At 47.5% G+C, this 72,089-nt stretch overlaps 1 protein-coding gene across 1 annotated transcript; it reads left to right on the top strand.

The window, feature by feature from the left end:
* The first annotated feature begins 29,238 nt into the window (after window positions 1-29,238).
* On the top strand, window positions 29,239-56,556 carry LOC144153057 (peptidyl-tRNA hydrolase 2, mitochondrial-like). Its single transcript, XM_077684695.1, has 3 exons — window positions 29,239-29,513; window positions 33,173-33,340; window positions 56,221-56,556. The coding sequence occupies exons 1-3, from the start codon at window positions 29,346-29,348 to the stop codon at window positions 56,413-56,415; spliced, it is 531 nt and encodes a 176-aa protein (XP_077540821.1). The 5' UTR covers window positions 29,239-29,345; the 3' UTR covers window positions 56,416-56,556.
* Window positions 56,557-72,089: the final 15,533 nt, after the last annotated feature.

The following is a 72,089-nucleotide window of genomic DNA, read 5'->3' as shown; positions in this document are numbered from 1 at the left end:
GGGGGCTTTGGAGGAGAATTTTGAGGGCTACGCGGGATATAAAACAAATGTCGACGCGAGACCATAGTCGAATGGCGCCTCTGCACGTAAATGCATCCCTTCTTTTTCCCGCTCACCTCTCATGCTGTCCCTCTCCCGTCTCGTTCCTCCAATGATAACACGCTAGAGCTTTTCTCAAGTCAATTTAAATTTACCGCGTTCCACTGCGCCAAGTCCGGTGCCTTAATGCCAGCGCTGCCGTACGTCGGAGACGCAGGTGAATCGAAAGGCACCCGACTCTATACAACGTTTATAGAACCACGTTGCCCTACTTCACGAGCGTTCCAAGCGGAACGCGAGACGTATCTAGTGGAACGTTTCGTTTCTGTTGCCATTTGATTTTTATGAATTCCGCCAGGTAGAGTGGACGACAGCAGGCGAGGGTATTTGCAGTTGACAAAACTTGTTGCTGAGCTAGTTGGTACATACTTAAAGAAAGAAGAAAACGTGGCGCAAACTAGACGTGGACGAACAAAACAGGGCAAGACATTGCACTTTTGCAGTTGATGTAGTATGTTATTTGCTATCGCAAAAAGGAGGCATTCATGAATTTTTTAATAAAAGGAACACTGCAAATATCACTCATGTATTGATTTTCTGCCGTATTTTTACGTCGCCTTGTCCTTGTTAAACAATATGGACAAGTATTAACATTAACACTGGACTTGGACGTTTACATGTGGCTGTGAGTTTATAAGACTGAAATTCGAAACAGCGCAAAAAGACGGGACAAGGAAATGACGACACCAGGCGCTGTGTCAACATCAGCGCCTTGTGTCGTCGTTTCCTTGTCCCGTCTTTTTGGGCTGTTTCGAATTTCAGTATGCACCAACTAGCCCAAACCACCGTTCTATAAAGACTATTGCAGAGGGTCTGTGTTGCTTTGGCCGGCTGCCCGAATCGAGTGCCATACATACATACATACATACATACATACATACATACATACATACATACATACATACATACATACATACATACATACATACATACATACATACATACATACATACATACATACATACATACATACATACATACATACATACATACATACATACATACCGACAGACAGACAGACAGACAAAGTAGCCCAAGGAAGACTATCGTCTTTAAAAGAGCGCTGCACAGTCAAACCGCGATCCCCGTCGTCCCTTGCAAAGTGGGGGTCTTTTATCAACTTACATTTTCTTGTAGCCACAATTGCAACGGCCAAACCGGTCGTCTGTAAATGCTAGATTATATGAACACAAGAGCCCACTAAAAATTGGTTGTGCATCTGCTCACTTCGTTGCAAATGGCGTTTCCAGACGGTAGTGTTCTGGCGGCCCTGCCCCGTGAATCGATTCAAGTTTACCGCGTTCCACTGCTCCACTATGAGGCTTTTCTCCTCGTTATCGAAACACGAGCAAGTACTTTTTAGGCAAGCACAGATGGGTACCCTCTTAACCTCAGCCCGAGTGGCCCTCTACAACGGAACGCCAACCATGACCTGCCCAAAGTGCCCGAAGGCCCTAAACCAGGACCACATCTTCAATGCATGCAGCCCGTTCCCCGGAGGGGCAGCACTCCAACCACCAGCCCTAAACGATCAACGCCGCCTCGCAGATTTCGTAAAAAATTTTGTTAGAGGTGCCCTGAACTCAGGGGACCTGACCCGGCTGGTAGTTTTACAATAAAGCTCCTCGTTAGGCTGCCTGGATACGCTTTTGATGGTGGTGATGATGCTTAGCGGCTTCCCCTTTGTGACGTGGTGGCGTTGCACAGCGAACTTAGTCGTAACGCCACTGTACAATCACCCTGCCCTAAAAAGAACAACGCCCTTTATAAAATTTTTGTGCTAGTCTGACTCCTTTGTTCTTATGTCTTCCCAGATTGTGATCTGTTTCTTTCCAACCAACATTCTAACCTTATTTTTCTAACCTACCTCTAATGCTGTCCAATTCACTTTTTCGTCAACCTTAAAACCAAGGGCTTCAGAAAACGAGTGTCTACGGATACCTTCGGACTCCGTCACAATAAGTCGCATGGTTTCTGGCTGCCTGCCGCAACCTGCGCACACTTCTTCCTGTACCGGCTCGCGGATAAGCGTTTTTGTCCGTAAGCAACCCTCTCTGACTTTTGCTTCATTTTTTATTGCCTTGGTCGTTTCCCTATGCTTCACGTTTCATATACCTTGTCCTGAACTTTCTGTCTTTTTTTCCTACATTGTGTGTCCACGCTTTTCCTGTAAAGATACCCTAGCACTCTGTCCGCACATCTCTGGTGATACACATTTCTAAGTCGTTCTTCAAAACATATTTTGCTCTGCGCTTCTCTGACTTCAAGGAGGCCCATCTCATGTCTCCCAGCACTGCCTCATTTGTTTTTTTTACTGTGGCATCCTAATGCCAATCGACCTACCACCCTCTGATTCACTTCTAGCCCTGATTGAGTCTCTGATATGACGCACATGACTACTGCGTTTTAAAAGGTGAGTACTGGTACCAATACACCTTTCTAGATTCTTCTCACTACTTCATATTTGTTATATTCTCATAGTGTTCTGTGCTGTTCTGTACTTCATGATAGAGGCGTTTCTCTGTTCTTTCATTCTTAAATGCCAATTATGAGTTTTTTAGGTAAGCCTGACCTTCGTTTATCCATATGCCCACATATGCCCGCATATGCCCACTGCCACGTGACCGGAGGATAGCTAGAGTCATCCCTCTCTTTAAAAAAGGGTATCGATTAATTCTGGATAACTACCGTCCTATATCTTTAACTTCAACATGCTGCAAATTAATTGAACATATTATAGCCAACCGTATTCTTGAATTCCTTCAATGACACTCGATTCTAACAAGCTTCCAACATGGTTTTAGGAAAGGCTATTCGACTGTGACTCAACTGGTCACCGTCACACACGAGTTTGCAAAGGCCCTTGATAATATGTTCAGGTAGACACAATTTTTCTTGATCTTAGCAAAGCATTTGACAAGTTACTCATGACAAATTAATTCAAAAATTAAAAAATATAAATCTTCCGAAAAGTTTGGTAGCGTGGGTGTCTAGGTATTTGATGAATAGAGAGCAGTATGTTTTGATTGATGGTCATGCCTCGAGATGTCTTCCCGTCCCATCCGGCGTGCCTCAAGGTAGTGTTCTGGGGCCGTTGCTTTTTTCTTCTATACATCAATGATACCGTCACTGTATTTACACCCACCACTCATATCCGGCTGTTTGCAGATGACTGTATTTTATTCCGTGAAATCTACAGCATACAAGATCAAATAAAACTTAACACAAACCTGGACAATATATACAGTTGATGCAAAGAATGGGGCATGGTTGTCAACGTAGAGAACACTGTTTCCCTCCGCATAACGCGTAAAAAATCTCCATTCGAATTTCAGTACACACTGGGATCGTGCGCGGTGAACCAAGCCAACAGCTTCAAATACTTGGGCATAATGTTTACTAATAATCTTTCCTGGAACTTGCAAGCGGCGGCACTGACCGTGCACGAGTACGCGAAGACCTGCGGACTCAGCTGCGCGCCACAGAAATCGGAGCTCCTCGTGGTCCAACCCGGCAAACCCCGCCAACAGCTCCCGCCTGACATCGCTATCCAAATCGAAGGCATCAAAATCACGCCGACGGACAAATGCCGAATCCTCGGGCTTACCCTACAAGATAACGGAAGGGCACACGCCGCCGTCGATAAAATTAAGAACAGTGCTGAGAAGATCCTTGCGATGCTGCGAAGAGTCACCACCCGGAACAGAGGCCTGAAGGAGGACGACGCCCTCAGGCTAGTACAAGCGTTCATAATATCAAGACTTACATATTCGGCACCGTATCTCAATCTCAACAAGACCCAGAAGACTACACTCGACACCATCATCCGAAAGGCCACTAAGCAGGCCCTCGGCTTACCGATATACTCGTCAACCCAGCGCTTACAAGCCATGGGCGTACATAACACGGTTGACGAGCTCATCGAGGCCCACCTATCCAGCCAGCGTCTCCGCCTGAGCCAGACAATTCCCGGCCGCGCGGTGCTGGACAAGATAGGATGGCGCAAAGAACAGGCAACAATCAAGACCACCATACCAACAGAATGGACGAGGACCTTAAAGACCAAGCCCCTACCCCGGAACATGGCCCCTGGCAAGGACGACGGTAGGAGGCAGGCTCGAGCCAAAGCAGTGTCCCAGCAACTACAACAAGAAAATGGAGTACTCTACGTAGACGCCTCTCTTGTGAAAGGAAGCAATCGCGCAGCGGTGGTGGTCACCGATGCAGAACGACTCGTCAACAGCGCGGCGGTAAAGACTAAGGAGCCCACGACAGCGGAGGAAGTGGCCATAGCCCTGGCGCTTGTTCAACCGGGCGTCGGGGTGGTGGTCACTGACTCAAAGAGAGCCTACAGCGGTTACAGAAAGGGGGTGATCTCTTCAGAGGCAGCCACAATACTATCGAAAAAGAGGGCACCGGGCCGAGCCATAGAGCTCACATGGGTGCCTGCCCATACAAAGGTAGCCGGCAACGTCATCGCTGACTACCACGCCCGAGCAATGACCCTCCGGGCAGGGCAGGACACGGACACCCCAACTCCGGCACTCACATATAAAGAAATTACGAACGAATACAAAGACGAGCGGCGTACCCTCCCCGAGCCACACCGCACCCTGACCAGGGAGCAACAGACAATACTCAGGCGCATCCAGGCGGGGTCACTAGCCCACCCCGTCCTGTTGCATACATTTTACCCTGAACGCGAGGGGGACCGCTGCCCATTCTGTAAAACAAACAGCGGCACGCTCGCACACATACTGGCGGAGTGCACTAAACTCAAGGCCCCTATACCCCCCCACCCTCCCTCCACCTCCCCCTACCCCACTCCACGAGCGATGGGAGACCTTGCGGTCCAGCCCCGCCCTGCCGACCCAGCTCGCGCTGACGGCCAGGGGCCAGGAGCTGCTGGCCCAATACGGTTCCCGCGCCCTGGGAACCGCTCCGTCTGGCGTCTGAAAACGCCTCGAGCTCAAATAAAGTTACTACTACTACTACTACTACTACTAGACAACATCTGCTCCTCCGCTTTTCGAAAACTGTGTTTCTTAAGACACAAACTTCGTAATTCACCTCGAAGTGTTAAACTTCTTTGCTACCATTCATACGTCAGACCAAAATTTGAGTATGGTGCTGTAGTATGGGACCCGCATACCAAAAATAACATCGGTAAAATGTAAAACATTCTGAGGAAAGCTGTTAGGTTCATTTTTTCAAAATTTTGTCGCACGGATTCTCCCTCTGAATTAATGATTGCCAATAACATTCCCAAGCTTGAGTTAAGAAGACAGAAATTTCGTCTCGATTTCCTCTGCTCACTTACTAACCATGAATTGGCTATCGGCCCCTCCCTGTATACACCCGCCCTCACCACAAGACACACGCGGCACCATCACCCTAGATCGCTAACACCATACCAAGCGCATACTGATACTTACAAATTTTCATTTTTTCCGCGTCCCGTGGCTGAATAGTATTCGATTACTGAGCCGTACTCATTAGATACTGTATAGCCCCGTTTTTTTTGTTATTGTTGTTGTTGTTTGTGTCTTGGATTGACAATGCAATGTCCGCCGTTTCATTTTTTTGTCCCTTTAGCCCTTTTTGTGTTATTGTGCTATTCAAGTGCTCGTCCTGCCAGGACTACAGCTGTGTTCTGCAGTATGTATTAAATAAATAAATAAATAAATATCTGTATTTTGTATTTCGTTACCCATGGTAATGTTGATTGTTGAACAAATACCGAATCGTTACGGGCGTCTTCATTAGAAACCAGAACTCCCGACTTTGCTGTGCTAAACCCTAACCCCAGTTGAGGGGCTTCTTCCCCTCATACATCTGTGAGCTGTTGCAGACACTGTTCGCTATCTTCTAGTAGTTCTATGTCATCTGCATATATCAGTCCCGGGATATGTGGTTCCACTTCATGTCCTTTGCGGCTATAACACGGATTGAAACGTATTTTACTCTCTTCAAGCTTCCTTTCTAGTCTTTCCATGTACACCATCAACAGCAATGGAGACAGAGGACATCCCTACTTTAAACCTCTAATTGTGACTATTGGTCCGGTTCACAGCTTCTTGAGGGGGTTAAAAATTCCCTTTTACAGTTATTTCCTCTGCTTGCATTCCCACTCGCTCGGCCTCCCTGTGCTCTCCCAATGCTTGCTGTCTTCGTGTTATAGCTTCCTTGAGTTCTTCGTTACACCAGCTTCTTGGCTCTCTTTATTCTTCCCACTAGTTGCGTTCTTGTACGTTCCTTTCCTTTCCTTGAATGAAAACAGTCAGTTCACTGTCGTCCCAATCTTTCGTAGGCTGTCTCTTGATTTCCGCCTCCAGGCTCCCTGCCGCTCCCAGAGCTTCCCAGCGGGAGCTAGCGCGTGCATCCAGGCACCCTACTCCACGCTAAGGTCCTTAATATTACTACACGCTTGGTGTAATCGCCATTTATTAGAATTTTTCAATGTGGTGGAATAACTTTATACGCCGCCAGCAGCTTTAGTGGCGCGGGCGACACCAGGCCAGGGCGTAATATGGCGGTGTAGTATGTCATTTGCTATCGCAAAAATGAAGCATCCATGCTTTATTTTAATATAGGAACGCTGCCAATACCGCTTATTTATTGATTCTATGCCGCAGATCTGCGTATTGTTTTTGTTTCTGTCCAACAATGTTGACAAGTGTGAACAGTGCAACCAAATCTTGATGCTTACGAATGGATAAAACGACTTCTTTAACGTAAGTTTCAGATTGTCCGGGTGACTGAATAGAGGAACAGACAGACAGACAGGCCAAACTTTCGGCGTTCAAGTAGCCCAACAACGACTATAGCCTTTAAAGGGGCACTGACACAAAATTTTGAAGGCGAGATAACTTCGGAGATAGATTGGTGGGAACACATATACATCATCTGCAAAATATCAGCGGTGAATACAGCCTAGAACATATTTAAAATCAATTTTGAAGTGTGCGAAACGCAACCGAGCGGCCAGCAGCGGACCACGCGCAAGTGTAAATAAAAAACATCCAAACACGTCACGAGTTTGTGTTGGCCGCTTCCGCACTGCCGGCTCGCCGCTCCAATCGGAGGGCCGGAGGGCCGGAGGGCGGAGCTTCTGCTCTCGAGAACGAACGACCCGATCGTTGGCGGCGGAGGCGCCGTGATTTCGTCAGCTCATCGGGCAGCTGGCCGCGACCAAAGTTCTACAGCGATTCCAGGCACTCTGTTTTTATTACTGTTTATTACCATTGGATGCGGAAACGCGCCGGAGGCACGAAAAGCCCACTGAGCGAGCCGCATGGTCGCTGTGCAGGCGGCGGCCACGGCCGCGAAGTGGCCCACGCCGGCGCAGGTAGCTCGAGTGATAGCTTGTTACCGCTGCACGAAATTGTCCCCAAGTCCCGACCATAGTGGCTTACATGAGAAAGGAGTTAATGATGCCATGGCGGGTTGCATTAAAAATTGTCATCTGCACCGCTTACGAGAGCGGCACTCGAATATCCGCCGCAGTGCTAAGCCGAACACATCTGTAGGCGGACCTGCAGGCAGACCGGCCGGCTGCTCCCAGCGCGCGTCTTGCCACCCACCGTCTCGAGCGTCGCGCGTCGCTCGTTAGCCGCGGTAGCATTTGCACTCACAGCGCCTGCGTCACATCCACGGTCGCTTTTTAATTAGGCGCCTCACGAGATCAGTACGGGGGGACATTCGCAGAAACTGCCGTCGATGCGGATTCGACAGTGCTACGGCGGCTCTGCTCTGTAACTGTGATATCCCTCCGACGGTCACGTGGTCAGCTTTGTTCACACAAAATCCACAAAATCCATCGTTTCGCGCCACTCGCTGAAACCGAAACTGCGACTGGCCGCATTGAAAATGCCTCTAATTAAACAACCGTCGCACGCTGAAGCAAATGAGGTTTCTACAGGTTATAAGTAGGTCACTAGCTACTTATCGCAACAAAAAAAACAAGATGCAAAATTTTTGTGTCAGTGCCCCTTTAAAAACTATGTTTATTCGCATGTCCAACGTGATTGTTCCACCCCCGTGCGTGCTCCTATACTTCTACATCCGCACCCTTCCTGTTCCCCGTTTTTAATGAATCTCACTCCAAACATCGACCACGCCGGCACGGCCAGCTAAGCCTAACTGGCGCTTTGGCGAACCCGAGTGCCGTGGCAACAGTAGCGTGCCCCTGCGTTGCTCACCCAGCCCTCCCCCAACAACACGCCATGTCCTCCGAGACTGATTCACGCTGGCAAACCGTATGCCACTCCCGCCGACGCAGCCAAGACCTCGAAACAATTGTAATCCGCCCTTCGGACATCCCACTTGCGAAGATCAAACCCACTGAACTCATGCAAGCCCTTGCGGCCGCCGCCCACCTTACCCCGAGCGAAATTACCGACTCAATTCTTCAGCCAAGACCACAGCAGAATTTGATCGCCGTCAAAACATTCGCGAATCAGCTCAACAGAAGCTCCTAGCCATTCGCTCCTTTCTCCTTGCCTCAACGGAAGTCCCTGTCACAACGTACGAAGCGGCTCCCACAGATTCCTGCCGGGGTGTCATTCACGGCGTCCCAGCTGGAACCTCTCCACAAAAACTACTATCCCATCTCATCTCCACTGGGGCTCCCATCATCAAGGCTCGCATGATGGGCAGCACGGAAACAGCCCTCATCACTTTCGAAGGATCCTTCGTCCCCCGCTACGTTCTGTACTACCAGGCCGAATACCGATGCCACCCAGAACGCCCAAAAGCTCAATTCTGCCAACGGTGCCATAAGATAGGCCACCGCAAGGACGTGTGCACTTTTCCCCCTTCTACAGAGCTCTGCCAAACGTGCTCCGAAGACCTTACCAAGCTTCCGCCCGGCCAAGAGCACGACTGCTACGCCACCTGCCGCAACTGCAAAGGCTCTCATTCCAGCACCTGGGCAGAGTGCCCCGAGAAACTTAAAGCCGGCGCCAAGGTCACCCAACAAGCCTACCGCCGCAGACTCGCTACCCGCAAAACAGATAACCAATCATCTCCTGCTTCGCAAGCACCGGACAACCACCGTTCGAGATCCCAGTCTCGCCATCGCCATCCAAACACCACGGTCAGAATCCACCATCAACGACAAAATTCGAAGCACAACGAGACCAGGCCTACCGAACGCCAAGACGCATCGCACTCACCAGCAGCACAGGCCCCGCAACATCAAACCGTGAGCCAGCCACTCTCTCCCTCCCCTCCTCCCCAAGGCCTGAAGCCTGCCTCTACACCTATCACTGCCTCAGCTTCATACCGCGATGCACTTGCCCCAACTGTAGTTACAAATGCAACTAACCAACCCCCTGTACCTATTCCCACCACCATCCAAGATCTCTTCCTCTACATAAGCGCCAAATTTGATGCTCTCGAACGGCGAGTTGGCGCCTTAGAAGAAGCACTAGGTCACTCCTTCCGCAACCCTAACAAACACGCCCGTTCCCTATCAGCTAGGCCCCGCCCTCAAAATGCAAGCTCCGCCCGTACTGCTCACAAACCATGAACTCCCGGAATCCTTTATTAATCTGGCAATGGAACTGTCGCGGCCTCTGCAAGAAACTTAACTCCCTCAAAGCGTATATCAAAGTTCACGATAACCCCCCCCCCGAAATTATCCTCCTTCAGGAAGCCTATCACGTCCCAGCTGTATCGGGTTACAACACGTATCACACAGGTGACCCTGAAGACCCCCATTCCATTAATCTTGTCACTTTAATAGCGAAACACCTCACGTACACGGCACTTGACACCACACATTTTAACACACCCTATTTTTACACTCATGGCATTCTTGTGAAACCGAACCTTCAATCATCTGCTACCCTCAGAGTTGTCAACGTATACCACCACCCGCGGAAACCAACACCTCCTCTTAAATCACTCTTCACCCGTTCTCGCGATCCCCACCAGGACTCCCTCACCCTTGGCGACTTCAACTGTCATCATACCATTCGGGGCTACTCATCCATACTTCCCCAGGGTCGAAAGCTCGTAGATGCATTTTTCCAAGGCCGTTACTCTCTCCTCAACGACGCTTCCTATCCTACGCGTATAGGCAACTCTGTCGAGCGAGATACGAACCCTGACCTTGCATTTTACCAGGGCACTCTCACACCCCTATGGGGGCACCTACATGAAAACCTCGGGAGCGACCACGCAATCATTTCAATCACTCTCCCCTCTTCTACGTCAGCCCCGAGGTCACAAGCCCGCATTTCGCACACTAATTGGACAAGGTTTCGCGACGAAAACACTCCCACTCTGGACCCCAGAAATCCTGACGCTTGGCTATCCTCCCTTCGTGAAAACTATAAAAAACACACCAAACTCATTGCCCCCACACTCGCAGCCCCGTACGTAGACCCACATTTGCTTCACATATGGGACGCTCGGCGATCTCTTATGCGGCGCTGGCGCAGAAATAAATCTAACCGCCGTCTTCGGCGCTGCATAAACCTACTCACTCAGGAGGCAGTAGAATATGCCAATCGATTGGCCAGAACGAACCGGTGGACACTCTGCGATTCACTAAACTCCCATATGAGCAGAAAGCCCGCTTGGTCCCTCCTTAAAACTCTCATTCAGCCAACACAACGCATGGATCCGATTCCGAAGCTCTTACTAACCACACAAGAGTCCCCTACCGACCTCGCCAACTCTATCCGCAGCTTACTGTTCCCTAATAGTGCAGACGACCCTACAAGCAAACTTCGCGAGCAGTCGTTTCCAGCGTCGCCCATGGACACCGCCTTCACTTTTCAGGAACTACAACGAGCACTGGACTCCCTACACTGCAACACCACCCCCGGCCCGGATAAAATCACGTATAAAATCCTGAGACACCTTAGCTCAGACTCTCAACAATCTCTCCTCACTCTTTTTAACCATGTCTGGGAGACTGGCACGATCCCCTCATCCTGGAAACATTCTGACATCGTTCTTATCCCCAAACCCGGAAAACCTGCATCTAAAGACAATCTTAGACCCATTTCGCTTACCTCGTGCGTAGGCAAACTTCTTGAACGCATGGTGCTTACCCGCCTCGAATGGCACATAGAACACAACTGCCCCCTCCCCATACCCAAACCGGCTTCAGTCACGACATTTCGACTGTACAGGACACACTGCTCCGCATCTCTCAAGATCTTTACGAATTCCCAAGCTCCTCCCAACTTCGCGGCCTCCTAGCCCTCGACATTCACAAAGCATTTGACACAGTTTTACACCAGGCCTGCCTCGCTAACCTTGCCCGAACAAACTGCGGAAGCCGAATGTATAACTATATCAAATCCTTTCTCTCACACCGCACAGCCTCTTTAAGGATCCCGGGATCGTCGGCTCCATCTTTTTAATTAACCTCTGGCACCCCACAGGGCTCAATCCTGTCTCCAACCCTTTTCAAACTGGCACTAGCCCAACTGCCTCCCCTCCTAGACTCTATCCCTCACCTCTCCTACTCCATCTATGCCGATGATATTACCCTCTGGTCCTCCCATGGTAGCCCAGCCCAACTCGAAGAAACCCTCCAAGAAGCATGTGTCGTAATAAACAGCCATGTTCGCACCTTAGGTCTCGCTATCTCCCCTTCCAAATCGGCTCTCATGATCATAACAAACAAGAAAGGCAGAGCCTGTGATCGTGACCTCATCAACATCTCCATTGATAACACCCCAATTCCCGAAACAGACTCACTAAAAATTCTAGGTCTTACCAGAGTCCTTCAATGCTTTACATTGAAGGACTCTGGTCTTACTTATCACTGCTCCGGTAGTTCCTACCCTACACTTCGAACTATACACTCTCAGATCGAGCAAATGATTCATCTGCTGCACCGCGTCACAAATCGCCACTCTGGCTTACACGAACAACACCTCCTACGTATTATAGATGCTTTTACCATGTCCCGCATACTGTACACAGTGCCATACCTGCATCCCACACCCACCCAACTAACCAAACTAGAGGCAGCTCTCCGTAAGCTCTACCGCATAGCCCTCGGCGTGCCCCGCTACGCTCCTACTAACAATCTTATCGCGACCGGCACATATAACACTATAGAAGAACGTATTCAGATACACAAACAAGCCCAACTTCAGCGCCTTCAGAAATCTCACCAGGGTCGGGCACTGTTGCAGACGATGGCCTACCCTACTTCTTCGCTTCCTCCAATCCCCACAACTTCCCCTCCTTGGGCCACGTTCCCTCGTATCCGCATAGAACCCCTGCCTAAGAATAACAACCCCTCCAGGCATGCCACCCGCCGCTTTCTACGCTGTAAAGCCCTCACCAAACGTGTCTCCTTTCTAGAAAAGCAAGAATCAGCGGTATATTTTACAGACGCCAATCATTTTCCCTCTACGCAAATAGGAACCGCAGCCTTTTTACGCCACTCGTCGTTGATTTCCGCACAAACGCCTTTTTTTATGCCCGCCAGATGCCACCTCCCTAGAAGAGCACTCCATCGCTCTTGCCATAGAGCATGCTGCTCTCACAACCTCCACCGAACACCCCACTTATATCTTCACAGATTCGCAATCCGCCATCCGAAATTATTTACGTTATACCGTTGTGATGACTGGCATCCCCCGGCCGCGACAACGCGCAAGCAGACGACGGAAACAAGCCGGCGGTGGAGAAGACGACGGCGAGTGGGTCCACGCCGAGCGCGGAGCACGAGAGGGGGGTGTGCCGGCAGCGAGGAGCGACGACACAGCGCTAAAGGAACGGGGGCAAGGATTCCTCTCGGGAGGTGGTTGGAGGGCAAGCCAGGAGCGTGCTTGCGCCGTGCTCCGAGAATCGTCCCGGGAGCTGCTCCGGGGTCCCTCTGCTGCAACACGGGGTGCCTGTTCCCGCTGGCGAGATCCGGAGGCATGTTCCGGGCCAATACTCGGGGCGAGGCCTAGAGTGGCCAAGAACTAGCGCGGGCATCGACATTGTACCTGCGACCACCACGTCTCAACAGGCGACGTTCGACCGACGTTCCACGTGTTCCATCGACGTCATCCCGCCCAGCGTCGAATAGACTGGAACGTGAGCGTGTCCCCTGGTTTTTCCCTTCCGCGCGAACTTTGGTTCGGACTTCAGGGTTATAGCCATTTCTCCGCGTGGCGCGTGTGCTGCTTTTTGTTGCCAATCAGGTCGCCAGTTCTTTTCCCCAGTGTTTGTGTGTGCTCATAAGAATATATGTTTTTTTTAGTTGTCCTCGACCCATGGCGTCACTTGTCGTTGATCATCCTCCGTGGGCCACACGCCCGCCTGCTTAACACGCGGCCTCACAATTTCTGGCGTCCGCGACAGGACCGCGTGCTCGAATTCCATCTTGAGACTAAGCAGGCAAGTGGGTGTGGCAAGCGAGGATGGAACTAGAAAAGTTGATGTCCATTGGGAAGGAGCTAGGACTGTCCGGACCAGCTCTAAAAGAATGGATTGACGAGGAACGCATAAAAGAAAGGGACCGGCGCGCAACTGAACGCGAGGCGGCTAAAGAAGCGGCAATACTAGCCCAGAAGACAGAATCCCAGACCAGAGCGCGCATTGAGGCTGAACGTGCCGTGCTAGAACTGAGGCTACAACTTCAGGAGCGGTCGCAGGGTTCCAACGCGAGTTCGGACGCCGTGGGAAGTGTCACTGCGACTAATGCAGCACAAGGCGTCCACAGCCCTCACAAGTTCATTCCTGCCTTCAACGAGGATCGAGATGAGCTTGACGCCTACATCCAGCGTTTTGAGAGGGTGGCAACCAGTCAAGGGTGGCCCTCAGACAAGTGGGCGCTGTCCCTACACTTGTGCTTGACTGGTGAAGCTCTTAGTGCCGTTGGTCGCATGTCTTCTGAGGATGCCATGAATTACCCTAAACTAAAGCAGACCCTACTACAGAGGTTCAGATACACCGAGGAGGGCTACAGGTGCAAGTTTAGGGAATCCCAGCCAGAGGACTCGGAGACAGGCCGTCAATTTGCGGGCCGCCTACTCGGCTACTTTGACAATTGGCAGGAGCTGGCCAAAACGAAGCAGACATATGCCGCGCTCCGAGACAAAATGGTGGCCGAGCAATTTCTCGACAGGTGTCACGAGAAGCTAGCCATTTTCCTCAAAGAGAGGGGCTACAAAAACCTGGACCAGCTAGTCGAAGCAGCTGACCAGTACCTCGAAGCTCAAGGTCTCAACAACTTGGCAAGAAGTCGAGAAGACGAGAGGGGCAGGCCACCTGAAGTTGACAGGCCTCCTGACCAGCAGGACCGTAAGGCGAGGCCTTACTGCTTGCTATGTAATAAGCAGGGCCATTGGCCAGCTGACTGTTGGACGAAGTCGACGTCTCCGGGTTCCAGCCATGTCATCAAGAAGAATGCCTTCTGCTTGAGGGGCCGTAATCTCGGACACCAGGCTGAAGCTGGCGCAAACCTACCCGAGAACGAGGGTCAAGCAGCAATCTTATTGCCTGGACCCAATTCCTTTGCGATGGAAGCACCGACCAAGTTTCAAAGACGCCAGGCTCCGCCGGAGTATGACTGCAGAAACAGACGCAAGGTGTCTCACGAAAGGAAGCCGGTAATAGCAAGCACGGTTCTTGGAGAAGGCAGCGTCCGCGTCCCAGAAGACCTGCGCGGTCGGAACCTGCCGTCGTCTTCGCCAGCTGTAGCAGGATTGAAGTCCCACAGTTGCGCCTACGCATCAAAAAGCGAGGCTCCAAGAACAATGCCGCAGGTACCTGCCGTTGCTGACAGCCCCTGCACTATCACCTCTGCTGACTTATGTGCGCTACAGCAGCAAGACCCTTCTCTCCGAAAGTTTTTCGGCGAGGTCGGCAGAAAGGGGACATTCAACGCAGCGGTGATCGAGTTCGTGAAGACTGCTGGGGTTCTTTATCGACGGCATCAGTTGCCCTCCGGAAAAGGAAGAAAGCAACTCGTTGTCCCCCAGGAACTACGAGGCATCGTCTTGGACAAGGCCCATCAAGGAAACCTGGGCAGTCACAGGGGTATCAGGCGAACCATGGAGTGCGTCTGCAAGGACTTCTACTGGCCTGGGATGCAAGCTGACACCGCACGCTTCGTAAAGTTGTGTCGCATGTGTCAGAGGGCTGCGCCTAAACACCGAGTAGCCACGGGAGATCGTGGCGGAGATCGAGGCATTTCGGCGTGTTGCCATCGATCTGGTCGTCCACCTCTTGCCCAGCGCCTAGAAGAGAAACCCCTCCACAGGGTTCAAGATGCCACACGCACCCAACAACGAAGTTGCGGGTGTGTCATTTCCTCTAACTCCTGTACTACCACCGACTGCTCGTGCCGATTAACCTGTACATTTCCCACCCACTGACAGAGTAGGCACGGAAGAGGGCACCTTTGTCCAACTTTTTAAGTAGGCAGTTTAGTCTACAGAGTGGTTTTAAAAGAGTGGCAAACGCTGTTTCTTTTGTTGGTTTGCCTTTTATTGGGCTAGAGACTGTTTTGGACTGTTTCGGACAGTACTCTTGTCGTGGTGCTAGAAAGTCTGGCACAACAGAACGTACTTCAGTGCCATATGTCTCGTCGCGGCCGTGCTAACATTATGTGCCGAGTTTTGTTTGCCCCAAACAAACCTCTCGGGCAGGGGGGTGAATGTGATGACTGGCATCCCCCGGCCGCGACAACGCGCAAGCAGACGACGGAAACAAGCCGGCGGTGGAGGAGAAGACGACGGCGAGTGGGTCCACGCTGAGCGCGGAGCACGAGAGGGGGGTGTGCCGGCAGCGAGGAGCGACGACACAGCGCTAAAGGAACGGGGGCAAGGATTCCTCTCGGGAGGTGGTTGGAGGGCAAGCCAGGAGCGTGCTTGCGCCGTGCTCCGAGAATCGTCCCGGGAGCTGCTCCGGGGTCCCTCTGCTGCAACACGGGGTGCCTGTTCCCGCTCGCGAGATCCGGAGGCATGTTCCGGGCCAATACTCGGGGCGAGGCCTAGAGTGGCCAAGAACTAGCGCGGGCATCGACATTGTACCTGCGACCACCACGTCTCAACAGGCGACGTTCGACCGACGTTCCACGTGTTCCATCGACGTCATCCCGCCCAGCGTCGAATAGACTGGAACGTGAGCGTGTCCCCTGGTTTTTCCCTTCCGCGCGAACTTTGGTTCGGACTTCAGGGTTATAGCCATTTCTCCGCGTGGCGCGTGTGCTGCTTTTTGTTGCCAATCAGGTCGCCAGTTCTTTTCCCCAGTGTTTGTGTGTCCTCAGAAGAATATATGTTTTTTTTAGTTGTCCTCGACCCATGGCGTCACTTGTCGTTGATCATCCTCCGTGGGCCACACGCCCGCCTGCTTAACACGCGGCCTCACAACCGTCAACCCCTTTTCTTCTAACTTAGTGACTTACACTCTCAACAGACATCCTTCTCACCTCTTTGTCCTGGTATGGGTACCTGGTCACGCTAAAATGGACGGCAACGCAAGAGTAAACGCGATTTCCCGATATCTATCCCCGGGTCCGTCTATGCTCTGGCCAACCTCATACCATCCTCCTTCCACTCGTCTTCATGTTGCGAGACCCGTAAATTCACTTTACTTACCTATCGCCTCGCCCGCCAAGTCTACCCTTCGCCAGACCCGCGCCTCACTCGCGCCCAAACCGTTCTGCTCCGCCAGGCTCATACCCGCTCCCTCCCATCTCACCACATTCTACATCGCATTCGCAAGTGCTCCGGTCCCCCAACCTGCCCTTCTTGCGGCGCATACCCCTCTATTCCACACTACTACTGGGACTGCCACCCCCCGAAGCTTCCCCGATGAACTACTTGCACAAACCCGCATCGCCGATCTGGCCATCCGAGTCACACCCCACCGCGGCCTAAACAGCTCCCAGGGCGTGATTTCCGAATATGACCTAATCAATGAATCTGAAGCTGACCTGCTGGAGGGCCTTCGTAGTCAGGTCGTAACAGTGGTCAGGCGCATAACCATCCGCAGAGACGATAAACAAATACCGACAAAGCACCTCATCCTAACCTTCGACAAGTCGACCCTTCCAGAATTCATCAACGCAGGTTACATGAATTGCTCAGTCCGGCCTTACATCCCGAACCCACGGCGCTGTTTCAAGTGCCAACGGTTGGGGCACGGCACAAACACCTGCCCCGGCCGATTTACCTCCGCAAAATACGACCAACACGATCACCTGGCCGAAAACTGCAACGTGCAACAACTTCTTTGTGTAAACTGCCAGGGTCCACATGCGGCCTACTCCAGAAAATGCGAAAAGTTTCAATTAGAAAAGAAAATCATTAACATCAAGGTCACTGAAAACATCACTTTCCCAGAGGCGCGGAAGAGGTTCGCCTCTTTCCCTATGGGGAGGTACGCCGACGCACCTCACCGGGGGGCGGAGCGGCGTCTGGTTTCGGCGGGGACCCAGTACCGCGAGTCGGACTTGGTCCCGCCCCTGCCCCCCCCCCCCTGGGTTGCCTATGGCAGCCCAACCCACCTCCGCACCGCTCGCTGAGCCAGCAGCGGTTGAGGTGGCAACCTCTTCCGTCGGGACCGGTGCCGCTCCCGTTCCTGCCTCCCCGTCCTCCAGTGCGTTGGAGGGTGCCATGAACACCACGGGCCCCGCACCGGCTTCCACCGCCACCGCACCACCCGTGCGGTGCGGTGTCGGGGGCTCTGGTGTCGAGGGCTCTGGTGCCCCCGACACCTGCGCTGGTGGCGGGTCAAACGAAGGGCCCCCGAAGGGGGGCCAAGTCCGGGAGGCCCGGTTCGACGGGCACACCCAGGACATCGGACGACGAGATGTACGTCGTGCCGTTCTTGCCTGAAACGCAGCGCAAAGAGCGGCCTCCGACTTCCAAGCCTACAGAAAGGCCCAAAAAGCCCAATCCAAGAGTCACAGCTTCGAAAGACGACACATAAACATACACACTCCAGTAGCTTCACACTAACTAATGGGAAGAGAAAACATAGTTCAATGAACTGCAGAGCCCTTCTGAGTAATCTTGACGACGTGTATGAGATTCTGCATGCCAATCAGCCATGTGTAATGTGTGTCCAGGAAATACATCTGAATTCCAAACACACAAATTTCTTGAATAGTTACCTGGTATACAGAAAGGACAGGGATGGATGCACACACTCTTCTGGCGGTGTGGCCATAATCGCCCGAAAATCCTTAGCATGCCACCCTGTCACCTTGAATACCGTCCTCGAGGCTGTAGCCATCCGCACAATAATTTTTAATAGGTTGGTAACGGTATGCTCCATTTACATTCGTCCTGATTATGCCCTTTCGAGCTCTGACTTCGAGGCGCTGGTCGACCAGCTGCCCGAACCGTACTATCTAACAGGCGACCTTAATGCACACAACTCTCTTTGGGGCTCCTCCAGAACGGATGCCCGAGGTCGCCTGATAGAGAAATTCCTTACATCATCAGGAGCACGTCTTTTCAACAATAAACAGCCTACATACCATAACATAGGTCACAACACATACTCACATCTTGACCTGGCTATTGGTTCTGCAATTCTCTTTCCATGTCCTCAGTGGGGTGTGGGCACGGACCCATATGGTAGTGACCATTTCCCCACTTCATTAACGTATATAGGTACAGGCCCGAGCAGTCCATCTTCCCATAAAAGGTTTAAAGGGACACTGAAGTGATATGTAAACATTGCGGGATTACTAGCGCAAATTGTAGTCCGGAGTCCCCAGGCCATGTTTCGACCACTCTAGACGCGTTTACGCGATTTTATTTAGTAGAAAAACTAATTCGAAAATGCTGTCCTCCTCTCTTTACGCTCGTCCATTTTCTGTGGCGTTTTCGTGTGACGTCAGGAGGGGATGAGCTGGCAATTGGCTGCGGCGCTACTGCATGCCTCCCCGGCTCCCCGGCCAACAGAGTCAGTCGGCCCAGCGTTTCGTCCGCCGGCCGCCGGCGGGTCGTCGCAGTCCAGGAGGTTAAAAAAAATTGCTTGGTCGCAATTCGTTCGCTTAGTTGAAACGAAGCCAGGACACGTTTGTGAATGGAAGAATGTGCCTTTCTTTACTTGGTTTGTTTGTACACTGTATCTAGCTCCAAGTCAAGGTCGCTTCACACAAGCGCTGCACAAGCGCACATGCGACGCTTAGCTGACTGGTACGCCAATAGGAAAATATAAGGCCTCTTGAAGGCGGGAGAAGAGTCAGCGAAGTCAATATAGGTACTAAGGAAATAAAATCAACTGATATTTTTACCGTACAGCGTAAAACTAGGGCGCGGGAAGCACTTTTTTGCGCTGGGCGAACAAGCACAGCGGTCAGCAGCACGACTACGCATTTGCGAACGCTTTTCCGCCTACGAAATGCAATTGCTAGACGTGAGCTACTGTGGAAACTCGGGCGACGCTTACTGCACAAGCGCAGTACAACAAATATTCACCTAAGCTGCTTGAAATGCCAAAACTAAATAAAAGTGTACACCGGTTCTACAATATATACCCTATATTAGCAAGGCCTTCGCATCCCGCTCCGTGGCTCAGTTGTCTGAGGCGGTAGGTATGTCACCGCAAGTGTTTTGCAAGGCACGAGTTCAAATGCCCGCGGGTATGTGCTTTTTTTTTGTAAGTTAACTTTTATGTTTTCCGCCGATGTTTTCTATATTGAGTTCACTTTTTTTTGGGCCGCAACGTTCATGGCTACATGAACTAGTTCACAAAACGCGCGCAGGCTGGCACTGCCGCGCTAGCGAGTTCTCGTTGGCATGCTGTTGCCATAAGTACCGACTGCTTGCAGGCAGTGGGCACATGCCAGAATGAACAGACCCTTGGCCTGGTGCGAACACGCTTTTTGCGATACAGGCATGAGGGAGGCAAGCTCCAAATATGGGGGAAAAGCGCACGACATTTGGGCGTCTGCGGGTACGCGGAGGGCGTTCATGCACTGCGTAGGTCTCGGCTAGTGAATGCTACGACTACAAGCCGTCCTGGGAGGCTTATTTTGTGCATTTTACAGCCGACAACATGGCAGAAGCGCGGTACGATGATTACTGAGATATTGAGAATGCCCATCCAACAACGCCATTGATTGTGTTTTACAGAACCGAAACCGAAACCGAAACTTGTTTGATTGCTAACCTTGGACATCGTCCAATCACGGTGCGGCTCCTCCTAACGTCACAGCTTTAGTTGGTGCGGCCGCCGCAAACCGCGCATGGTAGTTTTTCTTCTTTCGCGCTTTGTAAAATAATTACCGATTTGTCAACCGGATAAACGATGAAAAGTGTGCTAGTTTGAGCCAGTCTACGCAGTGCAAGCAAAAACGGGAGCTTGACAAATTCACTTCAGTGTCCCTTTAATGAAGCAAGAGCTAACTGGAATACATTTAAAGAGACATCCAAACTATACCACACACCCATAGGACACCTACACGTTGTAGAAGCTACCCAGCTGCTCACGGCGCACATCCTCGACGCCGCCGAAAAGTTCATTCCCCACGCCTCTGGTGCCCCGCGCAACCAGCGGAGGCCGTGGTGGAATGAGGACTGTAGGCGGGCGCGAGAGGCCCAGAACAAGGCGTGGGGTATCCTCCGTCGGTACCCCACGTCGGAAAACCTCCTCTTGTTCAAACGGGCCAAGGCATACGGAAAACGTGTGCGCCGTGAGGCAAAAAGAGATAGTTGCCGCTCATTCATAATATCTATAAACTCATACACAGACACACGAAAGGTATGGACACGTATACGCTAACTCAAAGGACAACAGACACACAGCCTGCCCCTGGTCAGTACAACAGGGGACACACTGGAAGACCAGGCTGACACACTCGCACAACACTTCCAACACGTGTCCAGTTCAGCACACTACACGAACACTTTACTGAAGTATAAAGACTCTAGTGAAAAGAAGTCCCTACACGACAACAACAAATCACAGACTTCTTACAACTCCCTGTTTTCCCTACATGAGCTGAGGGCTGCTCTGAGCACGTGTAAACCCTCAGCTCCAGGCCCAGACAACATTACATATACAATGATACAACACCTACACGCAGACACACTTGAAGCACTTCTACATCTGTATAATAAAATATGGCTTTCGGGGCACATTCCTCGCTCTTGGACGGAGGCCATAGTAGTGGCTTTCCTGAAAGAGGGAAGTACCCTTACTCTCCTGTCAGTTACCGGCCCATTGCTTTGACAAGCTGCCTGTGCAAGCTCCTCGAGAAGATAAACCGTAGGCTCGTGTACTTTCCTGAGTACAATGATCTTCTCGGGAGCTGCCAGGCAGGCTTCCGGGCAGGGCGGTCCACAAACGATAAATTAGTTGCACTGGAATCTTACATTAAGGATGCCTTTATACACAAACAGTACTGCATGACCGTATTTTTTGATATCGAGAAAGCTTATGATACGGCATGGCGTTATGGCATTCTTGCAGACCTAAAATCCTATGGTGTAACAGGTAACATGCTGAATACTCTTTCCAGTTACCTGTCTGAACGAACATTTCGTGTCAGAGTCGGTTCGGCACTTTCAAACGTTCACGTGCAGGAGAATGGCGTGCCTCAAGGTGCTGTATTGAGCTGCACCTTGTTTATAGTTAAGATGAACTCTCTCCAAAGGCACTGCCGCCAACCATATCCTGCTTGATGTATGTAGATGACGTTCAAATATCTTTCAAATCATGTAACATATCCCTTCGTGAACGTCAGGTCCAGCTTGGGGTAAACAAACTTTCCGCTGGGTAGATGAAAGTGGATTTACACTTAATCCTTCTAAAAGTTCCTGCGTTGTATTCTCAAAAAGGCGGGGCATCCTGCCCGATCCTGACGTAAAACTCTTGGTGACTCAATTCCAGTAAAAAGAGAACACAAGTTTTGGGGTGTGGTGTTTGACGAGAAACTCACATTCATCCTTCACATAAAACGACTGAAACAAAAATGCCTCAAAACACAGAAATTCTGAAAGTCTTATCTCACCAATCATACGGTGCAGACAAACATCTTTTGCTTCGACTTTATACCACGTTGGTGGGGTCACGGTTGGACTACGGAAGTGTTGTGTATGGGTCAGCCACAAAAACAGCACTTAAAATGCTCGACCGAGTGCTTCACCTGGGGCTTCGCCTGTCTTGTGGGGCATTCCGTACCAGTCCTGTCCACAGTCTTTATGCTGAGTGCGACAAATGGTGCTTAGCGTACCAGCGAATTTATGTTGATCTTCTATATGCCTCCAAAATCTCATCAATGAATAACCATCCCTTTAAACCGGTTTTTAATGATAAGTCCACAAGTAAACTCTTTTTAAATCGCCCATCAATTTCTGTTCCCTTCTCGCAGAGAGTGAGGGACGAGGGGACTATTCATGAGGTCTCCTTCTTAGACACATTCAAATCATCTCACACTGATCTTGTAGCACCATGGCATCTCCGTCCTGTGTCATGTGATCTGTCTTTCATACGATACAATAAGAACAAGACACCAAGAAGTGGGATTTTGCAGCATTTCATGTATCTGCAGGATAAATACACGGCTGCAGAGTTCTTCAGCGATGCATCTAAAACGTTCACTGCGGTGTCTTGTGCTGCGCATGGACCCAATTTTGAAGCATATAGAACCATGAATGTTAATACAAGCATTTTTACGGCAGAAGCATATGGCATTTTTCTGGTTGTAAGTCAGATAGTTGAACATCATATTCCTGAATCCGTCATCTATACAGATTTGCTAAGCGTCGTCCGTGCATTGTCATCCGGAAAGTCATCAAAAACCATGTAGTTAACCTTGTCTTGATATCACTTATGCTGGCGTATTCTTCAAACCTTGAGGTGACTGTGTGTTGGGTGCCAGGCCACTCTAGCATCGGCGGAAATGAACTGGCGGACGAAATGGCCGCCAATACTGCACTCCGAAACACAGTAAACATAACAACACTACCTTACACAGACCTCAAGCCACACATAAGACAGCAACTCCGTAAAACTTGGCAAGCAGACTGGAGCGAACAGACAGACAACAAACTACACGTCATAAAACCACACTTGGGACAATACACTACTGACTCACACAACAGGCACATTGAAGTTACCTTAGCTAGATTACGGATAGGCCATACACGTAACGGACTCGCACCTGCTCACGGGATCTCCAAGACCCCTGTGTAGCATGTGTGTGGAGGGCCTATCCGTAGTCCACATACTCATACAATGCAAGGAACTTGACACAACACGACACAAACACTTTAGAGATCTCTACAGACAACATATTCCCCTACACCCATTGTTGTTTCTGGGTGACGATGCCATGGTTTGTGTGAAACGCGTGTTTAAGTATTTGTCAGACGTTAAGTTTTTAAACCTCATTTCCTACCATGCATAATCAAATCTGGCCCTATACACCAGCCATTACCATTATCTTTATTGATCTTACAATGTCCAGTTTGCACGTTTTATACCTACCTTTTGTGGTAATCACTTCTTTTCATTAAATAACTTCTCTGGCGATCTCTGCCCTCGTTGGCCTTGCGCCATTAAACACCAACCATCATCATCACCAGATCCGCTCCACTTGGCAGTCGTTACAGTTTTCTAGCGAGTTAACAAAAGTGACGATTTCTGAAGTTGCATTGTACATCAAAGCCCAGCAGGCTAGGATGTAATCCCACTGCCAGTCGGAACATGGTTTAATAGTGCCATTTTGCACGTCGTCCATCAACGTGGAAATGTCGGCTATATCCTCGGAAAAGACGGGAACAATTTGGGAAGCTGTTAGAATGTTCTGCGCGAACTGCACAAAAAACTGTGCGCCGATCACCCAAGCTACAAGGGCCATGGTGCGATAAGGGGTACCGCGCAGTGCTAAATCTTCTGCACCACGCCCTAGAAACGTGCAAAAAAGCAAAAGGAAAAAAACGAACGATTTCAACCTTGGCGGAGACAAACAAGAGCCTGCATCGCAGCCAGACGAGAAGAATTATTAGGCCTCCCAGAACCGTGGTCACGAAAAGAGTGAAGAGAAACCGTACCCATGAGTCAGAAATGAAATCTTCATAACTGCTTTGATAGTTTTTGTAGACACACATTTTGCTCGGTGAGTATTGAGCTTCGAAATAAAAAAGACCATCAAAGGTGGCCGACACGACCGCAGGATTGAGCGAAAAGTCAGTCTTTCCGGTAAGCAGCCCCTACAGGGTGTGAATACCTCCGTGGGCTATGCGAATCGATTTATTCTTGGCTTCGTACGCGTCCAGAACAGCTCGAGGTTCGGGATGGGCTTCCAGATTGGCTTCTACGTCATCAGCTGTAACAACCAATTCGCGTGTTTCGGGAAACGGCCGCGCCCTACGGACAAGCTCCGATATTGGACCCAACTTTCGCTCTTCGTAGTTTTCGCGCTCGTCAAATGGAAAATTGAGTGTAGATTCGCTTACAAATACGGCCTGACACAAAACATGCGAGAAAAAACGATAAATTTGTCCGCGAAGCTTCTGTGAAAATAAACATACGATTTCCGGGCAGAGAGGGACCAAGTGTAGTCACTAAATACATTTGAGCTTCGAATGTCAAATCCCAAAACCACGGCATTATCAACACCCTTGACTGTAGCATAATAGGAAGTATGCTGTTGCCTGAACCTTTATTTAGCGAAAATTCCTGTGCTATCTCGCCGACGCTGCCAGTCAGTTTTCACTGGTATAACAAATCGCCGAAAAAAACTAGATTGGTACGAAGACGTCACATGTGGCGCAATCAGAACGCACCGTTTTTTGAATTCCTTCGACGAGACCAGTGCAGCAAAGAAATGTGAATAAAGAGGAGTAACCAGTCCAGCCATTGTAGCAAGTACTGCGGTGTATGTGAAAAGATTCCGCATAGCGAGCTCGCGTTGGTTTTCAATGAAGCGAATCTAGGATACAAGCTTCTTGTAGGTGTTCTGAACTTTCTTTTCCCCTCTTGACTGCCAAAGCTCCGAAAACAGACAAAGAATTAGCTTTTTCTTCGGATATCGCGAACAACGTTCTTTCTCGACTACGCAAGCAATGCTTGAAATTTTGTCGGGATTGGAGAAACTTGCAATAAAATTTTTGTACCTGACTGGGTATTTCGCCCCGCTTATCGGTTAAATCAGAGATGCAGCACTCTATTATCGTAAATATATACTGACCCTTATTGAGGTCAGTACCGACAATTTAATTTAGGGCTTCATTAGGGGCGTGTGAAGTGACCGAATGAGAGATTCGAAATTTGCATTAGTTACGTCACCCAGGTGTCCAGAATTTTTCTATTTCAGGTGCATTGCCCGTCGGCGTCGAGTCGCTAGCTGTTTCGGATGTCTCGTTGCCGCAGGCGCTTACGCTGATGCTACAGTCACTCCACCACAGCGGGAATTGAGAATACGGACTTCGCGGCGCAGGGAAGCTATTCTCTGACGAACGAGACATTTTGTCATCGATCCTTCTTTTGCAATTTGAAAAGCCACCCTGGATAGTGCACCATCGACTCGATAAAAACATGTACGGCTCGTTCGTATGCAATAGTAAGAGCTCTTCAAAGCGTTTAAATGTCGGAAGCCGTCCATAAGCCCAGCGATGTCCTTCAATGAAGTGTTTTCGATTGGCCCATATTTTACAGGCCTTTTAGTTTAAAAGTGAGAAGAAAATTGTTTGCTTTAAAAGCTGAGATTCCAGATATTGCTAAGAAAACTGAAAATGCTTGTGACTTCGCGTTGCTCCAACATGCAAAAACGATCTCCCAACGCGGACAGGCCGAGAAAACGACACGAGAACATGCTGTGAATGTTCCAGTTCCCACCATCACTCCACGGCCAGAAATGTTTATCTCAGAAACTGAATGTTGTGAATCATTGGCGGTAGTGGATAATGGTAAAAAGCGCACAAATAACGTTACAGTTCACTTGAATGCAGGCCTCCTCTTTTTCCTAGATGCGCGGGATCGAAAACCATTCCTATGATCATTTTAGACTATAAATGATGGATTTTAGTTGAATGAACGTGGAAGACCAGTAATTATCCTGTGAAAAACATTTCATGAACATTGTAGCCGTGTTTCTAGAAGGCTTGCCTTGAGTATTTTTGAACTTTTCTTTTCGTTAATGTACATATACCGTTATTACCCGATTCTAACGCGCACCCGATTTTCCTGGCAAAAAACCAAAAAAACTTGCACCTCCGATTGTAACGCGCACGGAACTTTGTGAGCAAAAAAAACGAATGCGAGAGAAACGGGTGATTTATTTTCCGAAGTAATTTCACAAATCTCACTCCTCGTCGCTTTCCGCTGACCACAACATATCGTCTTCGGTGCCGCCAAGAGCGTTCGCGATGCCACACTTCTGAACGAACGTTCAACGATGGTCGATGGGATCGTGGCCCATGTCTCGCACGCCCGTCCCACGAGCTTCTCCAGAGCCGCACGCTTCAGCCGACCGCTCGTTTTGAACGCGTGAGAGCCGCTGCTGTCATTGCTGTTATCGGAACGATTTGACGATTTGTGTGAACGCCGATAGAAAACCATCGGCGCTTATGCTTCCTCCGTTCAAAAAATTGTTGCTAAACATGGAGGAAGTCTTTCTCCATGTTGCTAAAGGTTTTGGCGCCATCTTGAGACGCCGATAGCGATGGGTGGGACGAAATTTTCGCTGTTTCGGCAGTTTCGGTTTCGTATCCGATTCTAACGCGCATGCGATTTTTCGGCCTATTTTTCCGGAAAAAAGGTGCGCGTTAGAATCGGGTAATTACGGTCAGTTTTTATTGTTCAGACCAGTAAATGTTCATTTTATGCCGTGTTGGTAAGTGCTACTTGCAGTAGTAATTTTTATAAGGGGTTTAACTGGTGCTTATAATGCTTATTTTAGTGCTTATTCTAAGGAGAAAAGTGTCGCCATGCTGCACATGGCTTTCCATTTGTTTAGGAAAAGTTTTTAACGTTGCTAGCGTCAGGTGAGCACTGGTATTCTGCCTAGTCATTTTGTTATACATTCTTTACAATGTGATCTTTCAAATAAACTCTGTTTAATTGCTTCACTTTCCTAAATGGCTGTCATTTCTTGCAAAAACAGTTGTCCTTGCATTTTATTGTTCAATCGTAAAAAGCAAATGTATGAAGTTCTGAACTTGATGGTAAAATTTTCTGCTATTGACCGTTTTTTGTCAGTGTTTTATTTGTGTTGCATTCTTGCTTTCAAATAACCATACGCAAATGTAGAAAGTTGTGGACGTGATAGTGCAAGTTTTTGCATGCACCCTTTTTTGCACAATGTTGTATTTGTGCTGCATTATTGCCTCCAAATATCCATAAGAAAATGCAGAGTTGTGTACCTGATGGTACATGTTTCTTGCATTGATTTTTTTTTTCGTTTTGTTTTCAATGTTTTGTGTGCGCTCCATTTTTGCTTTAAAAATAAGAAAGTGGAAAGCTGTGAACCTGATGGTACAAGTTTATTGAATTGATCTTTTCTGTTCAATGTTTTATTTGCACTGAATTCTTCCGTTCAAATAACCAATGTAGTTTTTTTTTTGTATAATGAGGCTCCTGGCACGTGCAAGGAAGATTTTGCCTCTGAATTGTGTTTTGAATGCATTGGTAATGGTATTTTGTGCTCAGTACTTTCCCCCATTGCTTGTTCTCAAATAAAATGTTTTCTCAAAGCAAAGGCCTTTTTATTGCGAATGCGTGCAGCAAACCGGGGAAAGGGTAGGGCGAAGCAGGGGAGCAGATTTGCAGCCGTATTTTATACGCGTAAAATGCGGCTCTAAATATTCCAAGAAACAGATTCTTACCGTCTTTCCAAAGCCCTTTTGTAGACTGAAATTATCGAGTCGTCTTTAAACCATCTAAACGGCCGATTGAAAAGTCACGTTAACAGACTCAGCCCTCATTCCCACAGCCGTTTTTCACCCCGTCACGTCACCGTCACGTCACCGTCTTCCGTCATGGGCGCCGTTTTTCGGCCGATTTCTCGCCGAAAACGGTGCGACGGTGACGGGAGGCCGAGCACTACGTTTCCGTCACGTCAACGTGACGGGACCATGCCCCGCGCTAAACCAGCTAATCAGAAAACAAAAAATTTTACGGCTAAATTTTGCGAAACGTGAGCACAAACCATTTTCTTTACTTTTCAGATTAGAAATGCTCAATTCTAGGCTAAACTGATCACTAGGCAGACGACCCTGTCTTACGGAGAGCTCCAGTACGAACGCTACTTGTTTACGTTTCCGTCGTGGTTTCTGAACGTGACGGTGCTGTGGAGAAGGTGACGGCTGTGTGAATGCAAAATCCAACTTTTAGACCGATTTCCGAAGACGTTTTAAAGCGGGTAAATAAGTTGTCTAGAAATAGTAATACCCGCTGGACATTAGACGTGATTTAAAACCTCTAAAAAACGCAGCGAAAGTGGTATCGGATTGCCTGAGATGTTTACAAGCCGTTTCTTTCGTCCTAAAAAATCCTGATAGTAGAGTATAGTAGACATCAGCTGGGTTATGCTCTGCAGCCAATTATGTTCGCGACGGGTGTCAAACGGCGCTTTCCCTGATTTTTCGCTTTTTTGCTGGTCTACACCACGTATACCCATTAATCCTACCGTCAACGTGAAAACCAAGTGGTTCAGGAAGGATTTCGGGCCCGCTGAATACTTTGGCATCACATTACTGAGTTCTCGAATCTCGATTATGTCCGCATATTTTGCACAGCACACATACGTCTCAATCTGTAGAGAGTTTTTGCTCGCGTAGGAATAAAGGAAACTGCACACCTTGTAGCGTTCAACGCTGATTTCCCCTGGCAAAGCACTTTGCTGTGCCATAGTCGATATTTCCTCATGAAGCTTTTGCCTTAGCTGCCAATATAGAGTTTTATAGTGAGAGTCTTTCCTTCTCTATTTTATGAGAATATAAGTCAGACTTCAACCCAGTTAGAGTTAACTAGAAGTTTGCTTGATTTTGTACAGCGCCCGTGTGCGCGGAACTGCCCGAAATCGAAACCGAAAGCAAAACATCTACCAAGTAATTGTACGCCTGTATGCCTAATGCCTTCATAAATAAATATGCTAGCGTATTTTTTGCTCTAGTACCAACTTCTCGTTACTACTATAATTCTGGGTGATTTGTTTTTGAAAGAGCGTTGTTTTCTTCGAAGCATTCGGCATCCGTATCTGAATCAGTATCACGTCCACTATGGCGGCCCCCATGTTGGCGGCGTCAGCGACCTTAGTTCATGCCTTCGCGCTATTTTAGCTCGTGTTGTGGCGAGGTCAAGCGATCAGCATGCAAGCTTTAAGTGCTGCCTTGACAGCGAATAGCATGACACTTCTTTTGGGCCTGGGCTCCGGCCTAGGCCTCGGCTGGTTGCTGGGCGCCAAGTACGGACTCCGCAGCGGCCTGGCGAGACTGCTGGGCCGCGCCGGTGGAGCCATGCTTTTTGACTCCGGAAAGGTACGAGTTGGCCAGAGGTACAGTCACGATCAATTTGAAGGTGATCGCGGGAGCATCGCCCGGTGGGCCTTTCAAGCTGCATTGCGGACGATTTTGTGTACTTCAAAGATAAATGTAGCACTGCCTTCCCCTCGAAGTCTCTAGCATGATACAACTATGGGACAACCCGCAACATAGCGCTGCTGCGTGTTTCTTCGCCACCCGAGCGATCACATTTAAAGTGATCATGACTGTATCCCTCATGTATTCTACGCCGACTGAACGCGAGTAAAGTGAATACGCGCCCGTGTTTAATGTTGGGCAGAATTGCATCATTCTAAACAGATTTATCATTCCACGTCAACTGTAGGCAGATGGTCCGCTCTTTGCCGTGGGCTCGCCTAAGTGGATTCAATCGCTGGTTCGTAACCAGTTTTCATTCAACTCTACTAGAATGGGAATACCCAAGCTGGCTCGGTCTGTTCCATTGCTCGAGAATCGGACGTCTGGGTCCTGCCTTCCCTCACGGGTCCGCCGTACGCTGTAGTAGAACGAGAAGGATGAAAGGGGAGCTGTTGTGCTCGCCCTTTGTGTTATTCCGGGTTTTCAAGCAGGCTTCCTATTTTATCTTTCAAAATCCTTCGAAGAACTGTCGCTACATGTGATTTTTGTCAGTGTATACGCCGTCAGCAACTGACACACGCGTGAGAACATAAAAAAAAATGCCTCGTAACAGACAGTGAAGGATTACTGCGTACGGGAGGCAGGTTTCCGCTTTTTTTTTCGGATACCCACTTTCCGACAGTTTCGGCCCGCAACTATTTTGCCAGCTTCTGGCGCCGTGAAGAAAAACACAAACCGTGCAAGAAAAACTCACACGATATTTATTTCTTCTCTTGCATTCTGCTTGAAACTCCTTTACCAATATTTGAGCAGCGTGTAAAACTGCTCGAAGCATTCTCCAGGGTGCAGGCCAGGGTTGTTACTGCAGGTCTCGCAGAAAATTAGTTTCCCCCCTGCCTCCTTTTATTTTTTTTCTATCGCCACAAAGAGCACAGTCCTTGCTGCTGTGGCGTGAAAGCTTGTAGATAAAATGGCTTGTCCCAAATAGCCTTTCCTCGCACTCCATATGTGCAGACGGGCCCCGATTTTTGGCTCAGGCCGTCAGATCACCCACCAGCTGTTGGATAAGGTTGCGGTGGTACTGCAGGCTTCCCTGCTCTTTCTCGCCATGATTATGCAGCTGTGTGTGCCTACAAATAAAACTATCAACAATGGAAACCTCTAGATGCCAGAGAAAAAAGCTTTCGCCACCATTTAATTGTCTTTCGACAAAATGCGCAGCTCACAGAGTAATGATCCGCATGGTGCTGTCTCCACCGCCATAATGGTCTTTGTCGCTTGCTTCTGTCGGATCACTGTCATCACTAAGTGATGGAGGCATGCAACTCTCTTCCACACTGAAGTCATCATTGCTTTCGCTTAGTACACCACCATAGAACGCACGCAATGAGATAGCGGCCATGCTTCTCAGCGAACAACACGCACGTGAAAGGGCTCTTGAAACCAGAAAGCCCGTGCTGAAGATTGTCTGGCACGCTAGTGACGAAAGAAGACAACCTCAACAAACAAAGTTCACTTATCCCTCAAGAGATGGCGCATCATGTAAACATGGAATACGGGCACATCGCAGTGAGAAAAAGCACGAAATTTAACCTTGAACACCCAAGTCAGGTATACCTGACAGCGGACCGCTATGGCCATGTTGTGTTCCCTGCCAGACAACAGAACGCAAATGGTTAAGGGTGGGGCTCTGTTGCTAGGGCTTGTGTTCCCAGTATTCTGGCCCGGACAAATGGCTGAGCCTATTAATTAAGCCGGAGTCTACGAAATTGCTACTCGAACCTGGTTTTGTCAAAAGTTTGTAAAATTCAAAACTTACCGTTTATGCTCTGCATGTAATTTTACTCACTCATATCGAAAGGTTTGATTAGTGGTCCAACTTAAAATATTAGCGGGAAATTTCAGGCAAACAGCTTCCTTTAGTGGTTTTTATGTCATACGAAACGGATAAACTGAGCTCTTCTTATTAGGATCAGCCTATCTTGCCTACAGTAGTTAAACTATGAGGATTGAAGGTAAATTTAGAAAAACATTACTCAATTCACTTGCAGGCACAAGTGCTCCCAGTTCAAAAAAGTGTTCTTTCACCCTCTCACCTACACTTCATCTATCCCTCTTCTTGTAGCTTACCACATCTTCTTTTGCGCACCATTTTCATGTTCATCAATATGGCCTCTTTGTAATTTCATTCCAGCTGTATATGTTCAACAGTAACTGTTCTTAATAAAGGAGTGGGGACACCAAAGTTCGATTTCTTAAAGCTTGACATGGTTCGCTTCATGAAGATGCAACATGCTTCCCTTCAGTTATAAGCGTCTTGTGCCGTTTAAAGTTTTAAATCGATATTATTTTCAGAGTATTGAGAGGCCAGGAGACGGCACAACTCAGCTGTGATGTCAAACTATCTTATCAAGGCACGTGACATAGCAGCTTCGAGCCGGTTTAACGTGGACTATCCTGAAGTAGGAATGAAGCCAAAATACTAGGCATCAGTGTTGGCGAACTCATCCTTCAAGGATTTATTTCAATGAGAAAAGCAGTGTGATTTTTGCCTGCTGCTTCCCCACGAAGTTGGTCACTGCACGGCACTTCAAAGAAGCGAGGTCACTCACCCACGTATTCACAATGTAACTTTAGTATCACTTTTGCTTTCGACACTTTTAAGTGCCTTGACTCATTTCAAGAACCAAACTTATGCTGAAAGTACGTCTGCGCGAACTTGATGCTCTTTGCCGCACTCAAAATTGCTAACAGGATGCTGGCTGGGATACCCTACTGGGCGGTGACGCTCTTCTTTTTTGCAGGTGGACACGTATATTTAAAATTGCGAGCTTGTCTTGGAAAGACAAAATTTTTCGTTTTCTGGCAGGAGAAAGCATCGTCGACGAACCGACACCACAGATAGCAGTGGAGACGCACGACTACACGCCGACTACATGCCGCGCTCCCTCCTCGAATTTTTGAAGGTCCGAGATCCTTTGTCTGTAGATAGACGGTGTTAAATGTAAAAAGAAAAAAAACCCACGAAGTGTGAGAGAAAAAAATATTGTTTCAGTCGTTGCAACACTGGGCATCAAAGGGTTAGGTGACAGACGTTAAAGCGGCCATGAAGAAAAAATACAACTAACCAACACTGAACTCAAATGTAAAAAGGCACGGCAGTTTTCGGTGCGGGTAAAATGAATTAAATTAGTGCATTTTACCAGCTGATTTTTCAGAAAAAGTTCAAAAACGATGGCTCATCAGTGTAGCCAATTTGTTACATCAATGTTAACCGCTGCAACGCCTTCATTGCATAGAGGTCGCAAAAGCATGGGTTGCAATGGGGCTCGCAATGGGGAATAGAAAAACTTCATTAAATCGAAGAATTCGTTACATTGAGGTTCATTACATCCATTTTGAACTGTAGCTAAAAACTGATCTCACGTGCAACTGTGCATGCTAACCTCTTCGATTGGCTGGTCTGTGACTCTGGCAGCAGGCTACCCTGTGTGTGCCCTGTTTGTCCACTGGAATGCACCAGTGGTGCCTTCACACTGGCTTTGTTGTTGGTGCAGGAGCAGGGCGGCGAGTACAAGCTGGTGCTGGTGGTGCGGAGCGACATCAAGATGGAGAAGGGCAAGGCGGCCGCCCAGTGTGCCCACGCTGCCGTGCTGGCATACAAGCAGGCCCAGAGGGACGCGCCCAAGGCACTCGAGCGGTGGGAGCGCCAGGGGCAGAGAAAGGTGCGTGCATCCACTGCCCAGACGACGCACCTCGCTTAGCAAACACAAACACTGCCACCTCCCTGGTTGAGTTGGTGGTTCACTCGCGAAAGTGGAGCGTGCAGAAGAAGGCGACAGGCTGGCAGCATACACTCCTGGCACTAAAGATGGAGGCTGGCCCATTCTTGGCTGGACTCTGATTAGCGCTTTGATGCCCAAAACTTCATTATTTTCCTTAAGCGTGTGAGAAGTTTTTTCTCACTTAAAGGAGCCATGAAGAGAAAACAAAAGTTTGTTTTATTCGAAAGATTAGGTGTTTCATAGTACCCCAAGCGCTTTCCCGGAAGCAAATGATGCTTTATTCACTGAGAAATAAGGCAATTTAAGCCAAAATTTTAAATCTCCCGCTAAAATTGAACATTCCGTGACGTGTACAATGGCGTCATAGAGCTGGTCCATGAAACAGTTACTTAGTATGTCGACTCCATATAGCACCCACACGCGGGAGTCGATCGAGACGGCGGCCATTTTAAAAATACTAGTAAAACCTAGTGCACCCGCAGCCCTAGTCATGGAATCGCCTGATCCGGAGAACAAAACTCTCACCGAGGAGCTCGGGCTTGCATTTAACAACCTCACACCACAAAAACGCTCAATGCTTCTAAGTGCACGAGCGGCAAGAGTTGTGGGATACGCGGTGGACAGGAAAGCGACCATTCCGCGATAGCCACAACAGACGAACGCCCAGCCGTCGGCACCGCTGCCTCGTCAGCCCCGTCGCGACGGACGAATATAGACTGGTACGTATGTGCCGTATTTTGATTACGGTTAATAATAGTTCAATTTCAGTAGCAGTATCACTTATGCCAGTTGGCCGGTGTCGTGTATGGAAAGCCGTTCGCGCGAGCGCTCTGCTTCGACCAGAAAGATACGAGCGTCAATGCGCGGTGTTTACGGCTAGTGTGGACTGATGGGCGAGTTGGTATTTCGACATTCTTGTATTACAGCGCACTACAAACAGGACACAGGGAAGGACGCACTGTGGAAGCGCTGTGTCTGCGTCCTTCCCTGTGTCCAAGAGTGTTTACGGCATTTTTTTCCCCAAGGTCAGAGCGATTTGACGAAGTCGGCGACGAGCGCCAGCATGTCCCAGGAGTGAGCTAACGTAAGGGTCCCTGCCGTAACTGAACAAACTGAAGTTTTCAGTGGTTGTAAACTGGAAACGAGCTCGTAACGACAGCAGCAAGCCAACACCATTCGAAACTCACGCGACGACTGGCACTATCTCGTCGCTTCTTGCTGTTCCTTACTCCCCTCGTTTCTATTTTTACCTTTGCTGGTTGGCGATATGACGGCCAACCTCCTGTGAAGGGATTACGATACGAAGCAAGGTCGCGGCTGTGCGTGCTTGAACGGTTCGTTGGCCCCGAAGAGCCTCGAACCCGAAAATTCGTCTGCGCGACGGCGAGATGTCGAGCTCGGCCGGCGCTAGTTTCGTCAGTTTCGTACGCATTGGCGCACACGCTTGCGAGTTCGTTCGGACCTTCAACCGTTTACTCCACCGTTCTTTGTCATAAAAAGAATGTGCAGTATGTTTCACGGGCATTCAGCTCGCTATGCAAGCTGTAAGCCCTGCCTAACATGCGTTTGCTTTTGCCGGCCTCCGCCAATCGCAGAGCATTCCCAAGTGACATCACAGGTTCTGTTGCGGAAAATGAGCTGGTGGGTTGCATGGTCATTTCCTTTTTTCCTAATTATGTAGCTTATTTGAGCGAAGTTTGCGTTATAAGTGGTGTCGTTATGGTTCTAACGAGGCAATCTTTCGAATGAACCAAACTTGTGTTTTCTCTTCATGGCTCCTTTAAAGGGACTTTCAACATCAGAAATATGAATTCAGAAAAAAATTTGGTTCATTAGGACGGACACTAGGACACACTGGACACTGGCTGCCCATCAGTTGAACGAGAGAGCTACCTTGGTCACCATGATCTATGGTTCAAGTGAAGACAGTAACGTAAAGTTTGTATTGCTGTCATTTGTAATAACAACGAAATCACACAATTTCGGTTACGTGTCACTAGCCCATTGAGCCACCTGGGCTCGATGCGAGTTCACACGTGCCAACAATATTTTTTTAGCACACGGAAGTACGTGCTGCCCTCTCTTCTTTAATTTTTGAAGGTCCGAGATCGTTTGTCAGTAGATAGCCGGCGTTAAATGTCAAAAAAACCACGAAGTGCGAGAGAAAAAATATTGTTTGAGTTGTTGCAACACTGGGCATCAAAGGGTTAGGTGACAGACGTTAAAGCGGCCATGAAGAAAAAATACAACTGTGATCAGTTTGGAATAACTAGCCTTTGGTAACCCCCTCAGCTCCATCCCAGCCACTTCAAGACTTAAAAAATTGAGAAGCTTTCAAATTTCACATCATCGTGATATAATATGGGCAGGAGTGATGTGGTCATATCTCGGCAAAGTTGGCGCGGCTCACTCAAACTCACTCACACATTTTTTTTCGAATCACCACTCACTCAAACTCAGACTCATTGCTGAGCAGCACATCTGTGCTCAATCAAACTCAAACTCAAACTCACAGTGAGCGCAAAACTCAGAACTCACTTGGACTCAAAACTCAAAATGTACTCAGAACTCAAAATGTACTCAAACTCAAAATGTAATCAAAACTCAAAATGTACTCAGAACTCAAAATGGACTCAAAACTCAAAATGGACTCAAAACTCAAAATGGACTCAGTACTCAAAATGTACTCCAACTCAAAGTGTACTCAAAACTCAAAATGTACTCAGTACTCAAAGTGTACTAAAACTAAAAATGTACTCAGTACTCAAAACATACTCCAACTCAAAGTGTACTCAAAACTCAAAATGTACTCATAACTCAAAAATGGACTCAGAACTCACTCGGTCTCAGGCGTACTCAAACTCATTCGGGCTCAAACTCACTCAAGCCCAAACTGACCATGCCACACTAGCCTCGTGCTCACTCAAACTCACTCGTGAGTTTGAGTCCAAATGAGTCTGAGTGAGTGGACTCATGAGTGAGTCCGCCGACCTCTGGATATGATACAAGCCTGCATCAAAAAAACATTGTTAGCAGTGTGTTCACTGCACGTGTATTCACTGTATAACACTGCATCAGTGTGCTCATTCCAGTGATTAGATTGAGCAGAACTGAAGGTCCCACTGCAATCGCCCATACGTGCTACTTGGCGGCGACTGGTCTGTGGCTGTCCATGGCCCAAGCAAGATTCTGTCGCGTCATAGAGAAATCACCAGGAGGTCGCGGGGCAGTAGCCGCAGGCTCATATGTTGTCTTTAATATTTTTATTTGTTTGAAGCTTGCAACAAAATCATTGTCATTGTTTTATTGGGACACAGAAGTTTTTTAAACGAACAAAACTTTTATTTTGTCTTTGTGGCTTCTTTAGCTTCATAACTTACTTTGCTACTTAGTGGATTAATTCGGTTGGGAATCATGATGTTGGAAAAATCTCTTCCAACCCTGGCATATGCAAATCCAGGGTTGGTAACTGGAGTTTTATGGAAGAAGACATGTATGTAGTGGGAAATCTGCATTCTTAGGTAGTAAGGTGATGCACTATCGAAATTTTTCCAGATTACGGGCTCACCCAACAGAGGTCTGTCTGGCTGGGGAGCACTGTGCAACAAAAGCAATAGTATCCCCAACCAAAAAGTATCAAATTAAGGAATCAATGTTTTCGATCGATAAATCAGCTTTTTTTTTCGAGGCATGATTGCCTTACAGGCATTTGGGGAAGGCGATCACCAACCAAGCACCTTGCATCAGTGCACAGTGCATGAGCTCTTGCCAAGAAAATGGGCATTGTTTTTAGTGTTTGTTGGCTGTGCCGACACTCAAGGAACGGTCTTCTTTGGAATATGAGATTGAGGGCGGGAATATGGAAGTTAATTCTAGAGCTGTCCCTGCGCTGGACAGTGAGGGTACAGTGCCTAGAATAGGAAAGTGTGATTAGTGGCATGCAGCGCCTGCGAGGCGCTTTGAAGCCGCCGATAGGGATCTGCGAGGGGGGGGCGCGCGATCGTTTACACGTAGCCTGGCGAGGCGCGCACGGATTCTCTGCTATGCGATTGCTGCTTTGACCAGAGAGAAGTACCGCTGTTTCTGGTGCCGTAGCAAGTTTAAAGGTGCATTAGTGCCGCAAAAGCAGAATCACAGTTTTGTGCCGGGCCGCTCTACGATGTTCAAGTCCTGCAAAAAGAAACGGTCGTTTGTTTTGCGTTCCGAAGGACACGTGTCTGCACTGGCGCAGTGGCAACGAGCAATACTTCATACTGAAAAGCGGCTCAAGGAAAACACCGCTTTGTGCGAGCTACACTTCAATGAGAGGCACATTTCCCGGCACATTGAACACACCGTGAAAGTAGAAGCTGTCTCAATCTACAGGGACAGGCCTCCGTTGCTCCCGAAAGCCGAACCCACGCAATTTCCTAATCTTCCAAAGCGCCAGCCAAAACAACTTCCCCGAACAGGAAGTGTGAAGCGAGAAGAGCACCGCGGCCCCACTCAGCAATAAAATGGATAATGACTCCCCTGTGAGTGCAGAGTTTGCAGAACCCCCAGCTCCTTTTCTGTCGAGAACTGGACCCTACCTTCGGTAGCGTGGGGGAAACCACACGCTGAGTGTTTCGCCCTTCACAGCGGCTTACAGCGTGCGCCGCACTGTGCAGAATAAAGATGAAGTCCGTACACGTACTCTTCCAGACATTAAATGCACTTACGAAGCATCTGACATACTAAAAGAAATCTGCCACTCGCCGTCCATGAATATCAATTCTTTTTGGTCACCTAGCTACACTTTTACACGAAGGCATTGAAAAAGGAGAAGGCCTATGCCTTTTTGGGAAAGAAAGATGCACTTAAAGCTCAGTTGCCTTACGTAACAGGACAATCGAACGCTGAAGAAGCTTTCTGCAAGGCAATCCGACAAAAAAGGCTTGGATTTGTTCACACGAAAGAAAAAAAAGAACTAGCAGCGAAAGGCAAGGTCCATTGAGCAAAGAAAGATGATGGCTTAGAGCCTTTGTAATTTTGAATAAATTACAAGAAATTCACTAGAACTGGGCAGTTTTTGTTTATTTGTAATGAGCACATCGAAAATAAAATGCATGTTTACCAATTACCAGTCACAAATTCCCTGATTTGCTTTTGTCAGAGCCAGACGGCAATGTTCGGCTCTCAAAGCACGCCCAATCGGTTGTAAGCTTCGATTGTAGTAGTTCTTAAGGGATTACAACATTCATCTATAAACACCCATCTGAAGAACTGTACAATTTTTCAGTGGAACGCCCGTGGCTTGCGTTCGAAACTTGCCGACTTTCGGGAACTATTACGTTTATACCAATTTCAATTTGTTGTTATATCTGAATCTCGCGTTGGAGATCCATTTTTGAAGAATTATTATATTCTTCATTTGCAACGTTTAAATGGTGTTAGCCGGCTGTTCATAGGTTTTCGCAATGATGTACCTGCTGCAGCAGTGGCCGTCCCACCTCATCAAACCGAAGAGTACGTCTGTGCGAGGACTGTAATTGGCACTCAACCATTCACATTAATTGCTGCCTACCTAGAGCCAGGGACTGCGTTCGATGCTTCCAGGCATGAAAGTATCATCACCAGCACTCCTCCACCACACCTAATCTGCGGCAGTTTCAATGCACACAACGAAATTTGGGGGAGCACACAATCAAATTCCCGTGGAGCAAGACTCGCTGAGCTGATGATGAAATATTGTATAGAGCCACTGAATGACGGCAGTGTTACGTTCCTGAAAAACGCAGCTATCAGCAGCTGCATTGATATATCGTTTGTATGTATCAAGCCATTTCGTACGAAAATTTGCTTGGACAACTGATTTAGAAACGCGAGGGAGCGATCACTATCCCGTTCTCATATCCTCTCACAATGCGGCTGTGCGTCGAGGTGGAAAGAGGATCAAACTCACGGACTGGGAAGCCTACACAGCCCGTGTAAATATCAGAATTACGGCGGCAACTGGAGATAACGACCTGATTCCGACCATGACCAACTGCCTTCAGGAGTGCTCCCGATCCACGGTTGAGCGTCTCAACCTGAAGCCAGACCAAGAGTATGGAAGGTTACGAGCCCTTCGCAGGCGTGCGGAACGTAAGGCACGACACACAAAGAAATCAGAAGATGTTCGAGAGGCTCGCAGAATGCAGAGGCAGGTAAGAGGCGACTTGGGAAAGCTGAGCAGACAGCGATGGCGGGACTTCTGCTCAAAACTGGACGTTCGCAAGCCTCTATCGCGAATTTGGCGCGTCGTTAAGGGAAGTCGCAACGACATTCAGCAGCTGCACCCATTCCGCGCGCTATCATTGCACGACGACATTTCACTGAAAGAGGTGGCTGAAGAGTATTGTAGGTTACTGTCTACAAGATCAGTACCGCCAACGCGCCCCACAGGTGCCCCCTCCAAAGTCCTGCCTGCGGCTTGCCCTGCCATGGACCTTCCTTTTTCCATATACGAACTCAACGCCGCAATTTCTTGTGCGAACAAACGTTCTTCACGGGGTCAAGACGAAATAACTTACGAGGCCATTTCTCACCTGTCCCATCACTCTCGATTGCGTCTCCTAGAATACTATAATTCAATCTGGCTCTGTGGCTCAGTACCTCCCCAATGGAAATTAGCTAAGCTAGTGGCCATCCTAAAACCCGGTAAACCACCAACGACTTATGACTCTTTCCGACCAATAGCTTTGCTAAGCTGTGTCGGCAAAATTATGGAGAAAATGATATTCAGAAGAATGGCCTGGTACCTCGAGAGCAAAAACCTTTATCCGCCTCAGATGAACGACTTTCCCGAAAATATGCTCTGAGCAGCCATTGACAATGTGATTGCTCTAGTTTCATCTCTGGAAAAAGAAAAATAAATTTTTAGACATTAAATCGGCATTTGATTCAGTTTTTCATGATGCCATTCTGACATCCCTTGCTGCTCTTGGGTTTGGTGGAAGACTTTACGTTTGGATTTCAAGTTACCTGCAAGGGCGACAACTTTTCATGTCCACGCCGGACGGCCCAACTTCCTACTATACTATAGAAAAAGGAGTACCTCAAGAAGGCATCTTGAGTCCTCTGCTATTTAACCTTACTCTTATCCACCTAAAGCGAGTACTCCCACCTGATGTCCACGTCACACTTTATGTGGATGATATCTGCATCTGGAGTGCGTCGCGATCGTGTCGTACCACGCAGCAAAGGCTGCAGAAAGCTCTCGCAAAAATATCTGCGTACCTTTCACCGAGAGGACTCCACCTATCTTCTGAGAAAAGTGTCGCCATTGCTTTCACTCATAAGCACATGAAACGATATCCACTGGTTCTCGGTGGCTGCACCCTGCAATATGTGCGAACCCACAGTATCCTCGGAATTTTAATAGACCAGAATCTTTCCTGGGGTCCTGAAGTGAAGAAACTCTGTACAAAAATCACCGCCATCTCAAAAATCCTGGGGTATCTCGCCGGCAGTCACTGGGGCAGTGACTGTCGCTCTATAGTACCGCTTTGCAAAGCCTATGTTGACGGTCTATTGCATTACAGCCTCCCTGTCCTCCAGAAGCTCCCGCCCACAAGCAGAAAGCAGCTAGATGTGGCCAGAAACAACTGCCTCCGCATCTGCCTCTGCCTCCCGAAAGGGTCGTCGTGCCTAGGTACGATCACTGAATCTGGCTCTCTGCCTCTGGACGTGATTCGACTCCAGGAGACTGTGCGAATACATCTGCGACATCGGCTGCACGCCAAGAGCCGTATACTAACACGCATGGTTGAAGATGGTAATTCGAGTTTCGGGCAAACACTCAGGACATTAAATACTTTTGTTCCCTCCCAGGCACCAAAAGCAATGCCGTCTAATTTTCCACCCTGGACCCTTTCGCCCCTACATATCAGATGCAGCATCCCCGGAATCGACTCCAAAAAGAGCATGCCCCAAAGCGTACTCCTACAATTAACACTTCACTATATCAGCTGGCTATACTCTGACGCAAACCACATCTTCACAGATGGCTCCTGCACACCTGAGCGCAGTTCCTCCGGAATATTTATTCCCTCTACTGGCCAGACGTTCTCCTATCGCCTCAAGCGTGTGACATCATCGATGACCGCCGAGCTTCAAGCCATCAAGGAAGCTATGCGCTACATTTACGCCAGCAGCCAAAGCAATGGACTGTTTTCACAGACTCGAAGGCGGCTCTCCAAAGCTTGCAACGCAGCCACTGCTTCACCCTACATGAACATGCCTCTCGCGACATCACATACCTGCACCACCTTGGCAACGACGCTGGACACCGTATAACGTTTCAGTGGCTTCCCGGTCACAGTGATGTTTTAGGAAATGAGAAGGCAGATGAAGCTGCTCACAGGGGCCTGGAAATGCGCAATGTGAGGAAGATTTTTTTTCACTAAGCGTGATGCCACAACTATGGCGAAGGCGCTCGTTTCAATGGAACGGAGCCGCCTCTGGTCCCTTCCAGATCACCACCATGCCTTCCTACGCTACATAGACCCTGAGCTCAGGATGAGGCTGCCAGAGGTACTTCCGCGCCGATTAGAGACATTATATCACCGACTTCGTCTCAACGCAGCGCTTACGAAGGCATACCTTTTTCGACTTGGTGTCACCACAAACCCTTACTGCGACAACTGCGGGTCACCGGAAACCGTGAAGCATTTGCTGCTGGAATGCTCTGCATACATACAAGCAAGATGCAGTCTTGCGCAGAAACTAGAGCGCCCCAGCCCAGGACCAATGACCTTGAAAGTACTTCTTGGTCCATGGCCATCTCCGCCAGCTCAACGCAAAGTACTGGAGGCGCTGTTCGACTATCTGGACGGGAATGGCGTCACTGCAGCGATTTAGAGTTTAGCAGACAGACTTTGTAATCTCACTACTCACAAACTGAGTGTCATTTTCTTGTTATTTTTCTGTCTTCTTTTATTTCTTCTCTTTCTTCCTCTTTCTTCTGCCCTGTAATCTATGGGGCCTTTTCTTTCCCCCTTCCCCCGCCGAGTAGCATGTCGGTGTCGCAATTCCGGCAAACATCTCGGCCTTCTTTTCTAATAAAGAGCCTTCTCTCTCTCTTGTATCTCAATTTGTAAGATCATGAAAAGCAGCTATCAAAGGGCCTTTCTCGATGTCGTGGTGCGCGCGAATACATTCATACCGCATATTCCGCTGCCGTCGCAGCGAAGGTGTAAGCGTGTGACAGCGTCATCTGGAATTTCCTCCAGCAGCGTCACGTGGGAGTAGGCACGGTCATGACACTTTCCTACTCTAGCCACTGTAGTGAGGTTACCTTCTTTGTCTGCTGCTTTTAGGCGTTGTTCTTGTGCTTCTCAATTTACTGTCCAAAGTGTGTCGTCTTGTTTCTGAAACCGGCGTAGTGCATGGGGCCGTGAGAAGGATGCCTGGTGCTTTCCCGTCACCTCGTGTTCATTACACCCAGGGAACAGGCATCGTAGCATACACGTGAAGGGTTGTATGTAACTCTTTTAAAGGGGTTTAGCCGTGTCATGTTTTTGAAGTATGTGCGAAACAGCACTCTGTTTTAAAGGGGTCTCAGTAGGTCTCTCTCTCTTTTTTTTTTTTGTTAAATTTTTGCCGTCTAAGCTGTGTGTTACAGGTATTGTGCTAGCAGACAGCTTCCGAATAGCTTTTCTTTTGAACATTCTAAAGTAAAGCTACCCAAAAGGCTTCATCCAGCATGCTGCTCTTCACAGCAGCTATAAAAGAAAGTGGTGTTGTATTATTGAAGGGCACAGGCTTCGGTATTATTGCAAATAGATTTGTCTACTTGCTTGTTCTTCTGAAGTGAATGCACTGGTGTTCAAACTGCGACTGCTTTAGGGCTCTTGAAAGGGTTCCAGAGCACCGTTTGTTGTCGCCATGGAGCCAAATCTTATGCCATCTGCACTGCCACGAATTTGTTTATTTTATTGCAGAGTGCAGCGTTATTGCACTTTTGTAAAGAGTGCACTTTTCTGTCCTTCTCTCCTGACCTCTTTGTAGTGCTGCAAAAGGTAGAGCCACTTTCGTTTGAAATGGCACAGGCCCGATCTTGCATACTTGTACATTTGGACACATTCTGGTTAAAAAATATTCTGGTTCAATGTGTGCCCTTCAGCTGTGCAAATACACAAAATTCCAAAAATGAGCCATATATTTCTTGGCACTTGCTTCAAAAATTTGGTGATCTGAGTTTTCAACATTCAGTAGAGACGCACTATCTAATCTGGGATGTGATGAAATACGAATTGTAAAAACTGACTGTGAGAATAATTTAGAATACGAATATTTCTGCTTTAGTGTGAGTAGTGCTTCTAAAACATAGCTACAAAAGCAATAACTTGTGAGGACTTAGCACATCTAGTGTTCATGTGTTAGCGATTGATAGGAAGTTGGTGCAAAAATTAAAAATAAAATAAAAGATCAAGACAAGCTAGGAAAGCAGTGGAATGGAAACTCGGCATGCACTGCCACGAAGAAGCGTGGGTTGGTCAGCGTGCTGCGAACACAGGAAGTATATGTGACCGGCTACTCTCCCTGCAATCATTGAAAACAGGCTAGGCGTGCTGGTGGTTGTTATGACCTTACTGCAAGCATTGCCGGCCTAATAATAACTTTTTATTAACTTGAAAGCCTAAGGTGTCTCATCGAACACAAAAAGTGACCACCGTAGTAGTTGCTTTCGGCGATAACACGAATAGCACTGTAAAGAGAAAACAAATTCGGTTCATGTGGGATTTAAAGCCTGGTCACCAGAGCAGCCACCAGGTGCTCTAACCACATTTCCAACCCGGAACTTTTTAAGTGCAGAGCACTCTTGGGGCTCACCTTGTTGCTGTTGCTCGCTGTAACGCTCCATGTTAAGTGACTGCCGAAATCAGGCAGCGCAGCGAGGTTACGGACCCAAGTAGAGTCCGGCATACCAACGTAAGGGCGTCCTGCAGAGGCTTCAAAAACCAAGCGGTTTAAATATTCATAAGAATTCGAAACTCATGAAATGCTGGCGCTTGTCATACATCTCCTCGTTGTTTAGCGCAAAGAAAACTGCAGGTACATTTGAGGCAAAATATACGTAATTAACCGGCAGCACCCGCGTTCCTTTAGGTAGGAACGCTGATTGGGTTGATTTTAACGATAGTAAGTGAAAAAAAGTGGCAGTGCACCGCTGGCACGTGTGGGAGGAAAAGCAAGCACAAAAAATCTCAACTCCCGCTGGTGCAGTTTCAGGCAGGGGGCGCGAGCACCACGAGGGCGGGAAATTTGAATCACATTGGGTGGTAGCAGTGAGTGGATAACGGCACCACAGCCCAATAGGGTGAATCACTGCTCTGCACTTGCGACAGCTTTCACGTTGAGTGGAACGGCTTTAATTTTTTAGAATGAAACACGAATCAGCCTGATGCATGCGTCGTGACAGTTCCGGGTGGCGGCACGTGCGTAGAATAGGTACACGCAGAGGAGAGCTCTGACTGGGGAAGTTCCCGTGTGAGCTGTTGCCAGTCTGCCTGTCAGAGTAAGTAGCGTCAAAAATGAAGCAGAGGAACAAAGATGCAAGCACAGTGCAGCAGTCAAGAAGTGTTTGGATTGCCAAGCTTTCGCTTTGCAACAGCATGAGCAGATGGTGCCTGAGGAATTTTTCTGCATTCATACCACTGTATTGACCGGAAGCTACTTTTCAGCTCGTAAATTTTGCACAAGTAGATTTCCGCTTGAACTAACATAGGCCAGAGTTGGCACGTGGTAGGCTTTCTTGCACAGCATCGACGCCGCCCAACAAAGCCGACCCAGAGGGGCAAGCTTTGCGGCGAAGGTTGAAAGCTCTCAAGCAGTGCGGCAGATCCAACTGTTATTGCTTGGTTATTTGTAATTTTTTAATATTCGAAGCCGTTGACTACTTCGAACGATAAAACTTCACTGAAAATCTAACCAAAAACTATTCGTGAAGTATTTGAAGTTTCGTATGTCTGTCTGCACCATTCTAACGTTTAGTTAGTTATGGCCGGTGGTTGTTTGGGCGATCTCAAATTGCTCAGGATTGCTTGGGTGATAGAGGATTTGTTAGTTGGAGGTTTAGTAGCTAAGTTCATTGCCTATGAAAAGCACCCCAGTGTCACTTGCCAAAAGTATTCAGTTCTTTTAGGAGTGAAGGTGCACTCATTTGCGTATGGTCACGCTTAAAATTTCAGGCCTCATTTATGCAAAGCAGTGGGAGTCACATTGGCATTAGTCTTCTAGTGGCATCAAAAGATGCCTGCAGTTGCAAGAAAAAAAATTAAGTTGGACTGAGTAAAAGCAAATGTGTAGGTATACTGCAGAAAAGGCCTACCAAGCATATCAAGCAACTACTTATCAAAATGAAAATGCTTTCAAGAATTTTTGGTTTAGTTTGCAAGCCACACAACGTTACCCCACTGTCAGGCAGCTGTGGGGGGACTGGCATTGCCATTTTCAGTGTTCACGGAGAATGGCCTTAGTGGCTGAGAGCTGTAAGTGTTGTAGTGGTGTCCTTCACGAACACCAGGTGGGGAGAGGGTGACGACATCTTTGAAATTAATGGAAACGGCAGCTGGATGGTGAGTTGGTCGAGTTGGTATTGAGGCATGGTTTCGAAACAGCGCGGTATAACAAAAACACACCAGAAAGAACCGGATAGGAGAAATGCTGCGTCCTGTCAGGGCTTGTCCTGTCGGACCCGCCACGGTGGCTCAGTGGCTAAGATGTGCTGCTGAGCATGAGGACGTGGGTTCTATTCCTGGCTGCAGCAGACACTTTTCTGATGGAGGCGAAAAGCAAAAATGCTCGTGTGTGCACGATTTGGGCGCACATTAAAGATCCCAGTGCTCCCACTCCTGCGCCAAATGCGCCAATTTGTGCAAAATGAGGTATCCTGCGCCATCCTGATAAAAAAAAACATGGCTTTGCAAGTAAGTGCGCCAAAAGTGCACCAAAATTTGTGTCCCGCAAATTGCTTGTGGCCTGCTTCACCGTGGTTTCTAGACATGTATGACTAATTCGGCTTGATAACTCGAACTCCCTAGCACCCGTTGTCCCGTTTGCCGCGGCCTACTGGTGCAGTTTGTGCACCGGAGAAGCGAATTCGGTTGGCGCCATCGCTTTACCGGCAATAGTGTTTTCGTCTAGCAAGTCATTGCAGCGGTGGCGCACCACGGTTGAAAACTTTCCTGCTCACTGTAGTTTCCGATGGTTCCTGCTATAAACAACAGATAGTTTTAGGTGGCGTTTGTTGCTGGCCCTCTCCACTCCGAGAGCCAGCTGGAGCGCCGTTTCGCGGCATGCGTGACGCGCTCGGCTGCAAGCTCCCACTTCGCCTGTCCGACTCGCTGAGTGGACTGTCGCAAGTGGAGCGGGTCGTGAAAAATGGCCAGTCTCTCTAATAAAAAATCTAAGGTGGAAATGCGCACGATGACTGATATCAAGCGCCTGCATCGAATAAAATGAAAAGTAAAACACGATGGCTTGCCTCAACAGTTCATAAACCGGAAAAGAGGTGCAAGATACGCATTGTTTTTCTGCACACCGGTTTGTCGAAGGCTTTCAGTAATCATTAGTTTTAGTTTAGCATAGCGGCTACCAAAGGCTCATGCTACGACGGTGGGTTGCCGGGACCCAACTGTGCAGGCGCGCGCGGGGAGGGTGAGGAGGTTGTTCCTCAGCGGAGCCAACACGCGGGCATGGCAAATGCTGGCCCGCGGAAGTAATCCACCCTACCGGAACGAATTTGCACCTGCCAAGTCGGGCCCCGCCACTCGCCGCCATAGCGTCAGCAGATGCTAAAACCCGCTGTGCTAAAACTCTTTATTATCTTGCATGGTGCCTTTATCTGCACCAGAAAGGAACTAAATGCCTTGCAAATTATGTTTTGTTCCAATTTTGCTATTGGGTGGGGTGTACTCAGGGGATTTATTTGCATCAAACTTGTGGCGACATTGCGGCTCTTTCGAAATGCGGGAAAAAAGAAATCCCATTGCTTGATTCCAGGGATGCCAGACCAGGCTATAAATAGCCAAATTGGGCTAATTGCTCTTGTGGTGGGCAGGAACATTTTTTTTCATTGGCTATTTGGCTATTTTTGGGCTATTGGGAGAGCAGATTGTGAAAGCTAGTTTTAATGCATGTTCGAGCCTGCCAACTAGGAAGCATTTTCAGTGACTCCGTGGAAAAGTCTTCCCCTAGCAAGGACAACAAGACCATTATTCTTCAGCAGTGCGGTTCATTTCTGATCGCATGTGTGCGCACCACCTTGAAGCGCCTTCCATCCGATCTGACACTGTTAGGCAGGCGACCTCTACGTCAATTCCTGGACAATACCAGTCAATTTTCAGTGTTGAGAAATGCTTTGGACACATCTAGCAGTTCATGTCTAGTTGCTCCAAAACTGGCATTTAGGTGCTCCAAATTGCTCCAACATTAATAATTTTCTGATACAAAATTGCTCCAAATCACCGTTCGTCAGTGGCACCAGTGAGATCCGTAGGCAGTCAAAATTAATCCGGAGCGCTCCACTACGGCGTGCCTCATCGCCTGCGTTGCGTCGGTGCATTAAACCCTACAATCAATCAATCAATCAATCAATTGTCCTGCCTGGTTTTTTTCTCTGTGCTCTTGTTATGCCACACTGTTTCTAAATTATGTCGCAATAATTGAAACTCGTTATTTTATGCGCCTGTTCTGCATCACTTCACAGTAAAGCATTTTGAATGCGTACTTGACTAAGCAGCAACTGCGCTTAAAATGCACCCCTATGTTGACTCCCGAACCAGCACCCTGACTGGTTAGACTCTGTAAGCTGTTTTTTCTGTGTTTTTTTATTTTGCACATGGCTCGAAGCCAATTTTAAATTGAATATTTTTTACTGCCGTCAGTTCTAAGAGGTCGACAAACAGTAGCTCAGCCGCTCTGCATTGTCATAGCGGCCTATTTAGGCGTGGGGCATCGAAGATTCCAAACAGTCATGCCCGAAATTATCTGCCCGTTTCTTCTCAGGAATATGTATATTCGTGGGGAAAGGAACCATGGACAGCAGAAGTAACAACACAAAGTCAGCATTTTGGTTGTGGCACCTCTGGTCTCCTTGAAACCCAGCTGTCACCCTCTGGACAGTTTCAGACTTGTAAATGCAGTGGGACTAATCTTGACTGAGCGGGTGAAGAAGTGGGGCATAGGTGATTGTGAAAGGCCAATTTGGATGCTTTTGAAGTCAATGACAAGGCTGGCATCTTGCTTGTACCAAAACAAACAAACAAACAAACAAAAAAAACACATGCACTAGCCCCCCCTATTCCACTACTTGCTGCCAGGCCCTAAATGGCCAAAACTGAAAGTGATGCTATGACTGGCCCTGCTGCAATTTGTATTTGTAATTGGCAACAGGGGACCAGTTTTAATCTCTTTGTAGTTTGTGGCACAGCAGACAAAAAACAAAAAATGCAAGTTTGGTGTCGGTATTTTTAGCGCAGTTCTAACGTGGATAGCAGGATTTAAGGCACCATGTAAAACTAAAACAGCTTAAGGCACAGTGGAAAACTATGCTCTGCCAAGACTTGGTCAAAAAAAAAGGATGTAATGTAGTAAGTTAAAAAGTTTATTTAAGGAAGAGAACAAATCAATATATCCACTGCCATAGCTCTATGTGTAAGGCATTGGGCGGTTGAGACTAAGGACATGGGTTCAATTCCTGGCTGCTGCAGCTTTTTTTGTGGTGGTTGGGTACAGCGACTTTTTTTAAAACAAACAAGCACTCTCAGGATTTTGGGGCATAGCTGCGACATTGTGTTTTTTGTTGTCAGCAGTCTTTGTCTTATTATGGTCGGTACCCTGCTCCAATAAATATGAAACAATTAGTAGCCAAGATGTTCTTGTTGTTGCTGTTCACTATTTAGCCCTGTTTAGGCTGTTTTTTTTTTATCATTATGTCGATATTATGTAGGGTAAGACATGTTGGTATAGTCTTCGTTGTTGCCGTTTTGAATGTGATAACGTTCTGTAGCACTTGTTGCTTGTTCTAGTGCACGGAGTGCGTGGCTGTTGGCTATCAGTGACTGCGTTTTATACCCAGTTTGTTTTCTCTTGCTGAGGAGTGCTCTGGATAAAAGAGCTGCGTAGCATAAATAGTAGTGCTAGGTAGTTCGATTCGCTGACTGATAGGTGAGGGCAGCACTATTTTGCCACTACTAATCTGTTTCTCTATTTGAACACTAGTCTGTACATGTGGCCATGAGCACGACCTTTGGCATGGTTTTTGCCATATTGGTGTCATTTTGGATTCGGCTTTGTTATCGAGGCTTTTTATATTTTTTACGTGTGCATACTAAAGGCAGCAACATTAATACTCTTGGTAATCTGAAGTTATAATACCTTCCATGTATTTGTATGGTGGAAAAGACTTCTCTTTCTGAGGTTGACAGTTTTTGAACTTAACGAAATGTAAGATTCGTAATGAATCCAGGGTACTAAATTTCGAGTGTAGAAGAGAGCGAGGAATGAGCAAAGAGCAGCAGTTGTAACTTTTATCAGTGCAGTCTTGTACATATTTTCATTGCGTGAGTCGGTCGACAGAGCTACCAAAGAACAGGGAGTGAGAGAGTGCTTGGCTATGGCAGCGTTAGCCATGCACCGCTGCTGATTTCGTTTGGGAAATGTCAAGTGGAAGCACGGCTTGCCACCTACCTCTGCCAACACACCTGTTGCATGTTGCCACGACAGGTCGCTTGACTCCCACCACCGCTTTTATGTGTTGTAAAATGGGGTGTGCGGCCAGCACAGGTGGCAAATGAGGGGAGGACGACGGGATGGCTGTGACGGCAACAAAATGTCCACACTGGGGGGCAACAGAAGGAGGGACAGGAAGCCAGTGCCGCTTCTGAAGCGAACAAACGTGGCCAATGAGGTGGTTGGAACACAAAGAATTGTTGGCACAGTGTGTGAAACACCATCTTTTGGGCTTCTAAAGCCGGAGTGAGGTGTGCGCATTAGGTCGAGGGACTAGATGCTCATGCATTCTTAAGGCTGCACCGACGGAGCTGACAAAAAAGAAAATCCCGGGCCATCTTGACCAATGTGATACCTGGGGAGCTGCGAAGCATGCAGTGTAGTATAAGTGCATTCTTGACGCCTTGTCGTTTTTGCCAATGCAAATGACACCATTGGGGGGTACAGGTATGCAGCTTTGCTGTAAAAGTCTCTTGTCTTTGAAGCACGAAGCTTTCTACCGCGTGGCGTAAACAAGTTTCCCAAAGTTTTTTTAGTACGCGTTACGAAGTGCTCCAGTGCGAGACCTAAAGGATTGTGCCAGTGTTTTTTAGTACGTGTTAAGTTCTAGTGCGAAGCGTAAACGAGTCTCCTGATGTTTTAGTCCCTTGACTACAGGAGACAACCATTACGATGATGACGACAGGAGACATCAACAGCCCGAGCCCCTAAGGGGCTTCGTGCCTAAAATTTCGTAATGTTCTTATCTGTTCGTCTCAATGACCAAAGTGTGCTTGGAGGGCCTGTGTAACTATCTCGTATGGCATGCATGAATTGGAGTATGCAGTGGTGGCCTGGGGGCTCGTGTCTAATCACAGCGCGGCAGACGAGACAAGCAGGACAATCACCCCAGGACGAGTGCTGGCTCTCAACTAAATTTACTAAAAACCCTTCACCCACATTTATACCTATGGCAAACCATGCCGCTCGTGGCAAAGTTGTATACGAACCCAGAAAAGGAAACAAGAATTATCTGTTATTATCCAGAAGCTGAACTTCTTTATCAGTAAGTGCCACTGAAGGGTGACTTACACGCTTTTCGTCCCTCTTAATACTAATACAATAGGCTTCAACTACATATCTCTCAATGTAACTGCTTTGGGCGCTTGGTAACAACATCAGTTTTTTCAGATATCGGTTGGCAATTGTATGTTCCACAATGTGAGAGCAAATGCGATCGCGGACGTTTGTTCATGGAGAGCACATGCTCCCGCAGTGTGTCATTGGCATACCTACCAGTCTTCCCTTTGCACCGCACTGTAGTAGAACTTTGTACACAATGCCAGTTTGGCAGTCCACATATCGTTGCAAATGCTTCGAGCCACACCCCGATTTGGCTACATTTTCAGTCAATGTAGCCTTTCTGTGTACAACCAGAGTCCTTCAATGCTTTACTGGTCACAAAACTTCGGCGCTCGTTTCATATAGGGACCGCGGGCGCCACTACAGGCGCCACCGCCGCACGAAGAGCATCCAGCCGCCGCGCGTGCGGCGTATAGGCCAGCTCTTGGCGTGCAAACACTCGCTGCTTTTGATTTCTGCGCGCTGATTAAGTGTGCTTTTTTTCGTAGTAGTTAGCGATGAATAGTCCAGTCATTGTGTGTATCACCTGCCGTTAATGGGGTTTTATTTTCCCAATTAAATTACCGTAGACTTCGGCCGCGAACAGCTTCTGCGTCCTCTGGCACAAGCGCGCGGCGACGTCGTGTTTACGGATTTTTAAATCTATATTGCTTCTTTTCTTAAAGCAAAGTTGTAATTACCACATATACGGTAGCTGTGTAGTCACGGACTGCTGCGGGCCTATCGATAATACAATAAAAAAACTGAAAGAAACCAAGTACGCGCCGTGCAGACTACGCTATTAATGAATCCGTTGATTGCTCTGGAATGCACAGAACGCTAAAAGAGACAGCCCAATAGTATTGTCGTTTCGATGAGTGGGTACATACTTGCGAACATCTAAAAACGCTGCAGAAATGCGAAGGATCAAAACGCGAATAGATATATGTTGCACCGTGTGTATTTCCGCTTCCACGCTTTGCAATCCTTGCAAAAAAAGGAAGCTAAAAAGGGCAATAAAATTGATTTTATCACACGCAACAAAAAAATTTCAATATTACGAAGGGAGACAAAAGAGCGTGGTCCAGCGTACAAAAATTTATTTTTTGCGCTGCGATATGCAGCACACGGAGGAAACAGAAAAATTGCCACGTAGCCAAGAACAATGCAAATCTTTTCTGAACGAAGTTTATTAAAGCGACCTCCTGTTCTGCAAAAGACTAGAATAAAACACAAACGTCGAAGAAACAGTCTGCAGTGTGACGTGCACAGATGAACGTCGATAAAGTGAGTTGCGCGGCGTTTGCTATGCATGCATTACTCTCGGGACGTTATTAATTCCAGATCCATGGAAATAGGATTGAGAACATTGTCGAAGAAGCAAAAAACTCAAGTTTGCCACAAGGTGACACCCTGTCCATATCAAACAATATTGCCCGACGGGACGTACGACGAAAAGAGCAAACGGGCGCTTTGGTTGAAACGCCAGATAAGAAAACTGGAAGCGGCCACGCACTGTTACCAAACAAACAAAACGAACCCTAAGGGATAATTCGCGGAAATATGAAAAGTAAAAGCACAAGGACGTCCCAAAGCTTTTTTTACATGCCAGCCTGAGCGCAAGGTAATACATGTTTGCAAACCGGTAATGAAGCACCGCTACTACCTGAGTGATTGTACAATTCTAGGTCCGAGATGCTACCAAAAGGATGCACATTGCTTTTTCATTGTCACGCATAGTGCATTCCCACACACTGTCACTCACTTATAATCGAAGCTGAAATCTCCTGTTTCTTGCCTTGGAATGGCGCGCCTCCATTTCTCACGCAGCTTCCCGTCGCTCGGTAAACAGAACAAGGAAACATTTTCTGTTGTATCGTTGTACAAGGAACGACATCCGTGTACACAACACGTGTTCGGCGTCGTTGTTGCACTGCTTAGTCGCATCACAACAGCCCGAGGTGCACATTGCATTTTTTTCCCGCACAAAACAAACACAACTCGCCGCATCTCCGCCGTTCGAGCCAGCGCAACGCCGCCCGAGGAGTGACCTCAGTGAGATGGTGGCGCCACCGCACGCCGGCCAAACGCAGCATATGAAGCTCTCCCATTGAGTTACGGAGCAGTTTCGTGACCAGTAAAGCATTGAAGGACTCTGGTACAACTGTGCATGTTCCCTCCAGTTTACGCGGGGCGCAAAAGGGAGAGGCCACGGCCATACTGACTAGCAACATTCTTCAAACCGTGCGACATACAGTGCACATGGGAAGTGACGGCCAATCTTCACACACCTGATCAACTTATTGTCACAACTCCCGAGGGCTGCTCTAGGGGAACTGGCCATCTCTAGCCTCCTTTACTGACCCCTGAAGTCATCAGCAGTATGGTAGCAGGACTGGGTTAAGGCTGCATGCAACACAGCGAAACTCACTCCATTGTACCCCAATTTTGAATGCCCTGAACTCTAACTGAGGAGGTGTTTTGCCAGAGTGAAGCAAGTATAACCAGCACAAATGGCCTTCCTCAACTCTTAAACGCAGGTGGAGCAACTGCAGCTCCTGTTGTTTTTTGGAAGCTGAGCTGTAAACTTCAATCCGAAATTACTCTCATGGAACACTTTCAAAAGATCAATGGCGATGTGTGTGAATTCTTCAGACTTCACTAAGGTGAGGTAATCATCAATCTAATGAAAAATATTACTTGCCAGACCACGCAAGTTTCGCTCAATGGCACAATCAACCCTGCTAAGAAAATATCGCCAATTTGAAAAGTGGATGAGGCCGTTTGCTCAAGTAATGGCAATTGCTTTGCTGGTAACAGGGATGAGTGAAGCTTGCTTGCTTTGACGTCTGCTCCCACCACGGCAGTCAACGATTGGGGAACTCTTTCGCACAAAAAAAGCGAAAACAACTGAAAGATAATTAAAACCACCCACTTTGTTCTGAGTTTCTTTAAGCGACACTAAAGGGTGGAAACAAGTTGGCCTGTATTGATGGATCACATTGTCGAGAATCTAAGAACAGCATTCTCACAACCAGGAGATTTTAAATTAGGCAGAAAATGCCGGAAATGTGAAAACAGGCGACGGCGCTCCGTACGCTTTCGGGTACTACGGGTTTGTGACGTTACAATAACTCTGCACGGCGAGAGCTCATTGGGGGAGCATCTATAAATGTTTTCCTTAAATAAACACTTATAAATTGTTAAGAACGTGAAATAAATGTAAATCAAAACTTCCTGTGAGCTGACCTAATTTAAAAAACATAGACTGCAGCTCTTGTACATTACGATTCGAGACAGGCTGCTTTCCTAACGCTTCACAGTCGGCCATCATGCTTTCAGTTTCGTTTTAGAAAAGCATTGCTGCACAATTAGCGAAGTCAATAACCTACCACGGTGAATGCCCAAGCTTCTGCAAGCAACATCGTTGGCAGGAAGCGTGCCCGCGCATGGTTCGAAGCTTATCACCATGAATGGTTAGGGTACTTCCGGCGGTTATCCAAAAGATCCGAACTTGTGTTTTTACGTTCACTGCGAGCCGCTGTTCATAAATAATCTTTAAATTGCGCACGCGTAGCTCTACCTTTGTCATGTTTGGGCCGAGCGGAGCCTCGGCCACGAAAACTTTCGCGACTGATGCGGGAAGCAAGCGTGCGTTTCACGCCAGGGTGGCATGTCGCGTGAGAGAATATGAGATAAACGTGATCACTGGATGACGCAAGATGAAGGCTCGCACCTGAGCAATGCCTAGCCGGCAGCCATGGCTGCGCGGCGCTTGAAACGGTGATTTTCACTGCTTCGGCGGTTGGTGTGATGGGATCCAGGTGTCCGGTGTAGACGGGCACACCGGCCGCTGGAGCGGTGAAAAGCGTTGCTCGGTCGGTCGGTGGCAAGTATTAAAAGTGAAAGCCAGCAAACGTTCCCGGCAGTCGGCCATGACTTGGTGACGTGGCTTGGTGACTGTTGCCTAGCGACAACCATTTACGCTCTAGACCGCCCCGGCGCCTCGCTCCTATTTTGTGACGTGAATCTTACGTGAAGAAAAAATTAATGGGAAGCGGAAGAGAGAAATGCCAGCTTTCTTTACGGATTTCTCAGGAAGTGACGTATCGCTGCTCGTCGAACAAAAGCTGAGAGGGCTATGAAACGTATGATCTTTCAGTTAAAACAAAATTCCATTCAGCCTTTAGTGTCCCTTTACAATTGCTTTTCCCTTTTCTTTGTAGATGGCACAATCACTCATCTAATGAGTCAGAGTTTAAGTGCAGCATGACTAGGGGGTTCGCTTTTATTTGCAGCATTAGAAAGTTTGTGATGTTGATGCAGGGATGTTTGGAAGCAGAGCGTCTTGTCTAACGTACACTGACACTGCAGGCGAGAAGCACACGTATATAATTGTGCTCTGAGCTGCTGTACTTTCTATTCGAGTGGTTTGTAAGACAGGCTGTGCGATATTTCAGAAAACATGCGCACAAAAAAATCAATGCGTTGGACACAGAAAAATCCCGGGCCATCTTCACTGATGTGAAACCTGGGGAGGGGCAAAGCATGCAGTGTGTAAGTGTATCCTTGGCGCCTTTACATTTTTGCCAACGGAGATGAAACCTTTGGGGGGCAGAGGCATACAGCTTTGCTGTAAAACTGTCTTGTCTTTGAAGCACGAAGCTCTCTAGCGCGAGGCCTAAAAGAGTGTCACGGTGTTTCTTTAATACGTGTTACGAAGCGCTCTAGTGCGAGGCATAAATGAGTCCCCCGGTGTTTTGTTAGTACGTGTTATATTCTAGCATGAGTTTCGCGGTGTTTTAGTACCGTGACTACATGGGACGACGATTATGATGACAACGAAAGGAGATGCCAACAGCCCCAGCCAGCCCCTAAGGGGCTTTGCATCTAATAAGTTCTCGTGAATATGCAGTTGTCCAGACTAGTTTGTAAGGGCCACCTTGCGTTGTTGTTTTCTTGCCACGTTGTTTGTGCCGCAGGTGGTGCTTCGGGCATCGACCGAGCAGGAGATGCTGTCGCTGGCATCTGCTGCACGCGCCGCGGGCCTGGCCACCAGTCTCGTGCGTGATGCGGGCCGCACTCAGCTGGCACCCGGCACACGGACCGTTCTGGGCGTCGGACCAGCCCCCGAACAGCTCGTCGATGCCGTCACAGGACACCTCAAGCTCTACTGAGTGGCAGCCACCGTGTGTGCGCTTTTGAGGCCTCGCTGGCAGTCGTCACCCGAGCAGACGATAGAAGTGCGCTCCAGTGAACGTTGACTTCAACTTTGCGGAGTGCATTCACTTTGTCGTGGTGCTGGGAAGAAGGGATTGTGCCTGCCGGCATACAAACTGCAAGGGCCATTCATTGATTTTTTTTTATACCTGAACTTGCTCTAGGCATAAGGTGTCACCTGTGTCTGCATTGCACTCCTACTGATGGGTGTACTTTGACCTTGCCTATTTTGAAACGTATATTCGAAAACTACAGTATAATTTAGTGGAAGCCTGATGCAGGAATGCATTGTGCGGATAAATTAGCGGAATCAACTTAGCAAGCTTTTTTTTTTTCTTTTTTTAGGTGTGTTGAGCAGCTTTGTCACTGCTATAGCTGGGTTAGCCCTACCTTATCTTATATGAGCGCAGTACCGTATTTATTCGATTATAAGGCGGTCACGATTACAAGGCTAGGGCACAGTTTGAATAGTAAAAAAAATCGCCATATATCTATACTCAGCTTCGAATATTAGGTGGGGTATGACTTTGAGACTACGGATTTTGGAAAAAAGGCCTCGCCTTATATTTGAATACGTATGGTAATTGTGGGCCAAACCTGTTATAATGAGTAGAACTCGGGCCTCCGAGTTTAATGTTAAGCGTTTCATGTGCATTACTAAGCTAGGCATGACACTGTATCAAACTAAAGCATTGCTCGGTATTGTGTATAATACTACACGTCTCAAGTTTATGCAAAATAAATGGGGCCTGTGTCCTTAACTGGCCAGCTCAATGAAGCAACGCAAAGGGTGGTTGGAATGTGTCACTTCTTTATTCTGAGACAAAGAAAAGCAACATAGAGGTAAGGCAGAGTGCATAATTGGAACATTGAAATGACAAAGGTGGGTACATGATCTTGTCAAGTTTATAAGAACCCGCGTTTACTTTACACTATTGCAACACCATGTGCCCGTGATGGGGAAATAAGCAGTATTATTAATATTGTTTGAGAATAAACTCATGAACACCTACGTCTATCAGCAAACATTTAGGGGTCAGCGCTAAAATAAAGCAAAAGTCTATTTAAAGAAGACATTTGGGCTAGTTGGTGTGGAGTGAACTTTGACACTATTGGAGTGTATAAAGGACCCGAAGTAAAAAAGACGCAGCTAGCAGTTATCTTGTCCATGTGTGTTTTATTCTTGCAGCTGTCTTTCTCACTCTGGCAAGTAGTGTTAACGTCCAAACTTGAGGGGCGTGAATATCAAATCTGGAACTGTAAATTGCACATGAAGAGAAAAACTGTGTGCGCATCAAATATTTTTGACTAGGTACCTAGCAGTATTTTTAGCTTCAAAACTTAGCTGCAAAACAAAAGAGGTACCACATTTTCACGATTGTAATGCACGGGTAAGTTCACCCAGGAAAACTCGCAAAAATAATTTGACGCCGACTCTGCCACGCATAGGCAAAATACATGCCACCACGTGTCAAGGAGATTTCATTTGGCGGCACATGCAACTGTGGAAGCCAAAAAGGAATTGTGCTTCACAAACTTGCTTATCCAGCTCCTGCTGGAAGTAAAGTTGTAGCGGGGAACATTGAAGCTGTTTGCGATTTCAAGTGCCTTGGCCTTAATTATTCTAGGTGTTACGGGCTGTTTGCAGCAGCAGCAAAATGTGCAACACGTGACCAATGATGTTCTGTACTCGGTAGAAAAATTACCGTTTCTAGGTACAGAAATTCTCTATTTTTAGCAATTTTTTCCTGCAGGTTTCTCAAGAATCCCCCACAAATTTCCCGGCATTCTCTTTTTGCAGCTAATAGACCTCTACATGAATTCCCATTTGGTTTTCGGCGTTAGCCAGTGCCACTTAGGTCTACAGCGGGCAATAAATTTTAGGGTAAGTCTCGTGCCCCGCGCGGGGTACGAGATCTAGCCCCCTCGCGGTGGCTCCTGCCCCGCAGAAGTGACGTCAAACTAAACTAGTCACGTGACTTCCTGTGGCGTCACTTTTTTTTTTTTTTTTTTTTTTCACATTTGAAGGAACGGCGTGTGTGTGCGCCATGCGGGATTCCGGCCTTGGTTCCAACCGCAAGCCTGCGCAACGTTACATCCTAATCGCCTAGCACAGCGGCTGCCTCGCGGCGCTTTTTTCTTGTTGGGAGGATTGTTTGCAGTTATTTATTGAGTATTTCTCGTGAACTTGCTGCTGCTAGCCTTGGTAAGCCTAACGCATCCTATTTTGGCAAGCTGCTTCGCCCCGCTTTTTTCCGTGCTCCTTTTGTTGCTGTTAAATATGTTGCTAGCTTCATATTGTCTTGCAGTTCGCGTGCCATCGGCTTTATGCTCCTGCATTCGTTGTCTACTTGTTCCGATCGCTACTTGCATTCCGAGCCTTGTATTTTGATTCTGGCGTGAAACGTATTACGTGCGGATCAGTTTTCCAGCGCTTTGCGCCGTGGCTAACGAGGTAGCTGACTTTGATGACGTGATAACGCGAGCGACGCAGTGTCAGCGGCGTCAGTGTGCACGAATCAAGTATCGTCAGGTAGCGCAGGGCATCGTCGAACGCAATCCGTCCTCGCATGTAGCCTGTTCTGCAATTTTTCTCGCGGGGCACTGCAAGAAACGTTACTACCCCGCGAAACGATCCGTGCACGCTGCATGCAGGGAGCGCAGCTCCACTTTAGTGGGTGGCCTGGTGAATGGGAGAGCCCAGCAGCCGCCCGTCCATGGGCAACATAGGTACTTAGCTATCGCTGAAACCAGCCGCTCACTGGCTGGCTTCCTGTGCAAGGAGGCTCAAGCTCCAAATGTGCAAGTTCGGGAGAAGTCAAGCCGATAAGATCGCCGTTTGTGCCAAGCTTGACACTTGTGTTAAATAGTGCTTTCAAGTTTGGTGTGCTCAAGGTAAACAAGTGGCTCTTGTTGTTCATCTGTTTTTCGAATTTGTTGCTTCGAATAATACTATTGTGCTTTCATGATATGCAAGACTTCAAATGAGCTGCGAATTCTAAGCAATCTGTAGGCAGCCATTATTGAATGCACAGGAAGCAATGTTTTGTCTACCTTAAAATTTTCTACATAGGGTATGTGGAACTGCCAGCTAGCAAGTTTAATGAAAGGTTGCTATCTGCTCAATTATAGTAAAGAGGTAGCAAGGGATAGATAGGATAGCCCTCCCTCCTCACCAGCTGATCGTCTGGCAGCATCTCATAACTTCCTTCACAATTACCGCATGGATTTTAGTTCCCTAACCTTTGCCCCACTGCCTTCTACCTTCTTCAACCCGGTTAGTCAACAAAACTTCATCCTGCATCTGTTCTGTTTATGTATTTTGGTACGCTAGTTTTTTGTTTACTCGTGTTTGGCTTGGAAGTCAACATAACCAACAACAATACTTTCATGCCCACTCAGTTGGATGGCCAGTAATGGTGAGAGCTTCTCTCGCAGGCTTACGGAGGATTCACGAATTATGATTGACTGTGACATCAATGTACCCATCCGGAGCACCCTGTGGAATTCAACTCGACGTTAATACTTGTGTTCACAGCTGGTAATTGTCTGCTCTGTGTTTGGGGGAGGGGGGTGAACAGTAAAAGTTTCTAATTGCAAAGAGATATTTCATGTTATTTTGCTTTTTAACTCTGTGCTGTGTAAAAAACTGTTTCGGCTAATTGCTTAAGTTACTATACTTAGTCGTAAGGGCCATAATGCAGCGTCCCATATTTTGTTTGCAACGATGCATACCCAGCAGAGCCCAACTGCTAGAAAGCACATTCTCTGGTGGTGGTAATTAGCTTGAAGAAAAACAGGGCACTGAAACTATTTTTTAAGCTAACAAGCCTAAAAACCAGGTTATGGAGCACATCTACGAGGGAATGGTTCTTGTACAGCTTGACATTATCCTCTCCCGTGAGTACTTAATACCTTGTGCAGGAACTGGAGCCGAGGGCACCTATGTGGACGTGAATGTCTTTATTGGTGTTTGTGAATATTGCAGTACAGCTGAAAGCTGTATGTATCCTGGAAGGCTTCAACAATAAAATGACTCCAGTGAACGTACTTCTGCTTTGGTGTCAATAGGCAGCATGTGAGCATTGATAAGTGCTTCGCTGTTGACATTTTTGTTAGACAAAAATAGGCTTGATCAGGCACTGTAGCAAGTCTTCATGAAAAAACACAGGAAAGGAACTGGACAAAAAAGCTGCGAACACATGGACACTGTTCATCACAGCACCTTTCCTTGTACTTCAGTACTGTTATTGTCGCTGTATTTTTCCCCAAAATATAAACCAACTTGCCCAGATTCACACCTTCAGACAGAAAGCAAACATGGTGTTTGTCAATGACAAGTGATTCTATCAAAATTCCCTGGCTGTGAAAAAAGTCAGTGAGTAGCTCTACTTTCTCTGCACAGTCTGTGGTGTGAAGTTCCTTTTACAAACAAAACGCAAGGGTTTCTTGGCACAATACACAGAAAAAATGCCAAATAAGCAAGTGATGCCTTCTAGCACTACACTGCAGTCCTGCAGGAAAGCCAAACAACCGAGTGATCTTTTTGCTTGAGTGCAAAGCTCTGCAGAGAAGCCAAGAAAGATTCCTTTTTTGTTGACACCAAAGCTCTGCAGGAAAGCCGAAACGTGTGGCTTCTGTCACTGCTGATTTGCTGTAAGACGGGCATGTAAATGTATTGCAGTAAGGCATTTGTTGTGTACATGTCCTTCACACCTAGATAAATATGAACCAGGCTGGCTGTGTAACAAAAACGTCAAGTGAGGTAACAACCAAATGTTTTATGTAAAATGTTAGAATACTGTTTGTTATAAATAGCAATTAATATTCTAATATGGTTTTGACAGTAGTTAAGTGACCTGTTGGAAATCATAGGCTAAAACTAAACAAGCAATGTTTCATACAGCTGCAATCGTGTGAAATAGCAAAATAATGGTTTGGGCCCTAAATTCAGCAGGCATGTTCCAGGTGGGAATGTGTTTCTAGAGCACAACAATAATAAAGACATGGGAAAAAAGGGTGAGCTGAGTTGAGTTACCCCCAAAGTATTGGTAGACAGTTAGAATGCTTACAAAAATTTATAAATAGTTTGGATACCCTGAAACAATAGGGGAAACTTCACTTGCCCTGGTTTTAAGTTAATTAGTATTGAGCTTAATGTACCCCACACAACACCATTGAAGAATGTTACGCCTGCATGGACACAGCAGCGTTTAAGGTATAACACAGTTTTATTTGAGCAGAGGTAAATAAGAGAATATTCCATAATCAATCCATTTATACGTAAATTAGAAAAAGTATGGTTTTTGAAGTGAAGCTCGGAAGCATGCTAAATGAAAGGGACAAATGGCGAGTTGATGTTGTTACTAATCACAAATTTCAACTCAACCACCTTGCCGGAAACAAACCCCTTCCATGGAGGGAGTGTGTGTAATCGCAAGATTTTTAAAGAAAAGTTTGTGAATGCACTGTACACGTAGGCCAGAAGGTATTTCGACACCCCAGCCGAGGACTCAGAGTCATCAGCGGTCTTTTCTGCTGTTTTGATGATCAAGGGCTGTTTGTTCAGGAACCACCACCTTTTCTCCCTTTGGCCACCATCTTTTTCAGTCACTGCATTCATTTGCTTGCTGTGGGAGCTAGCAAACATGAGGATCACCTATAGGCAGGATTACCTCAGGCTCGCACAATTGCTGGAGAGGCTAAACTATGTTTTCAAGATCCCCAACTGTGAGCTTGCACTTTTTTTTTTGCGAAAAAAAACAAAGACATCTAGATAGGCCTTTGAGAGCTGTCTGAAATCACAAAAGTGAGTATTTTGTGCCCAAACTGGCCTGCTAACCTCACTAGTCAACCCACTCATTGAATGCCTCGCATAAAAATCAAGAGACTCACTGCATGGGTTTATTGCATGGCATTGTGTGGGTGGGCTTCTGGTTTCCACTTATGAAGCCTGTTGGTTGTGTTAGTGTCCAGTCCTGCTGTCAAACTTCTTTTGAGACTTGCACTGCCCTGGAGTAGTCAAGGGTTCGACGAAAGTTCGTCTGGTCAGGCATTGTTTGAAGAAACAGTAAGGCAGTCACTGACCAAGTCAAAAAAGAGTGTACCACCGTGGATTCCTTGGAATTTATGTTGGCCATTAAAAATCCTAGTAAATCGTTACAAGCCCCTGAAGCTGGCTGGCAAGTGGGCATTTGTTTAGCGACAACTGTTTAGGGGCACAGTAGGCAGGCTGTTACAGAGGCTACGAAGAAAAAATACAAGGTTCGTTCATTAAAAAGACTTCTTTGCCCAAAAAACAAATGACATCAATTTTATTGTAAACTTCAAACAAATAAGATAGTACAGAAAATGTGTAGAGCAGTGGAAGTTCCATACACACTTTCCAGCTATTTCTCTATGACATCACAGAATCTTGTTTGTGCAATTTACAGCCACCAACCTAACCCACCGCAAAAAAAGCATAACTGGGCAATTTCAGTGGGGCCTTCATTCCGTTTGATTGTATCACTTGAGTGCTAACGTACAGTTAACACACAGATAACTGCATTTACAGTGCACGTCCATATGACGTCACTCGTGCCCATATTACATCAATGCAGTTTGAAATTGGGATGTTTTTCACCATTTCTTTTGGTTAAACTTGCACCATTACAGCCTTGACCTTTGCCTATCGATTACATTTGCAGTGTGCTCGCTGCTCATACCCATGGACACAAACCACCCGCTGAGGCTTTCACGTCCCAGGCACATCTTCAGATTCTCTTTGACGTTGACTATTGTGCCTGCATAGAACCCATGGGTTTTCATATGCCGGAGACATGATGGTCGGCCAAGTGTTATACCCTTCCTGTTACCGTCTGTACAGCTTCTTCTCTGACCCTATCGGCTGGGTGTCCTGAATTAAGTCCCTTTGCATGAGGGGAATCAGTAAAATCTGGCCAACATAGCCACATATACAGAGACGTGAAGGTTATGCCAATGCAGCAGCTATGGCATGAAGCGCCTAGCTAGTGTACCTTTTGGAGGACCCAGTTCCTAATTTGTCATAGCATCATGTGTGTGCCAATGTGAGGAGCTGAATGCATGATGGAAACTACCCAGCCACAATCTGGGCCACGGGATACGAGACTGCCAATGTTCTCACTCTTTCACATCCTTTGTATCGCAGATGTATTTCTGCCACATTTTACTGTAGTGAAATGGCTCACCACTACAGCTACAATAATTTATTCTGAAAAATCTTTTCAAGCGCTGAAGACCATGCATTTATGATGCAAGAAGCTCATGATCACCAGACTTTTCCGCGCACAAAACGTATTTCGGGTAAACAATTTTAAGCCACAATTCAATCCACTCGAAAATATATACAAAAAACGCGACAAACTGCCGATTTTCGGGTCTTTTTTGCTAATCTCCTTAAAGGGGCAACTACTGTGCTGGGTTGTACGCGGTACATGTGTGGGAACACCAATGATTACCTTTTCTAGCTATCCGTGGTTTGCACTTGTAATGCGCACATGCGACCAGTAAAATATCAGTGGCCGCGTCTAGCCTACGTCCTGAGCACTGTTCCGCGCTGCTGTCATTTTGAAAACACACCGCGATTTCAGGCCACCCATTTAAGCATTCTGAACTTGCCGTGGTGCAAACTGTTGATAGCAGATGCCGCCGCGCGGACAGGCCGCAGCAGGCTCACATAATCACGCTCGGACGGTGTCTTCTTATGTGGGTTGTTCAAACGGGGCCACTCGGCTGCGCGATGTCGTAACGCAGGTACCATCGGCATAGAGGCAGATACCATCGGCAAAGGCTGGCTTGGTCCCCGCATACGGCAACGTTCTCGCACATTCTGATAGTGCTTCGAACTCTATCAACTCTGCTTCATCTACATTGTCGACCCAAGAAATTCAGGCATTCAGGGCTTTCGGCACTTTCGGATACGCCATACCGCCAGCATCGGCGGCTATGTGACGTCACTATGACGTATTTATGACGTCACGCGGGGCAGGAGCCTCTGCGAGGGGGCTAAATCTCGTGCCCCGCGCGGGGTTCCAGACGCTGCCTAAATTTTACTACATCTACCGCTCCGCAGCATTTGACTATATACATTTCTTGTTTTGTACCAAACAGCATGCTTATTTCGCATTTTAATGATCTAAAAACTTCCCGCAGGAAGAACAACGCGACATTGTTGGGTAATTAAGATAATTTTAGCTTAGCCCAGGACTGCTGGCGCCATCTCTTGTTGATAGCATGCGAACTAAGGCGCATCCGAAATACTTTTTTGTATACTGCACAGGAATACGTGCAAACAGGCGTCAGCCCTGCTGCCTCCGCCGCTTCACGCTTTACTAGCTCTTTCTCATTGAATACTCTTTTTATTCTCCCTCTTGCTTCATGAACCGGATTGGAAGCAGTCTTGGATACTTTTGGCTTGCAGGAACATGACTTCGGATATTTGAACGCAAGCTGATGAAGCGTTACGAGAATTAAAAAAAAAGTAACAAATGATGCAAGGTTTGGTGTCCTTGCATTACTTTTCCTTTTTATTCTGGTGGCTCCTAAAATTCCCTCCATCTAATAAAGATTCCCTTTTTCCCTTTTGGCTAAATTTACAGCCAAAAATTCCCCGAAAAAAAAAGGGAAAATTCCCTGCACGGAACATCACTGCACGTGACCAAGGTGCACCATTGAGAAATGAGTGCGCCGAAATTCACTGACGTGGTTTTGACGGATTGTTTCTTTATTGGATTGAGTGGTATTTTGAGGAGACTCCGTGTCTATGGCAACGCTGCTGGCCGCTTTAAAGCTTGTTTCGCTTGTGAGCCAAATTGTAACACGCACACAGATTTTAATACTACCTTCAAGCAAAAAAAGAGTGTGCGTTAGAATCGTGAAACAGTCAGGACTTTACACATTTCAGTTTTTAGGCACTACTGCTTGATAAGGAAATGGTGCGAAATACTAAAAATAAGGTAAGGACAAAATGGTGAAACGGTGGGACAAACATTTTGTGTATATTGATTGCCATGAACAAGTATGAGTTTCTGAACATGCTGTGAATGCAGGAAGTATATTCGACTGATTCCTGCAGTCACTGAAGAGACGCTAGGCATGCTACTGGCACCTGCATTGCCAACAATTAATAACGTGTTATTCCTCACTTATGCACTATATTGAAAAGAAAGTCTTTTTTTATTTTACATGAGAAGCATTCCACTTCAGGCAAAATACACCACCGAAGTTAGCTCACACGTTTCATGCAAGGAATATGCATGTTAGGCTTTTTTGAAACTCTTTCGTAACCCCGCCTATTCAAATTGATGCCTTGTATTGCTGACTTTTACATGTAATCATTTGTCGAACACCTAATGCACCCCAGTGGTTAGTCTAGGCGCTGCACTTTTATAATCAGTTTAAATTTTTCCGCTCCAGCAACAAATGAGATTTATGACAGCGTTTTTTGCGAGCTGAGGTGCGCGTGTTTTTGTGAAAGGGGCGTGGCTGCTGCACTTGACAAAAAAGCATGCTACTTGTGGTTATGCTGCATTACCACCGTCTTTTTTTATCAAAAGGCTCCTAGGAAGTCAAATACCAAAATATGTTGTCTGCTTTGTAATCTGACAGCGTTGAGAGGTGATAATTACCTGAAGATGACACCAGCTATTCACTAGTGACCTTTGGTTCAGAGAAAGGGTAGCTTTATTCTGCCAAAGCTTATTTCTGAAGGTCACCAGCATGTCTAACAAGTGTACCTTCGTTTTCAGCCAGTTTCCAGCAGTTACGGTTTTATTTTTGCATTGCAAAATTCATATTTGGCGCTACTACGCAGTTACCCAACTGCAAGCCGATCTGCCGTGGTGCCTCCATCGCCCGCATCATCCTCGAAAAAAGCACGCCGATCGTGATTCCATTTCACTCATGCTTTACTTCTTTGATAACAGCTTCAGCTGAAAGACGAAAAATAACACCATGTCGTTGGATATCAGTTCAGATGAGAGAGCGCTTCCAATCGGCCTTGAACACTGCCAGCTGTTCACCGACCAGTTTCGTTTCCGTACGAGGGTATTTCCGGAGGTCTGATGTTGCTTCTTAGTAGAGCTTTCTATTCTGACTAAGTCTCCAACTGGCTTGATAATGCTTCTTTTTAAAAATTTTAGGTGACGCTGCGATGTAGGAGGCTCGTAGTGCTCAACTCTCTTCATAGCGCGACAGCTGCTTGGTGAAAGCTTGGAGGGCATGGTTCTAGCGCATTGCATTTTATTCCTGTTTGCAGGGCTACTAATGCGAGCCAGAAGATGATAATAAACCCCAAACGAACGTTCTGACTGATAAGTGATGATCAGAACGTCAACAAGTATCCACCAATGAGTTTGGTTTTCTACTCCGAACGGATTTCTTAGCATCGCTTGCTTAGCACTGAATCTGGTGCTGACTGCAGTCATTGACAAGGTATTTTTACATCACGTGGGGACTCATTCGTGCCTCTAACAATGTCAAACCACCAGATTTCTTGCAGTGAACCATCCGAAATTGCAAAATTTGAAATTAAAGTTGGGCTTCACCACAAGGCACCACACGTGCTCGTATTTTCTTTCATATCTGGCAAATTGCTCCGCGCAACTCAATTCCTTTTTTCTAGGACGGGTTTTTGCAATCTTTAACTACAAAATGTATATTCTAAATTTTCTCTACAACTGGGGGTTCGTTATACACAACCTCATTTTTAGGGCGCGGCCCTTTGTCGTCCGTCTCTGGGCTGAGCTGAGTCGCCGTCGTCATGACCGAGCAAACAATGGGAAGTTCAACGAGTGAAAGAAAAAGCGAACGATGGGAAGACCGACGAGTGAAAGAAAGGAGTGTTGCGAAATTGGGAGGGTAGGGCAGTTCGCCCTGGCAGCGAGAGCCAGGGCTCCCCGAAAGTGTGCGGTGTGGGAGGGGAAGGCAGTATGCTGTGCCCGCATGAGGCGCTCGACGGAGCGACGCTCGGCGAAAACATGAGGGGGGCGTGCGCATGTCTATGATGTGCGTTCCTTGCCTAAGACGCAGTTCGCGATCCCTTCCTGAGACGCACTTCGCGCCGTCGGTGCAGAGGCTCATCATCGCTGCCGTCGAGAGAACCGACGAGTGAGTGCTGCCTCAGCGTACTGCTGCTGCGCCCAAATGTCGCATTAGGGAGTGTTGTGATCGCCAGCCAAAATTTTTCTTATTTTCTTCGACGCCTGGGCAAAAATTTTGAATTTGATCATTTTTTTCTAATAATTATTTATGAAGACATTATTAAAACTAGTGTCGTTGGAAAGGGTGTGGAATGATGTGAATTTGATGTCACTGCAATATGTGCTTAACCGATATGTTTAGCAGAAAAAAAATGTTTTCTTAGACCCCTCAAAATCGGTTGATTTCCCGCGTTAACGGCAGAGATAAGGTACAAACCCCCTAAAAACGGCTATTTCCTTGTAGAGTGAATATGGCCTTCAGGCTCAACCAAGGTCAATCCAGCGCCTCGTGGTTGCGCAGTGAAACTGTCCACTCAACCGTTTTTTCAAAAAGGGAGGGTTGTGGAGAGGGGGATAGGAAGAAACGGTATGGGCGTGTGCCGTCAGAAAAAGATACAAGGAGGCTCTAGCTGCAGTGAAGCTCACTGCACGTTTTTGAATAAGCAGAAACTGCACAGGGCAGCGTCTGTGTTTTGTCTTGTGGTGTGATTGTGTCCCCATTCGCTGCGCGCTCTGCGCGAAAGCCAAGCTATTGCTCGACAAAGATTCATGCTTTGCTGGTTATCCACCTTACAGGGTGAAATGGCTCTAATTTTTTATGTCGTGTGCCAGATCCAACCTTAATTTCTCTATTATTGTTAAATTTCTAATACTGAGGACACTAAAACTCAATTTGAATTGCAAAGCGGACGTTATTCTCAAAGTATTCGAGGTTTCAATTTTCGCGCACCCCCCGTTCAAACATCAGGGACTGATGCTCACCTCCACTTCGTGTCTTGCTAAAGCAGACTTGATTGAAATGTGAGAAGAGGATGCAGCTCTAGTTCAGTAGTACTAACAGTAATACTAGTGTAGAATGAGGACAAGTGGGCGCTCATTGACATGACAAAACCGCCAGGCCGAGTTCCTGCCATAGTTTCATGCTCTACAGCCATACTTTCATGCAGGGCATTTTAGCCAGGTTAGCGGATACGTTCTTCACACACAAAAAAAATAAAAAAAGCGCAATGGACGAGGACGGAGAAACACAGTAGACTGTACGAGTGTTCGTCCAGTCTACTGTGTTTCTCTGTCCTCGTCCATTGCGCTCTTTTTGATTTTTTTTGAAGTCACGAACCAACTCGCCCAACAAAGCATTCCATTAAGTTCTTCCTATAGCTGGTTTGTCTAGTACAGTAAAAGCTTGTTAATGTGAACTTGAAGAATGTCATAAATTAGTTTAAATTAAGTGGAGTTCAAATTAGTGAACAGGCACTCTATAGAACATGGAGGAAATGCTATAGAATTAGCGGGTAGCTCATTCCTGCTCATTCTGCGGCCGCAGCTGACCGCAAGCCCAGCAATCTAGCAGTATGGACACCTGCAATGGCTTGCAGTGGAACATTGGCGGTGCCAACAGCTCCTGCTGCGCAAGCGGAAACGTGCTGCGGCGTGCACCGTAACGCTGGCACGCTGGCATGCACTGGCTCCGGCAGTCAGGCGTACTTCGCACCTGCTGCATGACTGCTTGTGCTTCTCTCTTAACTTTCGTCTCTGTTAAATTTGGTTTGGATTTTCAACGCACTGTACTCACTATGGGTCAACTTTTATCTCCAAGAAGCAGTGTAAGACAGGGGCTGCTAGATTGGATTAATCGTTCGGAATACCAACGTGTTTGAATCATCGGGAGTTTCCCCCCGTTGAGATACACGTTGTGCAGGGAGCAGGGTGTCAGTCCGAATTAACCGAGTTCAAATTAACTAGCTTTTACTGTAGCCACTACCATGAACCACTGGATTAAAGCAATCTCATTCAGACGCCCAGCTGGTAGCTGCCCTCATGTGCTTCAGATAAAGAGAGTGTAGCGACACCATCGCCATCGTCACCGTCAGCGCACAATCATCATTCGCACTATCAGCCAGCTCGCGCTTAGAACTGATTCGACACACCTCGGGAACGGCACCCTCGTTCTACGCGCCTCGTCCTGTCCATGGCACAGCCAACGCAACCACAATAAACATGGGCTCGGCCTCACCACCTCGTCGGCCGCCTACAAGAGCATCACTTGGACAACGCTGCACAACTTAAGGGGGGCCACAGCTCCCAAAACAATCTTTTAATTTTTAGGTAAACTCTGTGAAACTTCCCAGTCTTGCTGCTTTTCTCCCACTATGTCAAATATGTCATTATTTTTTGAGTCAATCAATTAGTTCCCAAGATAATTAGAGATAACTGGCCATTTTTGGAGGAACAATAGACAAAATAGTATTGGTCATAAAATTGTCACGTTTATGTTTTCCAATACTATGAACCCTGCATGGTGACTGCAGTAAGCGAACCGTTTGTTTGATGCACCACTTGTAACTAAATTTACAGCTCATTAAACTTTGGTGTTTGAAATGGGCATAAAAATTGGTTCCTTGCCACTGGTGCCACCAAAGTTTAATGAGCCATAAAATTAGTTCCAGACGGTGCATCAAAAAACCGACTCTATTACTGCACTCACCAGGGTTCATAGTATTGGTAAATATAAAGATTACAGTAATAGGGCTAACACTGTTTTGTCTATTGTTCCTCCAAAGATGGCTAATTATCTCTAATTATCCTGGTAACCTAATTGACAGAGCTGAAAAATAATGGCATATTTGAAATCAGCGGGAAAAAAGCAGCAAGGCTGGCAAGTTTCACAGAGTGTACTTCGAAATTAGAAGGAGCTGCTTTACGAGCGGTGTCCCCCCTTAAACCACTCTACGAGGGAGGAGCTGCTGACTCTTTTGAATGAAATTTTGGCATCTGGGCAGACTTGGGCAGCTTTTTGAGCGTGGGTGGTCGCCGGCATGGTGGTGAAACTGGCCAATATCACCTGCCCTTGTGGGAAGCAATCTAGTTGAAGTGGCTACAATGTGGCTAACACACCAACTGGAAGAGCTGTTTCGTGGGTCCTCTATCTACCAATGGGGTTCGAGCTTCACACCTAAAATCGAGGCTAGTTGCACCATATACCTGCTCCAACGGCTACATACTTTGATACCTGTGCCACCTGCAGTGAACCAGACCTTTGGTCACGGATTTCCTTAAGGCATTTGACACAGTCTCTCATGAGGCTGCACTAGAAACCCTTCCTGAGGGATACCAAACCACAGGCTGCTGAGATTTGTGCTCAATGATGAAAGGCTGAACATCTGGTATACGTTTGCCACATGAGCATGTCGTGTCTTGCCAACAGCTCTCGTGTCCAGAAAGGTTCAGTTCTTCATGAATACTGTTACGCGGTGGCAGGACACGATCAGTGAATGATTATGAACGATTTATTTACACTATTTACAAACGGCCATGTCCGAGTCAAAGCGGAACGTCGCACAGGCATCGCCAACCGCACAGCACCCGTCTTCTGCGAAGGCGTTCAACCCATCAGCATCCGCGTCAACCGTTGCAGCCTGCCCTGAAGCATTGCTATGACAAGTTCGAGCTACTGATCACAAACCCTCGCAGGCGAAATGAATCAACGACACCGACGTCGAGCCGTGCCATTGTGGCCTATACCGGGACGGTCGTCTTTGCCCGGAGGGGGGGGGGGGGTGTAATGTTCCGGACAGGTGGACAATGCCCCATGGCGCCACAAACCAGCGTCGAGGACGACGAGGAAAAGCCGGGCGTTCAGACTGAGCGGACTCTGATATGGCTGGCCGCTTGTAAATAGTGTAAATAGATCGTTTATAATCATTCACTGTTCGTGTCCTGCCGCCGCGTAACAATACCGTTTCATTTAGTTGTGGCAGGGCTCACCCAAGGCATTGCCTACACCGTCGGATTTATGGCACAGCATACACTGACAACGTGATCAGGTGGGCATCATAGCACTGCTAACAAGCCAACAATAAAGACGCAGTGCTGTATGGTGCAGCGAAGAATCTGACACAGCGGAAGATACTTGACAGGTACTGGAATACTTCAATACGCGCCTTGTACCTACAAACACAAAGTTCTTGGCAGCCACTAGCTTGCTGTGTGCAGTGCTCGAATGTATTGCAAGTGCAAGCTAACCACTTAATTTTGCCCCTGAGTGGGCTGGGTGTAGCATGTCCAACTGGGGTACTTAAAAGTCGATTCAACAGCCAAACACACTGTGGTGATTTCTTCTCATCCACTGCATTTCAGGAACGTTTGGTACAACCTTTCAGCACATTGTCCTCTGCTTGGTGCAGGTGGTCTCTGTTCTGACGGAAGGGCTATACAGTGATTCTGCCAGCAGGATGTCCTACGCCAGGCCATGCTGTAGACTGTCACAGGCTTTCCTACCACACGCTAGTGTCACAGCTACTGAACATGGGGCTGCGTGCGTTGACAGATCCCTCAAAGTGGTCATGAGAGATGCCCTGAATCGCAGACGTTTCGCTGTACACGGTCACTTGCCGCGGTGGCTCAGTGGC

This window comes from Haemaphysalis longicornis, unplaced genomic scaffold (genome assembly GCF_048455015.1).
Source record: "Haemaphysalis longicornis isolate Haplotype H1 unplaced genomic scaffold, Haemaphysalis longicornis Haplotype H1 scaffold_9, whole genome shotgun sequence".
In the NCBI taxonomy this organism is placed as follows: domain Eukaryota; kingdom Metazoa; phylum Arthropoda; class Arachnida; order Ixodida; family Ixodidae; genus Haemaphysalis; species Haemaphysalis longicornis.
This window is presented reverse-complemented; position numbering and strand designations above follow the sequence as displayed.

What these genes read in the sequence shown, in the direction of transcription:
- LOC144153057 (XM_077684695.1), top strand. Translation starts at nt 29,346, where the DNA reads ATGCAAGCTTTAAGTGCTGCCTTGACAGCGAATAGCATGACACTTCTT. An exon ending in TGCTTTTTGACTCCGGAAAG is followed by an intron (nt 29,514 to 33,172) that starts GTACGAGTTGGC and finishes TTGTTGGTGCAG; the next exon opens with GAGCAGGGCGGCGAGTACAA. An exon ending in AGCGCCAGGGGCAGAGAAAG is followed by an intron (nt 33,341 to 56,220) that starts GTGCGTGCATCC and finishes TTTGTGCCGCAG; the next exon opens with GTGGTGCTTCGGGCATCGAC.